General features: G+C 35.4%; 1 protein-coding gene across 1 annotated transcript; it reads right to left on the reverse strand.

Moving 5' to 3' along the window:
- Positions 1 to 15545: 15545 nt before the first annotated feature.
- LOC137405254 (adhesion G-protein coupled receptor G4-like) lies at positions 15546 to 52911 on the reverse strand. Its single transcript, XM_068091482.1, has 25 exons — positions 52839 to 52911; positions 50914 to 52557; positions 50698 to 50832; positions 49345 to 49504; positions 46442 to 46614; positions 40596 to 40698; positions 39069 to 39178; positions 37583 to 37817; positions 36631 to 36788; positions 35419 to 35654; positions 33776 to 33919; positions 32437 to 32564; positions 32190 to 32304; positions 31288 to 31502; positions 30165 to 30397; positions 28815 to 29003; positions 27859 to 27981; positions 25104 to 25133; positions 23520 to 23638; positions 21417 to 21523; positions 19423 to 19648; positions 18488 to 18570; positions 18192 to 18249; positions 17917 to 17989; positions 15546 to 15655 (listed from the first exon to the last, which is right to left on the reverse strand). The coding sequence occupies exons 1-25, from the start codon at positions 52909 to 52911 to the stop codon at positions 15546 to 15548; spliced, it is 4980 nt and encodes a 1659-aa protein (XP_067947583.1).
- Positions 52912 to 72089: the final 19178 nt, after the last annotated feature.

Genomic DNA, 72089 nt, shown 5'->3' on the forward strand with positions numbered 1-72089 from the left:
ATATATGACCTCATTTCCTTGCTAAATTGAAGACACCATAAAACTTTCACAAAACTATATTTTAGAGCAGAGAGATTTAAGAAGGATGTTAAACATCTCAAGGCGGTAATTAAGATAGTAAACAGAGGATATTGCGTACAACTGTGAAGATGCATTTGCTAAGTTTCTATACAGTGATAGGGTAGCCAAACACCGTCATATGGTGCTACAGTGTTACCATGGAAACAGCTGTGTTGCTCTCAATCTGTAGCGATTCAGTGTTGCTGTTTTAAAGGGAAACACCTGTTCGATGTGCCATATTTGTGCTATGGAAACGGCCTTAGCGACCATTGGTCTTGCTTGACCTTGACATAAGACATCATATAACCATCGCTCTACTATAGCGTCCCGTGGAAACCTGGTCTGCTTGTCTGCCCAGCGTAGCGCATCGGCACTGGTACAACTAATGTAGGTGGCGCTACACTATCTACACTATCTACAGTAATAATTACCCAGCATTAGCCAATCTTAGTGTAAGTTGTTATAAGGTAGGAAAACAGAATCTTACAATATTTACTGCTTCCCATTAAGTAAAAACTGGTAGAAATACCCTTTTATGTCATCGTACTTAAAACTAGTACATCATCGTTGATAATGGCAGAGGTACGTGTTTCATATTTTGTTAGTGTGAAATGGGGCATGCTGTGCAATATGACAGAACTGCGTCCACAGGAAGTTAACATACGCGGCACGTATAAGCTCATTAAGGAGGTGCTAAAAATAACTTGTCTCATCTTTCATTTTATGTTGTTGAAAAGTTGATGAGAATGTGGGCAAATAAAACAGTACACTTTTGAAAATTCTATTGCTCTATACCTGACTAACATGACAGGACTAATATAAACAACTGTATCAACTTGTAGATTTCCTGAATGATGTTTAGACCAAGAGCAACATGTTTGATCCTTGTTTAATTGGAAACTGCCCCCTTTCTTAAAGACATTAGACTTAATCTGTTGTTGTCGGTTGTGTTGCCTTTTTAAAAAACCATATATAGAATAATCACCATACCAGTTATATATTGCTGAAAGTTGTATGTAGGAGATAACTCCAAGTTTGTGAATACGCCCAGGACTACGTGATAGTTATTTGGATACTCAGTTCAATAATCAAGGTTTTTTAAATATTTTAATATTTTGTAATGCGTATCCCTGTAAAATACACATAAGGAATTTGAAACTGGACAAGCATAAATATTTTTATTTTTGGTCAACCATATTTTTCAAAATAGCTTACATTCGCCATTGAATTGTGTCTACATGTTTGCACAATTAATAAGTGCAAGAATTTTGACATTTGTTGTTGGCCATCTTGAGGGCAGCTGTCGCAAACTCCCAACTGACATCAACGTGGGAGAGAGAGAGAGAGAGAAATAGATGACCATCAAGTGCACAATTTGTTTTTGATGAACCTGAGTGGCAGGAGACTTGTGTGGCCTACAGTATGCTCAAACCCACCTCTTTGCACCAGCGTTTACAGAGATGATAGGTCATGGTTCGTGCACGTTTCCTTTTCTACTAATACTAGCTGCTAGACTGCTAGAGTTAACAGTTAACAGTTCTCCAAAGGTTCAGGTGATTAGGGAGCGTACTGCATTATTACAGATTTTACACTTTCAGTCGTATTAATGTACTCACTCTTTTAATAAGTACTTGAGTATATACATAATCCCGAAGACGTTTTTAACTCATTTCACGTCAAAGTTTTTGCCATTACACACAGTGACACAATTTCTGTCTGTGTTATTTATTGACAATAAAATCCTTAGTCATGCTATGTTGTCACAGAAATAGTACGTAATCTTTTTATCTGATATAACACAACACTATGCAAATGTTGATGCAACATTGGCACTTTCTTAAAAATATGATTTCACACAATCGAAGAACTAAATTTTATCATACAGGAAAAAAATGTGGTTTTAGACTTGAATAAAAACAGGTTAAAGATGTTGCTTGGAAGTATAGTAAAATACTGCAGTCATAAAGCTTATTAGGAAAATTAGACAATTAAACAAATTAGGAAAATCTTATTGGTAGAGCCAATGAATATATTTTAAGTTAGCTATGTGAATAAAAAAGGCCATTCTTATGGTGACTTTGTGTTGCACAAAAATCAAAATATCTTGACCCACTGGGAGTGCATTTATTTGAGAACGATTCAGATGATGGCTTCTCTCCTCGCATACTCAGTGACTTGAGTTAAGAAGGCTCAGTCCAAATCATGGAAGATTAGATATAAACTTTCTATACATCAGTCAAGGCCATCTAAAGCAAATTAGAACATCAGGTTAGTGAGAGGATAGTCTTTCCCTCATCAGGCTAGTAAGAGGATAGTCTTTCCCTCATCAGGCTAGTAAGAGGATAAACTGCATTTGGGAAACTGACAGTAGCTGAGAGCTAAGTATCAGCTATTCCTCAAACCATATATACTTATGTTCTGTATCTCAACAGAGGTACTAAATATAACATGATAAAAGCCTCTCGACGATTATTAACCTTATTTTCCTAGTATTAGGCTGCCTAACTGGGGCAGCAAAGCAGAAGCATAAAAACAAGCTTTATTTCTCTGCCTAGAAAGTTAAGAATTGATAAAAATCTATGTGAATGATGTAGAATAAAGCACAAAAAGTTTTTATACAAAAACTGTAAACCTTAAGTATATTAGCTGTTCTCCGTATCAGAAGAGGATTTCTGATGACTTTGACTTGACTTGAACTACCTTATGACCTTGTCACCTTGGGTCAACCTTAAATTACATGTTTGATATTGACACGACCTGTCACTCTGGCAAGTCAGATAGCCTTGACAGTAATTCCTAATGATATAAATTGGTGCATTATTGATTTTGATGAGAATGAAAAATTATTATGAATAGATTTTAATAGATGATTTTAATAGACCCTTGCAATGATTAACATCATTGCAAGGGTTTGCAATGATGTTAGACTGTTCTGGTTACAATAGTGAACCAGTTTTTGCTGACTGGAGCGCTAACTTTTAGTTTGTAAATGAACTCAACGAGTCCTGCTTCTTATTTTTCTGATGTCAAATGGGCTGTGCAATGTAGCTAAGCTGCACGGCAATGTAAGTACGTATGTGCAATCATCAAGGGGGTGTTTATCATAGCTTGATTTTTCTTTTACAATATGTTGTTGATCAGAAGATAATGACACAGCCAAGAAATCATAGCGTCCCAATTCTTGGAATCACGTTGTGGCCATCGATTATCTAGTGCATATCTTGTACTCATCCCGTTGAGACTATTAGTCAATATGACGTCTACTGCTTACGCGGTTGTGTACATATATATTTCAATTATAAATGTGTAAGCAATTATATATTTCAATTATAAAAGGCATAGCTTTGAATGGTGGTAGGAAAATATTTCCCTTCTTTTATTCATTTAGTAAATATTTTTTCTGAACTAATGCCTCCATACAACTAGCAACTGAGTTTGAACTTTGAGCTATCAGCTGATCTTTAGCTATTTAAACACTATGATGAATCTAGAGATTCATGCAACAGCATCTCCAAAATTCTTAGAATATGATGACATGCCCATGAGGATTTCATAAATTTCATAAATTGTAGAGAAGCCAAGTATATATAAAAAACTTTGTTTCTTCACTTCATCCCATCTGCACTCAAGTATGACTTGAGCTTACTGCCAAAGACTTGGGAACTTGAAGACTCATTTTTAGAGTTAGCTTGTCCTAGAAATGCAATCTGGTTCAGCTACTTGACAATACTTGTTTTACTGAACACTCTGGAATGGCTCTAGACAAGCCCTTTAAATGCTGTGGTGCAAGTCTTCCAACATCATGGCTAGGGTTTGTTACCAACCCCCCTGCTACTCTATACTCTACTGACAGGTTCAAAAAAGGACGACACAGCTGGCTGTCTGAAGTTGAATGTATATACTTTATTTGAGAATAATATAGTTTTTAAATTTACTTAATTTATATATATTTTCATTATTTTTATATATTTTTTAATTTGTTTTGTAATTTGCTTAATTAAAAAGTTTGTTTTGAGAATTTTAGAAGAAAATTATGTTTGAAATTATTTTGTATGATGAGACAAATATTTACTCAAATTCTACATCATATATGTCAAAAGATTTGTGAGTAGAGTTGACCTTAATTTTACGTTTGATTTGACACTCAGCTGCCAGATAACCAGCTTGGTGCCCTGTCACAACTTAATAGCAAGACTTAGAATAGCATGGAGGAAAGGCACGCTCACCAATGCTATGATCCCTGGCCTATAGCACAACAGCAGCCACAGAATCTGTTTGGTACTGTTCAAAGGTTCTCAAGTTTTAAAACTGTGTGCTTAGCACAATTCCCCGTGAATGAAGCATTTCATATGAATTTTTACAAACTTCACGGTGACAAGATGACCGTAGACGGAGTTATCTTTAATATTTTTGTAGCAATAATAAATACAAGGCTTTCTCAAAAAAGCTAGGAACTTTGGTTCAGAAATTAGTGTTTCTTTTAAAACTGTCTAAATCCCATCTGTAACTATTCTAGAATTTTATCTGGGTAAAGTATGTTTTTGGTAAAGTATGTTTTTTTACAAAACCTTCAAAACATGGAAATATTTATCGTGAGTGTTACCACAAGGTACTGACAAAATGGTTAGTCAAGCACAATGAGCTATTACCTTGTGTTAGAGTAGAACCAGCACCTATGCGTGGCTGCTAATGCACGTGTCTACTTCTAAAATATATGGCACTATTCCACTTTTTTGCTTGCCTGTTATCTAATGTCAGATAATAGGTTTTTTCCATATCCATCATTAATACTTTTACACTTTTAATAAGAATTAAAATAGCTACACAGCAATTTTGTTTGTAGATTAAAACTTCTAGTATACGATTTTTTTCAAGTTATATAGTAAATAGTTTACAACTAAAAAGCTTCAAGCACTTAAATCAGACTATATAAAATAGTTTTGGCTCGAAACACATTCCAAAGTTGCAACAAAAATATCATATTCTTTTAAGAACTTTCCTTAGATACACCCTCACCATTGTCGTGACAGAAATAAGTTGTGTAAGTTAACTTGGAGCCAGCTCTTAGCTGTGTGAAACAGTAAACAAAACCTTCTTGCTGTGATGTAATGAGTATATAGCCTATCTAAGCTTTCAGATAGCGTCCCGATGAATCACCTTCACATTTGCTGGTAAGAGAAGCTTTCCTGGTATTTGATATTTAGTCGCCCTTTATGCTGAAACATGTATTATCACATCATCATCTCACCGCTTCACATTTTAGCTTGGTATGTAATTCCTCTTGGCCACATTAAAAAAGCAGATTTGAGATAATGCAAGCAATATCATGGTGCAATGGGGTTGATGACCTACGGTATGTAATTCATGGAAAAAAATAGTTTACAAATTAGATTTAGATATTAACATTTATTCTTTTGGTTTGTTTATTATTTGACTTGGTTTATCTGCACCTATAGTTTAACTTGATTTGTCCACAATTATTGTTGGAGCTGATTTGTCCATGGTGGTTGCTTGAGTTGATTTGTCCATGGTTATTGCTTGAGTTGATTTGTCCACAGTTAATGCTTGAGTTGATTTGTCCATGGTTATTGTTGAGTTGACTTGTCCATACTTATTGTTTGAATTGATTTGTCCACAGTTATTGCTTGAGTTGATTTGTCCATGGTTATTGTTGAGTTGACTTGTCCATACTTATTGTTTGAATTGACTTGTCCATACTTATTGTTTGAATTGATTTGTCCATACTTATTGTTTGAATTGATTTGTCCATACTTATTGTTTGAATTGATTTGTCCACAGTTATTGCTTGAGTTGATTTGTCCATACTTATTGTTTGAATTGACTTGTCCATACTTATTGTTTGAATTGATTTGTCCACAGTTATTGCTTGAGTTGATTTGCCCATGGTTATTGTTGAGCTGACTTGTCCATACTTATTGTTTGAATTGATTTGTCCACAGTTATTGCTTGAGTTGATTTATCCACAGCTATTGTTTGAGATTATTTGTCCACGGTTATTGCTTGAGCTGATTTGTCCACAGTTATTGCTTGAGATGATTTGTCCATGGTTATTGCATGATTTTATTTGTCCACAGTTATTGTTTGAGTTGATTTGTCCAGTTATTGCTTGAGTTGATTTGTCTGCGCTTACAACTTGTTTTTCTGTGTGTGTTATTAAACTGAGTTTTTCTTTGTTTATTATTTGATTTGATTGGCCATGATGGCTGAGATGGTTAAATGTAAAATTCATGATGAAAAATATTGAATTTAAGCCCATCTAGTTTTTCTCATTAAAAATTTTATGCAATGTCAGCTACACCCATGCAAAAGATAAGGGTGAAATGCAAATGGTGTTTTATGAGTGTTATATAGAAAAAGTAAAAAGCATTGGCCCAGATTATTTGGTAGAATAATACCCAAAGTTTGGCCAGACATAGAACTATAACACTCACAGTGTTAGTAGACATGCTATTACATGTCTAGGCTGAATCACCCCTGTTTGACAAAGCAGGCTTTGCTTGGCCATGCTAATTTTTCATATTACGGACCTGGAAAGCCCACTAATAATAATTGATTGATGGCTACTACATTTAAATTGAAGTGAGACTAGGAGTGGTTTAAACTGATATCACTCAACAGACTTTCTTATAACAGAATTCTCAAAGTCAGTCCTTATTTGCTATGAACACTGATATGCCTTTCCTTCTCTTAAAATTGCTGTTTTTCTGTGTAATTCAACTTTGATGAACACAGCCAATAATTTTAAAAACTATCCTATGTAAAATATTTTAGTTGTTTGCTGAAGTATGACATTTCCGGTTGCCATATCCTGATTCGTATGTGTATTGTTCAATTTTATTGTTTCAATTTAAAATAGATAAGACAAAAACTTGTTAGGTCTATAAAGCAATTGTAAAATTATACCTCTTCTTGATTGAAAATACATGCAAATAAATGAAAATACATTGAAAAAAAGAATGTATGTTTATCTTCCAGTCATTTGGCATTTAGCTCGCTTTACTGACAATGATTTATTTGCGAAGAGTTAACTAAAAAGCTCAAACAATCTCAGGTACTACTCTACACATATTTCACTGGTATGTTAGTACATATATAAAGCATGAAAACCTCAACTCAATACTAAAATTACAACACGCTACATACAGGCTATATACAGGCTACATACAGGCTACATACAGGCTATATACAGGCTACATACAGGCTACATACAGGCTATATACAGGCTACATACAGGCTACATACAGGCTATATACAGGCTATATACAGGCTGTTTCTTTGCTTATAAACCCATAAACAAAAACCTTTTTTCATATTTTGAGTCTTAGTTTAAAGTCTGCTGATAGTTTTCACAATATTCATAGATGTACATATATATCCATATGCATATGGATATATATGTACTGTATATATATTCATATGCATATGGATATATGTACTGTATATATTCATATGCATATGGATATGGATATATGTACTGTATATATATTCATATGCATATGGATATATGTACTGTATATATATTCATATGCATATGGATATATGTACTGTATATATATTCATATGCATATGGATATATGTACTGTGTATATATTTATATGCATACGGGTATATGTACTGTATATATATTCATATGGATATATGTACTGTATATATATTCATATGCATATGGATATATGTACTGTATATATGTTCATATGCATATGGATATATGCACTGTATATATATTCATATGCATATGGATATATGTACTGTATATATATATATATTCATATGCATATGGATTTATGTACTGTATATATATTCATATGCATATGGATATATGTACTGTATATATTCATATGCATATGGATATATGCACTGTATATATATTCATATGCATATGGATATATGTACTGTATATATATATTCATATGCATATGGATTTATGTACTGTATATATATTCATATGCATATGGATATATGTACTGTATATATATTCATATGCATATGGATATATGTACTGTATATATGTTCATATGCATATGGATATATGCACTGTATATATATTCATATGCATATGGATATATGTACTGTATATATATATTCATATGCATATGGATTTATGTACTGTAAATATATATTCATATGCATATGAATATATGTACTATATACATGTATATATATTCATATGCATATGGATTTATGTACTGTATATATATTCATTTACATGTACACAGGAACATATGATATGTACAACTCAGCAATGATTTACGTTTGACTGCTTGAGCAACATTTATAAAACTAGATATTAGATTATAGATAGATAGTATAGATAGATTATAGACAGATAGTATAGATAGATTATAGAATAATAGATTAGATATGCATGTATGTTGTTTGTAGACTTTATGCTGTTGGTTCAAATTTGCATCTTGGCTTGTTTTCTGTCGTAATAACATAGAGTAATTATGTTTACTATTTCTTTTAACAAAAAATGCAGTTCTTTGACTGAGATTGTGAACCAAAATGGTGAGAGTCTTGAAAAACTGACTTATAAACTAAAGAGATAGGATCTACATCACTTTTTGTTTTCACAAAGAACAGTCAACTAATTGTCTGCCTATTTAGTCATGAGCCAGATAGCTGGTCGCTCCAGAAGTCTTTCAAAAGGTCCCTTTTCCCAATGCACCATTACCAGTTCATGTCAGTCCAACTCACTTGCCTATGTACCGACATGTAACAACCTGCACCTACTTGTCAATTGAAAGCACCAAATGACTGCTAGATTAGTGACAGCTGAGACTGAATGTGTAAATAAGGAGCTTGTATTGACAACTTAGATACATGTTTGGTAGTGAAAATCAGAAGACGACTCCATCTCTAATGGAGTGTAGTCTGCGTGAGATTCAGCTAAGATAACGGCGAAGCATTTTGTCTCCTTTTAATATTTTCATGATACTAAAAAGCTTGTTTACATCGACGTGCTTGGCTGGTCAACTCTATCATTAGAATGATAAAGCCAAGGGTAATTCATAAATTTTTTACTTAAAAACAGTAAAAATAATTTATAACAAGCAGTTGAAGTGGTGGAAGATGTTAGCACTTGTGTCACACCTGTGTCACACACGTGATGGTTGCATAAGCATATTCATAAGGAGAGGGTTGGGCCCGCTATGACTAAAATAGCTTTTATCGTTATGTTTTATCGACCTCGACATAGCAATGATGCACACCAGGGCTTTTCTTGTTTGCTGATGTGAATTGTATTGTTACACTCATGCGCATGGCACATGCGCACTGCGCACGCGCATGTGTGTGAGAGTGCACGTGCACTTTATATAAGATTGCAAGTGTATGAATATGGATATGTAGCGAATCATTTCTTTGTGGTAGGACTACTTCTTCTTTCGACCTTTCCCGTTTAAGAGGTCAACACTGCAAATGGTATATCCTGGTGCAGAATGTGTTGTCACCATTTGTAAATGAGATTCGGTGCAGGAGCAATTCTAACTGGATGCCCTTCCTAACACCACCAATGGTTTTTCTGGGATTCGGACCACTGACCTACTGATTACATGCCAGCGTACTACTGCTCCATTGTTATGGTGTGAGTACAAATAACCAAAATAAAAAAAGACGGAAAAGGCTTTAAAAGGCTGAAAGTACAGCAAGTTTTAATAATGAAGTACAGCAGGAAGTCCAAGTGATTGCAGCAACACACTTAATTGCAAGCCTGTTTTACCTTCGTAGTATTTAATATTAATATTTGATATTTAATATGATTAGGCAATGCTTAACAGAAGTGACTAGTGGTAAGCCTGGTAATGCCCCGCATTTCTTTCATCTTCAATCAGATAGCCCACAGGTGAGTGCTTGAGAGGCTGGTTCTCTAAGGAAAAAGAGTTGTGGAATCAAATATTTTTATCAAGCCAGCAAATAGCGCGGAGCATATCCGTGGGAAGTTTAAATGAAATTGGCCAAAAACTGTAGAAATCCATAGCATTTGCTAATGGACACACGCAGACACCATGATGAAGTGTGATTTATAATTATAAATATTTGAGTTTTAACCACCTCTCAAAGTTTTATAAAAAACATGTTTTTAAAGTTTAAGCTTTGAAGTATTGAGAGTTAAAGGAGACAATATACCTCTTTGTGAATCCTTGAAAAAAGCCCAATACAGTTAACATATATTTTGATTAAAAAATAACTTACATAACATCAATCAAGTCAGTTACACTTAGTTTAGCATAATCGGTTTTCTTACATTTTAATTTATCCAAGTTGACCTGAGGAGTTAGTACTCTTAGGTGAAATACATGTACTTTGTTTACGCTAGAGCAGTGCTCAATGAAACAGATAGGTGTGTGCGAGGATTTGAGTAACTGCACACGGTACATGGATGCACTGTGCCATGTTGCACACGGTGCATCATGGCGGTAGTAGTTTTCTTTCCTTTCATCTAAGATAAAGTCAAAACCTGGTAAGATTTGTGACAGCTAGTAACAGAAAGATATTTAAGCTGAATTATAGATAATACACAACTGATAATGCTAGATAATATCCTGTTTGAAGCTGTATTTTGTTTCTTTCATATAAGATAATGATTGCTCTGAAGGCAGAGTTACTTTTTGAACCTATTGTAAGCGAGAGGTTATGTAACAGGGTTTGTGAATGCATTACGGTAGTAGTTTAGATGAGTCAGTTTATGCTAAAGAAAAGTCTGCAAATCTTTAAGGATTATAACACCATATCACTCTACAGATGTGTCGTCATCTCACCTTGACTGCCACATAACACCATATCACTCTACAGATGTGTCGTCATCTCACCTTGACTGTCACATAACACCATATCGCTCTACAGATGTGTCGTCATCTCACCTTGACTGCCACATAACACCATATCACTCTACAGATGTGTCGTCATCTCACCTTGACTGTCACATAACACCATATCACTCTACAGATGTGTCGTCATCTCACCTTGACTGCCACATAACACCATATCACTCTACAGATGTGACGTCATCTCACCTTGACTGTCACATAACACCATATCACTCTACAGATGTGTCGTCATCTCACCTTGACTGCCACATAACCGAAAGCAGCACTTTTAAAGCCTTTCGAAATGCGCAATTGAAACCATCGGCAGCATTAGTCATGATGGCAGCCACTGCAGCCACACTTCTAATATCAACTACACCGATTCAACTGAATCTATGTAACAATTGTGGTTTTGTTACGATGGGCTCTTTTGCTGAGCTCTGAAGCTATCTTAGCAGTTTTTAACTGAACCTGTTAGCTGACAAGATTGACAGTTATTAACTCATATGGTTGTTTAAAAGGACGTTAATTGTATTTTGAATTTAGGCTTCCTATATAAAATTAATTCAATCTTGTCTTCCTTTCTCTCTGACAATCACAGCTCATTAACTATTGACCCTATGCCAAAAAATTTCACTGAACTTTATATATGACTTTGTGTGTAACTGCTTATTACAACGAGTAACTGAAAGGTACTCGTTGTAAGTAACCTTAACAAGTTACTTACCTAAACAAGTAAGTAACTTAAACGAGTTACTTACCTAAACAAGTAAGTAACTTAAACAAGTTACATACTCAAACAAGTAAGTAACTTAAACGAGTTACTTACCTAAACAAGTAAGTAACTTAAACAAGTTACATACTCAAACAAGTAAGTAACTTAAACAAGTTACTATTTTAAGTATGTACTTACTTTATCCTAAGTAACTTGGACGCAAGTTGTTCGTAGTAGTGGTTATACCTTATTCTAAAAAATAATTGGAACTACGCCAATCGTTACTCTAGCCTCAGAACCTCAAAAGCCAAGTTTCTATTCTTTAGATTAGTTTGCTCGCTGCAATTTATTCAAGAGCCTTTAGCGTGTTCATCTTTTAATCATATTGTTGAATGCTGGCTTTTAAACAACACTTATTGACCACAAGTGCTTGTTGGCAGGTCAATTTGGAAATTAACTTAATAAATATGAAGACACAAGCATGATGCTTTACGGTTAAACAAAGATAACATAAAGCACCATAATATATTATTTGGATTATTGACACTTTTGTCTCAAATCTATGCATGAAATAATATACAAGGAGACAAAAACTTCACTTGTGGTCAGACAACTCCTAAAATAGACAAAGGCAGCACTTAGGTATATGATCACAAAGTAGAAAAGTGTTCCTGAGTCAAGTTGATTAACTAAACTCCTTACCCAATCAGTTTCTTATAAAAGATCCCTGATGGAGATCCTTCCTTTTCAACTACATGAAGCTGGTTGACGATGTTTGCTTTGGTTTAGCTCGCACGCACGTGCTATAAAGCCTTCAAGGAAACGAATGTGCCTATTACATCTGCTGTTCGCTTAAGGTTTATTTGATTGCGCTTTTAGGTCAGTGCAAAGCACTGAGCTCAGTCAGTGTATTAGACAATAATATTTGAGATGGGATATTATTTATTTGCTCTATCAAATAGATAGTTTGCTAGTAAAACATTTGCTCATGCAAACTATATGATACATGGTCTGTTTACAATGTACTATTTATGGTTTGCTCTATGACTCTGGGGATTAATAACCCGGATAAAAATGGTGCTTTTTCTAGCAGTGACAATTTTTATATAGAAATCTTTACAAAATAATTATTGCCATTTTTCCGCTACAGATGGAGACACACAAGAGTATAAGCTTGTAGCAGGGTAGTCAAGATGGAGAAATTGTATATTTCAAAAGAAGAAAAGTAAAATCAGTAAATTTCACTGAAGCCAATTTAGGGATTTTGTTTTAAAATAAAAGTAATGTTGGTAAATTGTTAACCATATAGAGCGTTGTTACAAAATGCAGTTGTTAAAACGATTACAAAACTTGTCATCGACCATCTACTAGCCTTTTCAAAGTTAACTGATGGTTTCTCACACTCAGGTTCACAAGACAATTACACAAGGAATGAATTTACGTAATTTGCATTCAAGAGCAGCTTCGCATCGTAGTTCTGGTATTTTTGCTCTCAGAAAACCTTTAAAGATCAAGTATGGCGGGTGTTTTAATGAGCATAATCGTAGTTATAGTTAAAGTTGCACAAACAACGGCTCTGTGATTTTGGCTGGTTATGATTGAGTTCGACGCAATGTGAATCGCCACAGCATGTCTTGCAGCGGAGGGTAATTTAGGGTTGAATGTCATTCCTGTCTCTACCAGTGACCTTTTTGGTGACCTCTGAACCTCAACCTGTTGTTTTCAGGTCAAACATTTTAGACCACTAGGTCATTGCTGCTCTATGTATTTAGTACTTTAATAGCTGTCATACCATGACAATCTTAATCTAAGTCGCTGTCATTTGTAAAAATAACATTCTTAAATGCTTGTTATGTAAATTGTGATAATTGCTATACTTCCTGTAGGTCATCTAGAATGACTGATCTGCGAACAGGGACTTAGAGTTCAATTCTCAAAAAATGCTGTCGTTGGTGACAAAAATGGCATTCAACCAATTCAACCAGTCACTCTTCAACTGAGCATATCTCCAGCTGTCGACAACATATTGACTTTCAGTTCAGAATGTCTAGACAATATCACAAATTTATTGTTTGTGCATCGATGCTCTTAAAGATATACCTTCATAAAGTTTCAGTTGATTTTATCAGAAAGTATAGGTATTCAAGCAAGTAGACATCATGCTCGATCTCTGAGAGTGCACAGATACACGCACACATGCAGGGTTTAGCCAAAAGACTAGAAAATCAGAATGTATAATTTTGGATAGAAATGTAATTGTTTAGTAGACCATTTATGAACAGTCATCAAGTTATCCTTTTGGTAGCATGAGAAGACAACTGATAGATTTCAACCTGATTGTAACCAAAGTTTGGAAAGGGCCGCTTATATCAGGATATAAAACCTTCTAGCAATCCAAAGTATTCCCAAAGTCTTCAACATTATGTAAAGTGCCAAGTGGCATAACACAGCAGCACTTTCCATCGGCAGCAAGCTGTTGGTTACAATACTCGAATTATGCTTAGAACAATTTCCATTATTTGAGATTTTGCTCTCATACAACTACAACAAATGATTTTTATACAAATATTGCATTGGATCACATTTTAGTTGACTTTTTGACCACCTACAGCTGAGGTTTATTGTCTGCATCTGTGGTCTAACATCTATATCTTTGATCTAACATTTGCCTGTCCAACATATCATTTTATTTTATTTTGATATCTATATTTGTGGCCTAACGCTTACATCTGTGATTTCACATACACATCTACATGCATGTCCTGTAGTCTAACATCTACATCTTTAGTTAAAGATCTGCATTTGTGGCCTAACAGACACATCTACATTTATAATCTATAGTCTAACATCTGCATATGTGGTCTAACATCTACATCTGTGGTCTAACATCGATATTTGTGGTCTAACATCAATATCTGAGGTCTAACATCTACATTTTTGGTCTAGCATCAATACCTGTGGTCTAGCATCAATACCTGTGGTCTAGCATCAATACCTGTAGTCTAACATCTACATTTGTGGTCTAACATCTACATGTCCAACATGTTGTTTCATTTTACTTTGATATTTATATTTGTGGCCTGACATTTACATTTGTGATCTCACATCCACATCTACATGCATGTCCTGTAGTCTAACATCTACGTCTTTAGTATAATATCTACATTTGTGGCTTAACATACACTTCTACAGCTAAATATACTGTATAATCTATAATAGTCTAACATCTCCATATGTGGTCTAATATCTACTTCTATGATCACCAAAATTTGTAATAAAACTATTCAAGATATCTACAGCTGTGTAAGTTAGTAAGGAAGCTGTTGCAGTTGTAAGCTTTCCATTTGGTAAGTCCAGCTTGTTTCAATCAAAATTTTTTGCTAATCACAAGTCTATATAATGTTTTACCCTTAGTATACATGAAGCATGTTTGAGAAATTTGTCTTTTTAATGTTAACTGGTTGACAAAAAATAACTTCTTGAACCATCTTACCTTATCTCAAGATTAAGAAAGCCTTAGAGTTTTGTCTGCTAATTCCTTGACTTTAACCCAGACTAATGTACATGTCACAGGTGTGACGTCACAATCTGGTAGATCAATAATATTGTGTTATAGTAGTTTTTCTGTTGATGAACACGGGTCATCTCACACTCTCTTTGAGCAGTAGCCTGATACCACAGACTTCCATTTTAAGCTAAACACAACAGAGTAGACAATACTTGTCAAATTTGACTTTTGCTTTCTTTATATTTTTTGAATATCACCTTCAATCATATAAATATGCGAGCCCTGTGATCAATAGAGTTATTTTTTGGACTTGATCAATAGAGTTACTTTTTGGACTTGATCAATAGAGTTACTTCTTAGCCGTTTTCAGTAGAGTTACTTCTTGGTCATGATTAAAAAAACTTTTCCTTTTTGGCGGGGGCTTGGTCACAAGTTAAGCAAAGCCAAGGAGACCGACTGAAGCAGACATTGTGCATCCAAGGGCGATGAACTCTGCCGCGTAGTACTGCCAAATTCTCTTTTTCTCCTCAATGGCGGCTCCAGCTGTAACCCAACACAATTCTCAGTCAAGTTTAGGTTAAATTCTTTACAGAGCCTTTTACAAATTAAAATTAAAAGCCATTAAGTGGGGAAAAATGGTTTTAAACTATTAATATACCTAAATACCCATTTGGTATTTTTATAAGTTCTAAAAAAAATTAAATGACTACACAGCTGTGCAGTTAAACTGATTCCAAAGTGTTGCTAATTATTTCCTTACCAAAGTGCCTTCTGGTTTAAACTTTAGCTAATAATAAAAGTTAGCTGAGATGGGCTGCCTACAGTGGCAGATAAAATAGCAAAACTGCAACTCACTTTGTTGACCTTGTAAATTTTAGCCTTAGTTCCTCGCTGAGTTCGCCACACTTTATGCAGCACATTATTAAAGCAACTTAATTGCAAATTGGCACACTACTCATTTTATTTTTTTAGAAAAACAATTATTACAAAAAATATGAGATGCTGTGTCCTAGTGATATAGATAGCCTGACCTTTTTACAGCGGGTTGGAGTTTGCTTCCCTTAAAAGTCATTGAGAGAACCAGAGAGAGCTTCTAGCCTTTAATTACTTTCTCTGCTAATTCAACAAGGCAAATGTGTCTGCTGTATGGTGTTTGGCCCTTATATGAAAAACTAGTATTTCAATCCCTGATAACTCCCAAAATAAACAAAACAAATTTTTTTCAGCGCTCAACAGCTTGTGAGTGTCTTTCCAGTCACTGAGGATTTCACTGCCATTCAGCTCAGAAACCATTATTCACTGAAACTTTTATTTTATGTTTAAAATAAAGGAATATAATGCTAATTTAATCATAGATGGTCCTGATTGGGAAAGTGCATAGTGCTCCCACAATGCAGTCTACCAAATTGAAGCGCAAAAAATTCCCGAGCCTTTTTTTATGACAAACATTGGTTTGTCTACTAAGGATATCAAGGGGTGAGTCATGTATAGCTGGAACTCTGTGTTTACTATAGTACATGTACACTGCATGAAGTAATCAACACGAAATAATAAAATACGGTAAGACCAGCACCAGCAATATCTTTAAGACTACACAGCTGGCAGTAAAGGAGTCAAAGGATTAGCAGAGATCTTGGGCCTCAATTTTCCATTTTACAGCAAAATTGCATTTTAGAAAACTCTCTGACAACAGAAAGTACTCGATACGTCGAGAATTTTTTTTTCAATTGTTACGCATACATACACAGTACATTGTATTTACAAATAAGGGGTTGTTGAAGGGTTGTTTTCTCATGAGTCATGAGAAAATACACGTTTGTGTTTAGGCCTAGTAAAACACCCGCATTATGATTATCTGCGATCACATAACCTCAAGATAATTGTAAAGATTGTGTATTTTAATGTTTATTTCACATAGACTCCACCATAGGAGTAGTTATCTATCCCCTTGGTTCCCAATTGCATTGCATCATCATTTCTAGCCCACGTTGATCATGGGTCTGGTTGCTTGTCGCACATGCATCAGTGTACAGTTTGCTAGGCCTTTGTAGTTGTATCGCCTAATTGGCTGGTGCGAGTGAGCCATACTTGTTATCTAGTGGTATGCGATTTGAGGACTGGTCGTTGACCTGTGACCTCTGTTGCAGTGAACGCAGTAAAGTTGCTCAGTCCAAATGAACCAATTTACTTGCAGCTGATCATGTATGTAATTACTAAAATATTTCTTGTTACGCAAAGTCTCAAAGTTATTTACTAAGAAGCAAAAGGTAGGCCTACTAGTTATAAACTTTTATAATATATTTTCAGTCGTATGCTCTTGTTCTTTTGTGTGCCTATAGGTAATGTTGCTTTCATTCAACTAGTTCTGAATTTTTTATATTGATTACTTGCATTTGTAGTTAAACTTCACCAGGAGGTTTTGTGGTTGAAAGTCAAAATTCAAAGTTAATAAAGTCATTACAACCACACAGATTAATAAAGTCATAACATCTCTAAAGCCCAAAGTCCTAGCAATGTTGTCACAAGACTAGAACAATAAAACACATACATGCATAAGTATATGTTAGCATGTACTAATTTTTGGTCACTGAACTAACAAAACTAAAGATTTGAACCATTCTATACATACACTAGCTGAAGGTTTTACATCTATTCATATATTAGTTTGAGTTACCAAAAACGGAATAATAGTTAATAGGTTTTTTCACTTTTAATATGACAATTATTGGTAGTCAGCAATACAAGCTTTCTACGTTTATAAGGACCTACAGTAAACTATATAACAGCAAGGTCAAGATGCATACCTGTTGTACTGAATCTAGTCATGAAATCAGCTGTATTATAAGCCCAAACAACTCCGCTAAACGCTGCTATGATCTAAAAGGAAAGGAAAGAGGAACTAGGATGTCAATCATGTCACAGCACTACTGTGTCGAATGGCTGTCTGCTAAATTCAACCAAGAGTTTCTTGAGCGTATTAAGCAAAAGTTAAACTTGCTCGTTGAGTTCTATTTAATCAAACATACTCAAAAATTAAGTTTGCAGCTGAGTTTTTAGAACTAGTTTTTTACACACTTACAGGGTGCCGCATCCCTCCAAGGCACATCATAACCACAAACAGGCTGTATCTCTGCATTCTGCAAGACAAATGTTGTCAGTGCGACAAAAACTTATGCTATCAGAAAAACATGGTTACAATGTGTAGTGAGTTTTTAATCATATCACACCTTTCACCTAATCACCTCACACATTAGCCTGAAGACCTAAAGAAAAGTTACACAAATGTTGGAACACTAGCCATAGCAATTCGCGAAGGAAGTGGTAAATTTAGCTTGAGTCATGCTTAACTAATCGTTGACTAACGACTTAACTCACACTGTCTGGTAGGCTGTGTTCGAGCTGGTCTGCTGAATTATCTGCTGCGATGCCTGCTTGAGTGAGTCATCGATAGCAGGATTCTAAAAACAATTGGAACAGTAACATCAAGAAATGTTATTTTAAGATGTTTGTATAATTGATGTCTGTTAACTTTATTTAGCAGCATGTTAGAAGTGTCCTCAGAGGTGTTTGCAGGAAATCAGCGTAAGCTTGTTACAGAGGTTAAAGTTTGAGAAAAAATTGCAATGATTGATCATGTCAAATCGGTGCTGGTCATGCAAACTTTTTAATGTAATATAATAAATTACAGCAAAAGGTATTATAATAAACAAACTTGTATTATTATATTGTATTATAATATGTTATATCACATTATACTATAATATAACACCTCACACCATATTACACTCTATAACAGTAAGCCTATATCGTAACATATCATGACATGCTATATTTTACTATATTATAGTCACTTTATTTTATTAGACAATGTTATATTACGCCACAATAAATTATATCACACAATATTGCTTCGTATTTTACTACAGTATATAATACCATGTTATATCATATTATAATACATGTTATTTATACCTTATATATTGTATATGCTATACCTTATATTATATTACACAATGGTGGAAACAAAGTAAACTATTTGAACTTAATACCTTGTTGTTCAGACTCAATTCAGTAAAAGGAATAGTACCACCGAGCTGGTATATCTCAACACTAACACTCTTGTAAGACTAGTCAAACAATGTTGGTATTATTTTGAATGTTTTTGTGATATAAAATTACACGATACCTGAAATGGATTAAACAATTTATCTCCTTACTGAACACTCAACGCTAGCTATGACCGCAGTTATCTTAAGTTGCAATCACCGGTTATAAGTACAGAAGTATATATACTACAGAAGTATACATACCAGCACATCGTTTTTTGCCTTAGATGTGATATTTATAGAGAGGCTGCCTTTTTGAAATGCGGTGCTGCCTGGCTGGAAACCAAACCAGAAGAGCTCTATGACAATCATCACTGCTACTAACATCACATACGCGTATTCAGCGGGAAGCTCCATTTCTCTCTTCTCTGCTCTCTTGCGAGTCTTGATTCTCCCAACTCTTGACTGCCTGATTTTGTTCAGTTTTTTTCTATTAGTTATTATGTTAGCTATGACAAGTGGTACATCATATTAGCAAAATCTTATTGAAAACTATCTCAAGTATGCCTCATATGAATTGTTAATTTCAGAGAGTTTAAAGTACATATTTGTGTTGTTGATTCCCTAGCTACTTAAATTTACAGAATATAACATTCACCACCGATGGTCATTCGGGATTTATTCTATGGCTAGTTAAGTTACTTTGTGCAATGATATTAGTATGCTAATTCTGTTATATTTTCACAGATACTTGTATGCACTTGTACGTGTATACAAAACTGAGTGTACAACAAAGGGGTAAAAGCTATCCTATTTATGCACATTCAAAGAGCTTGATAGCAAACTGGAGTTAATAGTCTTTAGGAACAACAGCAGTCACATAAAAGCATGTTACGAGTTTAACGCAAAATTAGTACTTTTACATGCAACGTAATGGTTGCACACTGCAATGTAGCACTCTAACCACTCCTGCTAGCTTAAAGCTCTGCTTGTTACTTCAACTATTAGCAATTCTTCTTTGAATGTTGCGGATTCTCTCTGTTCGGTTCATTGCCATTAGTTATTGAAGGTTGTGATGTCTCATTTTGATAATTTAATTTCACGTACCGCTTGTAGATCTGGTTGGAGCGATAATTTTGTCAAGAGATGGTTCTGTATCTTTTGCAATATGTATTTTCTGTAATATATACCTTCTGGATCTTCTGATCTAGAAGATATATATTACATCTTCTGATCCAGATGTCTCTTGTAGGTTGGTCTTATATAAATGAACTCATACATTTATCTCTCTGCAACGAAATACTTTTTGTACCACAGCTGTATCGTAATTAGGCGGTTGTTCTCTTTTTGGCCCTGGTATAGAGCAAAGCACAATGTTTCAACTGTGTAATGGTGTACTTTATCAGTAGATAGATGTTTTGCATCTGTTTGCCATGAGTTATATGTACTAATGTCTGCCATTCAGCAGTTCACTTGGTACATGTCAAAAAGACAAAGATGTCCTTCTTTACTGCATCAAAACTCTTGTATCGTTGCATTTGCAAAAAGAGCAGACTTTTTGAACACTGGTTTATAAGGTTGTGATGGTCTTTTTGCAGCTCTATTCATGGCTGAATAGTATGGTGCTCCAGTAATATGCATCATTAATTGGCTCTAGCAACATTCCAAAAATCCTGCAGAAGTAAATGCTTGCTTGTTCATTAACTGAGACAATAGAACGTACGAAATGAGCAGCCCCGTAGCAGCCTTGGTTGCTACTGAAGTGGTAGCATGTATAACTGACTATTTGTTCCCATGAAAGTGACCGCATGGTTCCCATGGACACATTTTCATGGTTTCTCAGGAAACATTAGCCTGTCTTGACAAGCTGTCGTTTTTGCGTAGTTGTCTCCCCGTCGAGCAGCGAGCAACAACAGCAGTTGTTGCTCGCTGCTCGACGGGGAGACAACTACGCAAAAACAACAGCTTGTCAAGACAGGCTAAGGAAACATGTAAGAGTGATTGAGTTAGTGATCTGGCTGGTTTTGATGTTCATTACAGAAAATAATTAATGTGAAATATCAGCGATATTTTGATCTATCCTCGGCCAATAAACTGCTGTTTTAGCAAAATTCTTCAGCCTCTGCTTGCTAAAGTTTCCAAGATGAAAGAGTTAGAAAACTTGTTAATGTAGAGACGATCATTTTGTTTCTTGCAGCAAACATTCACTTTCAGTTGACCTTCAGTTTGACTTTCAGTTGACCTTCAGTTTGACTTACAGTTTGACCTTCAGTTTGACCTTCAGTTGACCTTCAGTTTGACTTTCAGTTTGACCTTCAGTTTGACCTTCAGTTGACCATAACATCTTCAGTTTCTTGAAGTCTCCCTTTGAATAACCTTTAGTAATGAGTTATGGTATCAACTTGATTGCCGTCATTTCTTTTAACACCCATCCTTTATGTATCTCATTATAGAGCTTAGCATGGAGTCCTTGGCTGTCTTTTTCCTCAGAATACCAAAATCTGATGGATTTTGCTGGCTTCCAATCTGTTTTATTGTGCAGACTATCACAAACTCATTTTCTTTCTTTTCATTAAGTTTGTGATCAGAATCAGAGGGTAAGTGATCGAGTACATCTGTATTTCCATGATCAGTAGTCTTCCTATACATATTAGGTTATATATTCAGTATATAGTCATACAGGTTAAGACTTAGTTTTGCTGCCTTAGCTGGAGTTGCCTTGTTTGATATACTGTAAATGGTGCTAGCAAAGGCGTGTAATCAGTCACCAAAACCAACCTTTTTCTTTAAATGAATTGATGAAACTTGTTTTAGGCATAGACTGTGGTCTTATCTATCAGCAAGCAATCTTCTGTTTCCTCAAAATCATTTCTCTCCCTTTTTATTTTTCCGGCTAACAACTAATCTCAATTTGGAAGGGCTTGTAATGTTTTTTGTAAGGATTGATGTCAGTAGTTTCCAAGCTGTGTTTAGACATTTAGGTTATTGATCGATAGTTGCTGAGATTTGATCCAAGCTTCTTAAACGATTTTCTCAAAGACTGAGTCATTTCAGTTAATTAATGTTGTTATTATTAATATTATTATTGCTATTATTATTATTGATGGTATTTTTATTACAGCTTCAACCTATGAGCTAATGTTTAGACATTTGCTTCGTGTTACAAGACTGTAAGTTGAAACAACTGCTCTTACAAAAAGCATCGTTTGTTCCTCAGCCCAATCTCAATGAGAAATAATCCAGAAAATTATGTACGTGTAAAGCTTAAAAAATAAATGCATTATTTAAAACTATGCAACAAAATAAATGTAAAAACTTAACTTGAATTTAGAAACTAAATTAATAAATTAAAAACCAATAAAATAAAGGTTTTTCTTTCCTTGATGTTTGTAAGACTTTGCTCCAAGATTATGTATCAACTCTCCACGTAGCATCTTGATTCTATTACTATCAGTTTACGTTTTTTAACGAAGCTGGTAATCTTTTGCAACTTCCCTAAAATTCTCTACTCTCTTCTAACCTGTTGCTAATAGTATTAGTATAATTTGATAAGGTTATTATAATTTACTTGTTGATGACCTAGAAGAGTCCTATCTGAATGATACTCAATTCGCAGGTTCATTCTAGCAGCTATTACCCCGAGATATCATCATACTTTGTAGGAAGTTCATATTCTGACTAAGCACCGAAGCTTGATGTATAGTTTGTTTACTTGGAGTGTTTGGAAATAAGTGTGGAAGGAATAATAAAACATTTATATGGGTAACTTTTAATTTCTGCCAGACAGGTTTGGTCGTGACTAGTTTTTCATTGCAATCAGTGTCTTGTCGCTTTGACTACAGGTGGCACCTCTAGTTTAGACTTACGGCAGATTAAGGTAAGTCTGGTATACAGCAACCTCTTTAAGGTAGTGTATTTAGTTATTGACCCCATGCTACGACTCATTGCTGTGATTGAAGGACCTGCACAACAGATGTATTTACAATAATCTTACATTATGTACGTATAAAAATATAGTATAAACAATCTTTTGGACTTATTAATGAATGTCAAAACAAAATGAAAATCAGTTTCTTGCCTTGTTCAAAACCAAACAAGTCAATAAAGGAGTTTGACTTTAAAACAGGATAAATAAACTATAAAAAGTCAATTATTTCTCTCCTTGATTTGTCCTAAAAACAGTAAACATAAATTGTGTGGAACTGAGACCTAAATCATAGCTCAGAACAAGACTTATCAAATGAAGACCTGTTTACATCTCGGGGTTCTGTAAGAGATATATCTTCCGGAGCTGTAGCCTTACAAGATGATGATCTGGCTTCTGAAACAGCAGAGCTGAAACAACGGTTATCATAACTGACGTGAACCTCTTCTTCATCTACTTCATAGTACGAAGGAGGGTTGCTGCCTGTAGATATGCTGCTCTTTAGTTCTACATCAGATGTCTTTAAATTGTTCACTTCGTAAATTCGGCGCCGACCTAAAACTTAATAAGTTTCAATTGGAAATATAAGTATAATAATTATTATGCATTATTTATTATGCATAATAATAATAGTTATAGTTATTATAATTATTATTATTTTGCAGAATGCAGCATAGTAATAATAATAATTATTATTATTATTATGCATGATGCATGATAAAGCTCATTAAAGCTTCATTCTCAAGAGTGCCACCAAAATTTGATGGAATCTTACTATTTCTTTAATGTGCTGTAATGAAGTTATTATTATTATTATTATTATTATATCAGTTTTATCACAGCTTAAGCTAATGTTATTTCCATTCATCGACCTAGTTATACTAGGCTGTCCATCTCAGCCTAGCGGAACCGCGTAGATGACAGAAAATAATACGAGCTGAAGCTGTGATAAAACTGATATAATAATAATGATAACTTCATTGCAACACATTAAAGAAATAGTAAGATTCCAGCAAATTTTGGTGGCACTCTTGAGAATGAAGCATCAATGGGCTTTATGATACATAATAATAATACTAATAATAATAATGGTTTTACCCATAACACGGTGGTTATATCATATTTATGCTGCAGATCAGATTAGACAAGTGTACATGTACATCTGTAATAATAGCTTTTACTTCTGTTCATTGTAATTAAACACCTTCCTTGCACTTTATTAATTTGAGCAACACTTTAGCAATATAATAACAGCTTAAACCTTAAAATTCTTCCTATTTTTATTACCCTTCTCCAATCTAACCTTACCAGGCCTCACAAAATCTACTCACTAATGTCAATACTAGCTTCGTCATTTGTAGCTTCTAACTACTGTAGGTATGGATGGTTACCAGGGTATCAAACTGGAATGAAAGGAGAATGGAACATACCTGATATAAGAATAACAAAGAACATAGACACAGAATGTGAGTAGAGAGAGCAGTGGTCTACCTATGTATAGTGTTAGAGAAACAAGCAACTAGCATGCACTCTGACAGGTTTATAGAGAGTTAGTGTAATTACTGCAAATTTTTTATATCACTATCATTCCTTTTAACTTATATTTTGTTGATTAAAATTTTTTTAACAAGACAAACAGTATAAACTTGTCAATGCTTATACCAGTGTTGATTCCATTAAATACTAACCACACCAATTTTTGAGCACTTCCTATCATGAAAGATGTGGTTTCTTCAACTGCTTTTACATTTCCTCAAGATTTGGGTAGATAAGCATTTATGAAATACTTGCAGATATTACCATACAACCAATGAACTAGCTTTTAACACAAACAGTTTAAAGTTGTGAGTGGTCATTGTAAAAGTAAAAACATGCTTCAAAAACGTTGATGGTGTGTCTACATTCAGAAAAAATAAAACTCGATGCATCTACATGCAGAAAAGAATAAGACTCATAACTGAGCGAGTGTGAAAGGTGTGTTTGTGCGGAGAACCTGTAGACACTACTACCAGACACTTACGGAACGGGCTCCATTGAGAATTATGGGTAACTGTAGACATCAAAATGAAAAGAAAGATAATCAAAAAAGGGATTTATATGAGACAGTAAGTAGCCAAGCAGCATAAAACGTGCAACGTTACAACAGCGTAAGCATGGAGTAGGTAAGCTGTGGTACAAAAACACAATTACCGTCGATATTGCATTTCTAGCTTGGTGGTCGGTGATGCTGCAATATTTGGCAAAGCTACAGATTAGCGTGTACAGAGACAACATGGATAATAAGGCCTTAGACATTTGTGTTTAATCAAGGAAACATCTGGAAGAGTGGAATGGCAGATGAGAGTATCTAATATAATAATTTTGCATTATTTACATATAGAATTTAAATGTAGAAATAAGACTCGCGCCTATAACTAAATAAAATTTTATTGAAATTTGTGAAGGCCTACAACATAAGTGTGTTCACGTAATCTTAGAATCCTAGACTAGCTGAAAATGATGTCATAATCATAATTGATAATTTTAGTTATTCATTAAACAAACATGAGAAATATTGAAGAATACTATTATGGCCTCACCAAAGATGAACGATCTAAAAGTAAAAGTTTTTGAAGCGATTTCTATCGTTTAATCATCATAGTTTTTGCTTGAAAAACATTTTTATTTTGTGTTTCATAGCTCATCCATAGCACTAACACTCATGACAAATGATTGGCTCATTGGTCTAGTTAGTAATCAATATTTAAGTTTAAATATTTTTTTGTGTTGTATACCTGTCAGGGGTATTCTCGTTAGAATCTATTCTTTTAAATGCTGAACCAAATGTAAGGGTTTTGAAATGAGGTGAAGTCATTTGAGCACAAAAAACCTTAATATATTCGGTTATAATAACTCTAACTTTAAAAAGGTAAAATTATTAACTTGTTTTAAAGAAACATTTTTAATATGTAATGTCAATTGTGTCAGAAGTAGATAACTCCAATATTTATGCTTCTTATCATTTTGCTAAAAAGCTATTTTTATGACATGGAATCAACCCCATTGAGATTTGTCAGATAGGAGAGAGTCAAGAAGGCAGGCAAACTACATGTGGTTAAATGCTTGGGTTGTCCATATTTTAATAGCCATCAATCACTATGTTTTCATGATGCGCAGTGCTTCGGAGTTGCGCCCTCTCCGAATCATGGAAACGGCGTCTTCGCACTGAAATCACTGCGCACTGGTCAGTGCGAAGCCAGTGCAAATTTGCAGCAAGGAAACAGCAATTGCGCAGTGGCTGCGCATAGCTCTCATGCCGTGGAAATAGATTTTTCGAGCGCCATAGACTAGTACAAAAGTTATCCTGCTTATCTTTGCTTTTGCTATTCTTCCGATATTTTTTCACTTAAATTTAATTATGGTCTGCTCCTACGAAAATGATGAAGTGATCACTTTCCTGGACTTTGTTATCGATACCAACACTTTTCGAAAAATAGGTGGCAAGCCCTGAAGTAACATTTCAATAATCTATTACTTATATAAATATTTATTAAAAATATATCATTTGTAAAAATTGTGTTAAGGTTTGTAAAACATTGTGAATGTGTATTGTAAATAAAAGTATAATGATGACAAAAGCATAAAAAGACCTTTTCTGACGTTCGGTACGCGTGATCGATTCCATGTATCCATCCAGCGATTCGATTTATGCAATTTCTCTTTTCTGGCTAATTTGCTGAAAACCACTGCGCAGCATGGAAACGTACAATCCCCTCGACTTCGGAGGGAGCTGCTTCCCAGTACTGCGCACCATGGAAACATAGTGATTAGGAGTTGCGCCCTCATAGTGATTATGAACTAATAAACAAACTGATTTACCCCAAATATTGATTCTCTCTAGAACAGCCTAAAAATCTACCATTTAGACATCATGTCTCTCTATCAGATCACAATTTATTGTTGCATAGCCCCAAGACATGGTTCATTGCCAAACATTCGTTGGTCATTTTAATCTGTTGAATATTACTGTTCAGTTATTGTCACCAGAAGTTGCTATGGTAAACCAACTTACTCTTGGCTCAGGTAAAGACCAATCGTTATAATTCTGTCGTTACACGCTCGCAGTTTTTTTAGTACAGTTAGTAGTCTAGATGTGACAACTGGTGATAAAGCCTGAGATAGTTGAGTTTGGAACAAAAACAGAGACATCTTAAAGTATGGCGTAACTAATTGACAATGGTTAATATAATAGCTTAGACTAGCTGTGTTACCCGGCGTTGCCCGGGTAATAAAAAAGTCTGGACAGAAAATAGATTTGTATTTAACATATGACAACATTTACCATTCTATCTTTCAAACTACATATCATGAGAGAATTGTCTTGTGTAGTTGAAATAAATTGAGAGAAAAATGAAAACAACTGTAAAGGTTTTCAAACTTTGTCAAACAACTGTAACTTTCAAGTTATTAGCCTGGCACATTGCCAATGGAGAATTGCAGTAAGCTGCTAGGCTTCTAATGACGGTACTCCAAGACATTGCATCAGCATTGTTGTCTAGCTGCAGTTATTCTAATAATAGCTATAGCCGGAATGCAGACAGACTTACAACACAAAGACATACTTTGAGAAATATATATATAGATTGAAACAAACTTTAGGTATATCGATCAAGCCAATAGCCATGAAACAAGTCTTCAGTTATGTACTTTCAAAACTAACTTTAGGTAACTTTAAAGCAAAATTTTATAACAAGAGCTAAGGCTATTTGGCTAGTTATAACGAGTTAAGCACCTACCGTGTAACTTTCCATTTAAAGAAAACTTAATGTCATTGGCTGGCTTGCCGGAATGTGTGGAGAGATCACTCTTACGTTCTCGGCTGCTACCAGCCTTTGTTCTATTTGTCGTTTGTGATACGCCTGCAAAAAGTGTTGCTGATTTTACAACTTAATATGATCAGCGGCAGCATTGATGGAGGCCATATAGGTTACGATTAGTGGCAGCATAGATGAGAGCCACACTGGTTTCAACGTTTATTGAGTACTTGTTGGATTTGTCAGAGAACCATTATCACACTGTCAAAGTTGTACAATATGATTTACTGCTATGCTTTTCTGTAAAAGGTGTTTAAAAATTATATATATATATTTCAGAAGGAAAATGTTATAGAAAACTTTGTGTCATGGTGCTATTATTTAAAAGATGGTAGGACATACGTAATTGGCTGTTTCAACTACAGTTTGTTATTTCATCCAGAGGTTATGATAAAAAAGCTCACAACTCTTTCACTGTACTTTTCCTTATATTATTTTACAAATTGATTGGAATAAAGCTGTTTTGCATTATTTTAGACCGTTTGTTAAAATAACCATAAGGGATGTTATTTAATTCATTTGATCAGATTTAAAAACTTCATATTTTTAACACAGCTGTAAAAAAATTAAGGGTTTCTCTGATGACTGTTACAGTAATGTACGTGTTGGGAAAGCTCATTCCATTTTTTCCAGACAGTATAAAAACACAGATTCCTTGTTTAAAAAGGGTTATACCCAGATCTGTCACATCACAACATGAAAAGTTAAACCTTGTTGATAATATATATGACACTCCGCTCTTTAAAATACTTGTTCTGTTATGTTGAACTTCAGCTCACAGAAATCAGGTCTGCACTGCCATAAGGATTGATTGTAGCTTGAACAACTTTTAAGGTTTGCTACCTTAACTAACTACAGGAAGTCAATCAAAGCCTTACCATTATGCTTGTTGCTAGTTGAACTTTGGTAGTCTCCTGTGTAGTCAAAACAAGGACAGACTCGCATCCAGGAGAGCTGAGCATCTCTTTTTAGCACGCAATAGAATATAAAAAGGAAGAATCCTTGCAAGGAGTTGAATATGGTGAACAAGTAGCTGAAGACTACGTTGTTCTCTATAGCTGTGAACGCTGTAACAGTACAAGCAGTGCAGGTTAGTAAACACACAGCTGGTATATAGCATCACCAATAATGTTAGATCTCTTCATCATGCTGCTGACCAGCAATGGTGACCTATTTATTTATTTTTTAATTTATTTTATATAATTCATTCTTAGGAACAGAATAAGACAAGTAAAAATTGACACCAATGTAAACCTGACTACTATAAGTGTAGGGATGATTTTCTTGTCATGAGATTCACTTCAATCAAGGTATTTGTTGGTAACAACTAGTAGGGAACTTACAGAAGTAATTATACTGGTTTACCCAGTATTACCTAGCAACAATCATTACTACCCTATAAATCTACCAGCGAGTCATCAAGTAGTAGAAATAGAATATCTTTCTTATAGGTAGATATGTATCAATGAACAGTGGCTTTAGGGTGCTTCTAAATTCCCTATGTGTAGCCTAAAAGGGTAACTGTGACAAAAAATCATAAAAGTATCTATCGTGAAATGAGGTACGTACATGGTAAGTATTTATTTAGTTGTAGCAAATCTATGAAATTGGAAATATTCTCTATTTGTCGTTTTTAGTGATTTTGTGGCACGATATTAATTCTATCGAAGGAACGAATATAATAAAACTGGTTTGAGACCTAACGCGCTTGTTATGAAGTAAGTATACAGTTATTGTAGCCAGAAACATTAAAATCTGTACTATAATAAATTATATAAGCCGTATCTGTCTGTCTGTCCAAAGCTATAATAGAATGCTGAAAAAAAAAGAGTGCATCAATGAGATTGAAACTTGTGACAGTCCGCTTGGTAGACCAACATACTATCCACTGCACCTCTCAACTACTCAACCGCATTCTGGCTTAATTGTATGTATAGTTATTACACCTGATGATTTCTCACAGTGCACTGGACTGCCAAGGTATGAGTATTGTATAAAATCTTAGGCTAGATGTCCTAATAGTGTACTCCCTGGGCATATGCTTATTAATTGTCAGTGGTTTCATGAATCATGTACCATTGTCCCTTAATTGAGGAAAAAATACTTTTTTTTGACAATTTGAAGAGGTACCCGATTAGAATCTGGATGCCTCGCATATGCCTCAATCATGTGCCTATTACTTGTAGGAAGTCCACAAGGGCCATAACTCTGCCTGTTACATTACTCACCAGCCATAATCCACGTGAGGCCAAGAAGTATAAATACTGCAACGGCGCCTCGCAATTGCATAGACATATTACGTTTCTTTTCAAGATGAGACTCTGAGTATGTTGAGCCTCTCCGGCGTGCCACCCTTCGTAGCTGCTTCACAACAAGTATGAAGGCTACAGTGTTGGCTATAAGCACTAGACCCACAGGTGCAAGAACGGCGCCGTAAAATGGATATGTATCCAGCCAACATCTACAATAGTTATCATCTTGTGATAACGGGTGTTGAATTAAAGTAGAGCGAGAGTTTACTAGTTTTCTAAGAAGAATGAGACAAAATTATCTGAAGGAAAATGTGAGATCATGAAACAAAAAGCCAGAGCGAGAGACAAAATTTTGTAGAGTGCAGCAGAATGCTAGAATTTTAAACCAAATTTCAGAATGAAAGACAGAATACTAAATAGTGAGACAAAATGCCCATATGTGTAAAGCCAGTAGGTGTAAATAAGACGGAATACCAGTTTGGGAGATAATGCTAGAAAATGAGAGAATGCCAAAATGTGAAACAGAATGGTTGAGTGTGAGATCAAGTGCCTGAGAAAAATACAGAATGAGAGACAGAAGCCAGAAGGAGACAGATTGCCGGAATGTGAGACAAAATGCTCAAGTGTGATAAATAATGCTAAAATGTGAGACAGAACACCCAAGTGTGAGAAAGAATACTAGAATGTGAGACAGAACACCCAAATGTGAGACAGAACACTCAAGTGTGAGAAAGAATACTAGAATGTGAGACAGAACAATCAAGTGTGAGAAAGAATACTAGAATGTGTGACAGTACACTCAAGTGTAATAAAGAACATGTACTAGAATGTGAGATAGAACACCCAAGTGTGAGAAAGAATGTCAGAATGTGAGACAGAACACCGAAGTGTGAGGAAGTATGTCAAAAGGTGAGAACTTGTTTATTATCAAGTGTGTACTAGCAATACTAGTAACCAGTATAAGTTATTTTAGTTTGAGCAGACCTGGTGCCAGTTCAAGAATACCGCTGACAATACTAAAACTAACCTATCACACAAATATAGATATTAGTAATAGCGGTTAAACCGTAACTCTAAAATCACAATAAACTACACTTACAGTTGATCTTGGTAATAGATGTAATTCTCTCGACTTTGAGCAAGTGTTACGACTACGATGATTAGTGGAACTCCCCAGCCAACCAGCATAACTTTTAAGATGAACCTTTTGATGTAGGAGAAAACAAGAACTAAGGCTATATACATGTAGAAGGCCTCAATAGCCATCCAAGCAAAAGAAGCTAGTAAGGCATAATGAAGTAAAGCTCCCGTTACCTACAAACAAGGAACACGAGTTTTTAAAAACATGGTTTTTCGGGGGCATTAGTATAGCATGACATGACTGTCAAATTCACATTATACAACAGAGCTATGCAAAAAGGGTTTCTTCTTTCAACACACAAAATTTACCTTACTTCACTATTTGTTGTTTTTTCTCATGGTCTAATTTGTTTTAAACAATATTGATCAGTGTTAATAAAGTTAATATCGATTTAAATATATTTAAACAACCTAAAACAGCAAATTGTTTACAGTACATTCTTTGAATATACTTTGTAATACATGTATATTGTAATATTATCTATGATATAGATATCTGATATATCTAATATCTGATATATAATATATGATACCATATGATATCTGATACCTGACTATTACATATTTATTATGATGTATTATATACTTATAATATATAGTATATATAACATATATATATTATACATATTATATACATATACATGTATATTGCATATAAAATATATAATTCATATATAATATATTTCATAATTATTATTATAATATTATTATAATAATATTGTAGTCTCTCTATTGCATTGACAAGTATTTTATGTGTACACTGTTGGATGATATGCAAACCAACCCCGTATGATGCCAAGTGCTGCTCAGGTAAGAGACGTTGTACTTAATGAGCAAGAATACCAAGGTCTATCAACTTACGGCACATGGTATTGAGTCTCCGAACTGAGTGAGAGACAAAAAAAGGAGATTGAGAAGTCCAAGTGCTGAACAAAGGTTCAACAATATCTTGGAAGGGTTGTCTTTCCTTAGCTTGCTGCAAATGTACCAGAGAGCTATAATACTATTCTGGAAATGTGAATACCCACGACAAATCTGTGGAAGAATTGTTAAATTGTTCTTAAAATGAAGTTATTCTTTGCTACATTGGCTGATGAATTGTACTTACCGATGATAAAGGTAAGTTACCATGGTGATAACAATACCTAGTAAGGATATTCCACATCCTACGAATGATATATATGAAAGGATTTGAGAATGAATCGGATCGGATACGGAATCGTATCGGTTTACATCCTGCAAACAGTTATGAGCATACGTGAATGTTATGCAACAAAAATGCAATGCATATGTAATAGTAGCTTGCCCAACGATAGCTTATTCTTACAATAAAAGTCAAATATAGTAGAAATAGAAGTCGTTTCAGTTCCCAGATACTAGCAGCAGCCTCATGAAAATTATGATTGTTATTATGTTAATTAATATGTTAATTAACAATTATTAATTAATGTAATTCTTATGTTAATTATGTTATTTACAGTAGAAGCAAACAAAACTTTTAAAAGTAGTGTGAAACTGACATTTTACATACTTGTTTATATTTGGATTTGCCTCCCTTGGTCTGCTCTCATTGTGACATTAGTACATGCAGTTGCGTTGTACTTTGCATTTGTACCAATACCGATGCAAAACTTTTTATTTCTTTTATATGTATTTATATTTATTTATATTATATTTATTATTTTTTGTTTAGAAAGATGTAACATTTCTGTGTCTATGTGGGCCAAGTTGAAAGTATGAAGCTCTGGCTACTAATACTCTCCCAAATAACTGAGTGAATGGTTCAGTTTATGGTGCCACCTCCAACTCTCAAGCTCAATATCAGGAACTCAGGCTATCTATTGTTTGTATATTTACGTAACATAATGTATAATGGCCCAACAAACATTTGATTTTTATTAAAAATATTGTTCATAAATTTAAAAGGCTTAAAATTATTTAACTAAAAGTTAAAATTTGGCAATGAACTTTAAACAAGAGTTTTAAAGACATACAAGTAAAATGCTACACTCTTAATCTCATTGCGTTGAAACATAGGCTTAATGTATTGGAGACAATGCATGGCACATACTTAGTAAGTGTCAGGTAGAACCTTGCTTGGTAATGTTATCGCACGCGATGTTTTATTCCGTGTAATTTATAAGTGAAGCGTAGAAAATAACAAAAACACAAACAAAGGAAAAGGAATTGTCTGTTAGTTCTAGATGAGCTGCAGGACAGTTCTAGTGATTTCCTGTTTCCTGTCTCCCATGTTTTGTCAGAGTTGTCTACCTTAGCACAGGAGCAATTTAAAAACAGATATTTATAAACATGCCATAGCATAGTTTGAACCCCTGCCCAACTGTTCAGTTGTCCATGACTCTAACCAATACACCACAACTGCTCGACACTTGTTATGTACGATACTTCAAAATTTTCAATGTTTTAATTCATGGTTTACTACTAACCAGGAGAAGAGCAAAGTTGGTAAGATGGTTTGTTCTACATTCTGTTGAAAGTTCACTGACATGTTCTGTTGTGATGCCTTCATTCTCCCAGCTATGATTTTTCCACTCCCAATACGAGCACAGAGAAGACTCGTTGCCTGTTAGCTATGGAGAGTTACATACAATAGTTAAGGCTTATTATACAAACACTGACCATGTTAACCCATTGCTATACCGTATTACCCATTGCTATACCGTGTTAACCCATTGCTATAGAGGTTTAAAATGTTTTTGGAATAATAAAAGCTTCATTAAGTTTACTAACATCAACATGAGTTAGCATGCTATAGATATGCAAGAAGTTGACAACTTGAAATTGCTCAATTTATAATGAAGAACATTATTTTTCCTCTCCTATTTTTGATCGCAAGTACATAAACTTAATTTCTATAAATGCAAAGCTCTGTACAAGGCAGTACAATGAAAATACAAATCTTTATGATTTTTGTCTTAAATATAACCATTATAAACAGGATAATAATAGTAGAAGAAGCATGTTTTCATATACTCATAGCGGAATTATTTGATTTGGGTCAGTATTTATTTCTGCAATCTATCTCTAAACTAAAACAAACTTGTTTATAGATCTATAGCCTCTACTGAAGATCTCTATTAAAAACAGAGGAGAAAACTTCAAAAGATACATGTATTTATGCATATGGATGGATTCACATCAATTTGGAACCAGCCAAGCCTTTCCACCAATGGTGACCAGTAGCTGCTGCAGTGGGCCCTTCATTTAGCAGGCAGTAGCTAGCATGAATGTTTCTACATTTCACTGCTGCATAAAAATATGGAAATCTATGTTGCGGAATTGTGCCCCTTACTAAAGTTTTGCATGTTCTTTGAAAAACAGTTCAAAAGAAGGTTGAAACTTTTTTACAAAAGTTGTTTTCTACAGAGACTCAGGGTTGACTGTGGTCAACTTGAACAAGATGCTCTGCATAACCTCTGCATAACCTTGAGCTAGATAAATAAATGTTGATTAAATTTCACCTCATAATCCATTTCAAACACACAAAAAATATTTAGTCTCAAGTCCAGCACTTTTAAAAGCATTGGTTCAACAGATGATCCAATATTTTTACTATTTAGCTAGACAAAGTGCTATGAAATAAAACGGTTCCCCTTTTATTGATTAGTAGTACCCTGGCAGCACAGAGTGACCATGAGTCATCATCATATCTAATAACCATCTTCACAATGGTTCCAGTAGACTGCCGTCTAACACTCGTGATTGGGGAAAGTGTTAAAGTGTCAGTCTACTAAGCTAGATGTCCTGGGTTTGAATCCAGTACGATGCAATCAGACGCAGGCTTCAGACGCACGTATGGGCACAGTTCTTACTGCAGCGCAAGTTGAAACTATTTTAGCTATTTGGTCTTGGTGCAGTTATACTCAAACATTGAACATAGTGGACTGAGAGATACGCGCAACATAAATATTCTTGTCTAAAGAGCAGAAGACTCGATATTGGAACTGTTTTGCTCTGACATGGTACTAAATATAGCTGAAGATTTGTTATAATGATCGAATCAAAAGAGCTATTCTGAAAAAGCCACAGTATATTATACGGTGTGTAATTCTATGCACATTCTACATACTTGGCTAGTATGGCTGAGGACTATTATAGCTGGTTTCTTCAGTCCTTGTATACTCCTATCTCCAACCTGTGCTGATACAATCCAACTGTTCACTGAAGCATCGGTTGTGTTGGCATCATTCACAAGCACCTCAAACAACCTGTTAGATTTGTAAACTACAAACTTCAGGCGTTTGCTTTGGTCGCCTTGAGATAAAGTAGTTATCTCCCCTGGCAGCTGTACCTGTACCTCTTGACCTAACAATAAAATTAGTGCACGACTTGAAAAAATCTAACTGCTTAGAGAGCTACATGTAAAGCTGAAACAAGTTTTTACATTTTTAAAAGAATTTTTTACCACTCAGTATTTGTAAGCAAGGTTACCCATAATTCAGCACTTCTCCCAAATACTAGGAACCGCGATACCCGGCAACAACAAAAACAGTACATAAGTTAACTCAACTACCTTGATCGTTTGAAGACGGAGTGTTCAACATTAATTTAAATTGATATATAATTATGTTAATATATATATATAAAGGTTTTAAAGAAAATGCTACTAGTCTCAGATATATGCATGAAGATCAGCAGGAATCTCTTTGTTTTTTTCTTTTAATTATGAAATAATTTTTTATTTTGAAGAGACACGTAAGCCATAAACGAGGCTGCCAGCCATGCCAGGCATGCGCGTGGGTATGCATGAGCCCATGCATGTCCACGCGCATACCCACAGGCATGCGTGTGGACATGCGTGGGCCCATGCATGCCCACACACAGCAGGTGTGTGTGTCCGTCGGTGTAAATGGTATGAACTTCCTTATTGTTTGACAGATTCCATCCAGACTTCACATGTATATGCTCCTACTACCAGGTCACAAAAAATATTTGGGTTCAAAACTTTGTCTGGTTCCTAAGAACCATCTTCTTAAACATCCACTTGCGTGCTCTCTGGGTGAAAAGGAAATAAACACCAAGCATCATCGGGCTTGCTGCTATTCAAAATAAAATTCTTAATAATACCAAAATATTCACTAGAACAAATAAACACATAAATTATTATACTATTATGGATTTATACCATAAATTATTATGAAATACAATGAAGATCGACGAAAGATCAAATTAGTTAGAGTACATTATTTGCCCTAAACATCATTGTTCTTGCAAACAATGAGTCCATCCACAATTTGGCGCGCAGTGGTTGCTAAGGAATTTGTTATATGTGTGAACTAACCTCCATCATCAGAGAGTGACTCGGTAAATGTGTATGTATTCCTGCTCTGCTGAATTTCCTCCGAGTGCACAGTAAGAGTTCCCTTTCTCAACGTCACTACTCCTGTCTGTTCCCTGTTCAGAACCTTGTCTGAGAACAGCTCTATGCTCTTCACTAGCCTGACATATACAAGACATTAAGGATGCATTTGATAGGCTCATCTACATTAAGGATGCATTTGATAGGCTCATCTACATTAAGGATGCATTTGATAGGCTCATCTACATTAAGGATGCATTTGATAGGCTCATCTACATTAAGGATGCATTTGATAAGCTCAACAAAAGTGCCCTTCAAGAAATCTAAACCCTGTGTAGGTCTAGCTGAAGCCAGAAAGCCTTTATAACGGCTAGCCTTAGTACCTATACGAAAGATGAGATCACAGACTTAACAAATCTACCAAAAATTAAATCACCATAAGTTTAGAATATTAGGTTATTTTTCCAAAAAATAAACCAGTTAGTTTAATTTTTACTCAGAATTCGCACCATAATATTGCGGTTTCCAAATTTTCTTTTTCGGCTTGGGATGGATAAAAAAAATGTAAATAGCAACCTAAACAGATTTCTTCAAGTAAATGTTTATAATAATAGGCACCAGATATTCTGATAACTATATTTTTATATTAAAGAATGGGTTCTGAATTTTGGTCACACTGCGAAAAAACAACATTTTGGCAGACAGTTTTACTAATCTTTAAACATGGTTTTTATTTTTCAAATGCATTGAATTTTGTGCAGAAGCTTTTGCTGATTCCAAAAAACTTTAGATCAAAGCTTTACAACAAAAACTTTAAGTTTTACATGAAAAATATTGAGAGTACATCAGCAAAATTTTTTGGCATGGATTAATCTTGTCAAAACACGCAAAAAATTCTGTAATGAAATAGTTAAGCAGCTAGTTTAGTGCATACTTTTCTATGCTGCCGTCTCTCTGGTTAGCAGCATATAAACTCTCTTCAGCCACAGACTGCATCGAATCAAACGTGTTCATGTATTCTTCACGGTCTGCCACTGTTGGTTCGGCTACTTCCAAAGTTTTTCTCAAAATATTAGAGACGAGCTCGACATCATGACTTGAGATTAAATTATCAGTAGAGTTGTCTGTTCGTATGACAATCTCACTGACATTTTGGAGAATCTGCGAGGCTAAAGTAAAAAGAAGTATGATAGAATCATGTCAGAACTCTGACTCAACAATTAAAGTGATACGCATAGGAAAGTATTGATAGTATGTGTTTTATTTCATCAATTAGTCAAAATATAACATTAAGCAAAAATAAATATAATTACAGTATCGATTAAATGAAAAAATAAATAAAAGCCTAATTCCTAATTCCTCTTGATGAGGCCCACATGCGCGGTAGCACTGCAGCTGGTCGAGGCGCTGGGTCTACAGAAGTTGGCATAACTCGGCAATGCAGACAACATTCACCTTTTCATCAAAATTCAATTAGTAGGTCGGTCTTGATTAATCTAACGAGTGGCTCTTGAAATTTATTTACTAAAAGTTAAAATTTTTTATAAGTTTATTGGGAGACTGTTTGTGATAGCACTGCATATTCAATTTTTTTCGATCGAAAGCAATATAACATTTGTTAATGATAGATTGGTTTTTAAAATTCTAGTATTATAGTGAGAATCTTTTTTACTGTATAATCATTTGAAAAAAATTTTGAATGTCTTATCAAGAGAATGTTAAATTTTGTTCTGGTAAAGTTTATTAACAGGTAACATCAAAGTGTAGATGTGTTGAAATGATGGAGGATACATGTAGGCCTATAAGGTTAAGGAATTGCTAAGGCAAAACTATTTTCGCTTTAGAATTTCTTACTCGGATTCGTGTAAGTTAAAATCAAAAGACTTTAAATTGGTAGTTCAGTTACTATTAAAATTGTGAGTATAAGTGGATGACTCATAAACCAGCACCAGGTGTTATTATTGAGGTTGCTTGTATAAAGGCAGGCATACGAGTGTCTGTAACATTAGGGGTGTTGAGCTCGTTGGCGAAAATACCAACTATTTTACTTACAGAACCTGGAAAATATGACTACCTCAACATTTTAATGACGTTTTTTTGTAAGCTGGTTCACCAAAATGACATCTACACTTAAAACATTTCCAAATATTTGTCTATACAGCCAGCTTAACTCAGTTGAACAGAGCTAAAAATGTGAGTGTTTTATAGGGCCATCGCAGTAACGACATAATCACCTCTATGAGAGCAACCCAAAAATTTTGATAGTTATTATTGCATGTAATGAATACATGTACAACAATTTAGAATGCCCAACTGTGATGAGGTCTTGCCTAGGTTCTTGTTCCGCTTTATGTTTGTGCATACAGCACCCCTACTTTAAGTTGTTGTAAGATACCATCTAAGGCTAGTGTCTGTCTTACCTGTGTTCTCGTTGACCTCCTCCAACATTTCCTCAAGCTGTTCTGTGTACTGGGAAGGACACACGGTTATATCTTCCCTACCTAGCTGTGGTTCCCGGTTTTCAACAACACTGCAGAGAATATATGGAGACAGCGATAAGGAGCTGATGTGCCTATTGCAATGGATTTAAAGGAGTAAAGGCTACATTTCATTGATATAGACTCACTGGCAGTAATTCCTAATACTCCTGCAGTCTATGGGATTTATCTGTTCTTCTCATTAGGGAGACAACTCCGAACTGCAGTAATGGCTACCACGCAGTTGGGGTGACATGTACCGTTAGAGGCCAGAGCAGGTAAGTCTGTTTATTATGCATAGCATGGGGATAGTAAATGAGTTGACTCAGCCTTCTTGACAAGGGCAGGTAAGTATAAATACTTACTGGAACTGACGCTAAGCCTCTGCCTAAAGATGAGCTATCATTCATCAACATAACGTGATATCTACTCTCTCGGATGCCTGTTGGTCATGGTGCTAGCTAACTGAACTTGTGCGAGATTGCTTTGATTAATAAATGGTTAATGATTTTCCACAAAACAGATGTAATGCATGCATGTCGCTGCTTATAATTACAATCTTATCAGGGCAGCAGGGCAGCAGGGCAGCAGGTGAGCATTAGATTAAACTCTGCTTGTAGATTGAAAGTGTAAAAGTTCTAGAAAGTTCAAGAACATATTAAAAAGAGTAAATTGTCTTTGGGATCTATCTTTGGGGTCTTTGGGGTCTATCTCTCTCTCTCTCTCTCTCTCTCTCTCTCTCTCTCTCTCTCTCTCTCTCTCTCTCTCTCTCTCTCTCTCTCTCCTCTCTCTCCCTCTCTCTCCCTCTCTCTCCCTCTCTCTCCCTCTCTCTCCCTCTCTCTCCCTCTCTCTCCCTCTCTCTCCCTCTCTCTCCCTCTCTCTCCCTCTCTCTCCCTCTCTCTCCCTCTCTCTCCCTCTCTCTCCCTCTCTCTCCCTCTCTCTCCCTCTCTCTCCCTCTCTCTCCCTCTCTCTCCCTCTCTCTCCCTCTCTCTCCCTCTCTCTCCCTCTCTCTCCCTCTCTCTCCCTCTCTCTCCCTCTCTCTCCCTCTCTCTCCCTCTCTCTCCCTCTCTCTCCCTCTCTTTCCCTCTCTCTCCCTCTCTCTCCCTCTCTCTCTCTCTCTTCATAAGAATATACTAAGGGTCCTTCGAGTACAAAAAACCTTTTCAATATCAGGTCAGGTACTGTACTCAGAATAATGTTCATGTAATAACCACTAGGCATTGCATGAATGTCCAAAGTCAGCCACTGACTGTCGCAGTACGGTACTTATATACTGGCAGAGGTTTTATTACAAGCTTTAGATAGCAGTGTTTACATTGAATACGCTCAAGCCAACTAATAATATTTATGTATGATTGTATGTGAGTAGTTACTACTGACAGAAGTTACTGAGTCTGTCTTAGAGTTTACTGGTTTTAAATTGTAAACATAATTTTCATGATAAATCTGATGATTATACTTCCAACTCACCAGAACTGGTCATAGATAACAGGGTGTCCATCCAGTAAATATGTGCATGGCTGCGGTCTAGATGTGCCCAAAGAGAGGTTTTGGTTTCCAATCCAACAAATAGCTATTAACAGAGAGTTATTCATGTAAGGCAAATAATAAACTGTATATTATTGTAACGGATTGTTATATACTGTACTAATATATTATTTTATATTCTTTTTCTACCTAAATACTCAAACCATCCTGATGGCAGGAGTTAACAGAAGTGTCACCATCAAGCATGAAAATATAGACAGCAGATTTTACAGTTGATTGTCAAAAACTAGTTTAAGCACATACAGTGATGGCTAAAATAGTTGGAACGCCTATTGAAATAACTAAAAATCCATGTTCATATTGAAATAACCTGGCTGTTCGAGCGGCTAGTTGACTAAAACTATATATTTTCTAATTCCTCATACTGTCAGGAGTATGATGAAACTAATTATATCAATATTATAATTAGCTGAATTTTTTACGGGGCAACATCTTCAACTATAATATCTAGCAAGATTTCGATTATGGTTATCTATGACACAGTGTCTTCTAAATATCTTATTAAAATAATTTTGATCATCTCTTTCTTTAATTTGGTGGCCCTGAAAAGGACCGTTGGGATGAGAAACTAATGTTGTAAAATGAAAATATGATATCAGTCAAAATTAGAATTTAGAATTAGGCGTTCCAACTATTTTAGCCATCACTGTTACAGTAGGAATCTAACCTCACCTAACATAGGAATTCTTTTGTATTTTTAGCGAAAACTTATCTAGTCAGTTCATGGAAAATCATGTGAAGCTTATGTGTGACGCACTAGTGTGTGGCAGATGAACAACAGTCTAAACAGTGTCATGCAAGTGCCAAGTATTACTGGTACTTTGCCAACAAACATTATGCTTTTTAGCTAAAGCTTTATACAAGCTAATATTATATAGTACTGTCTCATTATAGCTATTAATAATGCTTGTAGCTTTTTACAAAGCTTTTCTATGACCAAACATATAAATACTTGGGTTTTCTGTTATCAAATCAGTTGTCTCTGGAGTGTGCAATAAACCATTTCTCTAATTTAATACTCTATTTAATTGCTTCTGTGCAGAAACATAACAGAAGCTAATTGGCAACAAGGATTTCTCTTTTGAACAGTTACAAAGAGTTTTGTTCAGATTTTATCATTGATAAAATCGATACAAAGAGTTCTAGTTTATTACAAGAGTAACTGTTCAAAATTGCACCACTACAATGGCAGAAGTAGCAGACCTGATCAAGCTAATGCAGAAGCAGCAAGAAGAGCATAGACAACAGCAGCATGAGGAGTTCAAGCAGCAACAAGAGGAATACAGACGTCAGCAAGATGAAAGAATGGAGGAGAATAAGAAACTGATGGAGCTACTACTACAAAACCTACAACGGAAACAAGAAACAGCTGCAACCACTGTTCCAGCCTTCCCAGGTTTTGACCCAACAGCAGAGCTACTAACAGATTACATAGACAGATTCAACACATTCATTGCAGCAAATTCTATTCATCAAGACAAGATTGCTGGCACTTTTCTCACCAACCAACAGCCTACACTCTACAAGCAGCTTAGTAATATGGCAGCTCAGCTTTCAACACCCAAGCAGATCAACGACCTCAACATGGATGAAATACTGGAATTTCTCAAAGACCAGTATGACCCTAAGCGCTTCATTGTTAGAGAGCGTTACAAGTATTGGAGTGACATGCAGAGGAAACCTGGAGAAACTATTCAAGAGTTAGCTGCCAGAATTCGTCAGGATGCAACTACATGTGCCTTCATAGACATTACAGATCCATTAGATGAGGCTCTCAGAACAAGATTTATCTGCTCTGTAAACAATGAAGCAGTTCTCAAATCTCTCTTCAAGGTCAAGGACAATGAACTCAACTTCAACAAAGCTATACAGGTAGCACAGGAAACAGAAGAAGCAGCTAAAGTTGCCAAAGAGACAGTTTATGGAAACTCGTCTAAAGTCAACAAGGTTGCTCAACAGAAATCAAGATACAAACCAATCCAGAAAAACAACTCTACACCTGACAAGCAGAAGGAAGGAAAGCTATGCTACAGATGTGACCAAACTAACCATACAGCGGATGACTGCAGATTCAAAGCAGCCACCTGCAACTTTTGTTCTAAACAAGGTCACATAGAAAGAGCATGCAAGAAAAAGAAATCATCTGCAGCAGAAAAACCAGTAAAGATGATAGAATGCGCATCAACCAAGATGGTGAAACTTGCTGAAAACATCAAACTGGAGGGAGACAACTTCACACTTGAACTGGACACTGGAGCATGTGACAACTTCATCTGTAAATCAATATGGGAGAAGCTAGGAAAGCCAAACCTAAAACCTACTACAGTTAACTACAAATCAGCCTCAGGACATCTCATAGAGACGCTTGGCAGATGTGAGCTAACTGCCCAATTGGATGCACAGAAAGAAGTCAGACTACTATTTGTGATTAGTGCTGTACAAGATCTCAACCTACTAGGAAGAACTGCTATACAGCAACTAGGCATCTCTATTGATGACAAGCTACAACAGAACCTTGTATCAACAATCACAGAGAACCAGCCAGATGGGAGGTTACAAATCAAGTGTAAGGAGATGTGCAAAGAATTTCCAGAAATATTCAAAGACGAGCTAGGATGTCTCAAGAACTTTGAACTAGAGATAAACTTCAAACCTTCAACAAAGCCAGTCTTCTGCCGACCCAGACCAGTTCCTATTGCCTTGACAGAAGAGCTCAACCAAGCATACGAAGCAGGTGTAGCTAAAGGCATATGGGAACCAACTCAATTCAACCAGTATGGAACACCAGTTGTACCTGTACGCAAATCTACAACAGGTCAAGCTGCAGGGAAGATCAGAGTATGTGGAGACTACTCCAAGACTATCAATAATCAGCTAGAAACACATAGGAAACCTATCCCACTACCAGAAGATCTAATCAGAAAACTAGGTGGAGGCTATTGCTACACAAAGATTGATTTAGCAGATGCCTACAATCAAATATTGTTGGCACCAGAAAGTCAACGACGACTAGCACTATCAACACACCGAGGAGTACTACTACAGAAGAGGTTGCCCTTTGGCATAAGCTCAGCACCAGGGTATTTTCAAGAAATCATGGAGCAACTGACACAAGACCTCCCAGGAGTAGCAGTATACCTAGATGATATACTAGTGAGTGGAGCCAATGCAGAGAGCCATCTACAAAACTTACGTCGACTTCTTCAAAGATTAGAAGAGAGAGGGCTCAGATGTAGAAAAGACAAGTGCTGTTTTGCTCAACCTACAGTAGAGTATCTGGGACACAAACTCACTTCAAAGGGAATCACTAAAGGAAAGAAGGCAGATGCAGTACAACAGATGCCAGTCCCAACAGACTTAACTCAGCTAAGATCTTTCTTAGGAGCTACACAATTCTACAGCAAGTTCATACCCAATCTGTCACAACTCACAGGACCATTGCACAAACTGACACGCAAAGGAGAGACCTGGAAGTGGGGCACTGAACAAGAAAAGAGCTTCAACAAACTGAAAGATATGCTATCAACTGATAGTGTCTTAGCACACTTCAACCCAGATCTTGACATTGGAATCTCATGTGATGCTTCAGAAACTGGACTGGGAGCTGTACTATTTCATCGTTATCCTGATGGAAGTGAGAGACCAATAGCCAATGTTTCAAAAACACTGACCAGCACACAGAGGAAATATGGACAAATACAAAAAGAAGCTCTCTCAATCATATTTGCTCTAAAGAAGTATCACCAGTACCTGTATGGTCGACGGTTTATCTTGGTAACTGACCACAGACCTCTTCTCACACTTCTAGGACCTACCAAAGGAGTTCCAGCTTTAGCAGCCAACAGACTAGCAAGATGGGCACTGGTACTAAATCAGTATGACTACACCATAGAATACAGATCTACCCAGCATCATCAAAATGCAGATGTCCTCTCAAGACTGCCAGTTGGACCTGATAAAGAGTTTGATGCAAGAGAAGATGAGGATGATGTTGATACAGTATGCACTATTCACACTATTGGACAACAGCTCAACTCTACAGACTACAATGTTCTAGCAAAGGAGACAAAGAAAGACCCAACACTAGCCACAGTAATGCGCTACACAGCAGAAGGATGGCCTGGTAACAAAGAGATGAAGGAGACTCAGCTGTCACTCTTCCACAAGATCTCAGATTCACTTTCTATCACTGAAGGTTGTCTTCTATATGGCAACAGAGTAGTCATTCCTGTCAAGTTACAACAGGAAGTATTAAAGATCCTTCACCTTGGACACTTTGGAATGGAAAGAATGAAGAAGCTAGCTCGAACTGCTGTCTATTGGCCTCGCATTGACTCTGATATAGAGGAGACAAGCCGACAGTGCACTGCCTGTGCTGAACACCAGAAGCTTCCACAGAAGTATCCTATACATCCCTGGATGCTACCTGAGAAGCCATGGAGTCGTCTTCACTTAGATCATGCAGTGAACTTCATGGGCAGCCAATGGCTAGTGATGATAGATGCCTACTCAAAGTATCCATGCATACACAGGACGTCATCTACTTCTACCAGAGCTACCACAGACATCTTAGAGGAGATATTCGCACACTTTGGATACCCTCACACCATAGTCACTGACAATGCTACCAGCTTCACCTCAGGAGAGTTTCAGCAGTGGTGTCAAGAGAGAAGCATTGTTCACCTCACTGGAGCACCCTACCATCCAGCTACAAATGGCGCAGCTGAAAGACTAGTACAATCCTTCAAACAAGCCATGAAGAAATCGTCACTCTCACCTAAATCTGCACTACAACAGTTCCTGATGCACTATAGAAGGACACCACTTCCTATAGGATACTCTCCCAGTCAGCTGCTGAATGGAAGACAGATGAGATGCAAGATTGACACCCTATTGCCATCACCCGCACACATAGCACAGTTTCATCAATCCAGAGAAGTCAACCGATTGGCAGAAAAAACAGTTAGCAAGATACACAGCTACAATCTTGGAGCACCATGCTATGCCTTGTATCATGGACCTAGACGCAACAGACAACCTAGATGGGTTCCAGCCATTGTTACTAAGATATATGGAACTCGTAGTCTCAATGTCAAAGTGGTACCAAAGGGACCTACTTGGAGAAGACATGTTGAACAACTCAGACCAAGATACTCAACAGAAGAAGATCAAGACCCTGGAGATAAACCTGATATAACAGAGGAGACAAAACTGCAACTACCAGCCCCTACAACTGTAACAGAGCAACCTCCGTCTAGAAGAAGACCACGCAACCCTCGTCTACCTGATGGAGATGAGTATAGCAGAGACAAACCCCGAAGGTCTAAGAGAACCAGAAAGAACCTTTAGCTTAGTGAGGAGGTGTCATGCAAGTGCCAAGTATTACTGGTACTTTGCCAACAAACATTATGCTTTTTAGCTAAAGCTTTATACAAGCTAATATTATATAGTACTGTCTCATTATAGCTATTAATAATGCTTGTAGCTTTTTACAAAGCTTTTCTATGACCAAACATATAAATACTTGGGTTTTCTGTTATCAAATCAGTTGTCTCTGGAGTGTGCAATAAACCATTTCTCTAATTTAATACTCTATTTAATTGCTTCTGTGCAGAAACATAACAAACAGTTTCATATAAGCTGTCCTTTTGACAGACGGGTGAATTAAAGTTTCTAGATTAGTTGAAACATTTGACTTTAAGATTTATTCTTGTTTACTCTAAAAACTCAAAAAGAAGGTATAGAAAGAATAAAGAAATAACCCTTACCTGCTTCTGGTAAAAATGCCTGCAGCCCAGTAAGAGAGCTCGGCATGGCATCATTGTCTCTATTTAGCATCTGCATGATGTCTGAGGAGGACGGAGGCAATGCATTCTGCTGCTGTGACTCTATGGTAATGTCTTGGAAACACTGTGTGCTGAGGGTGTCAATAGGCACACACCTGAACAACCAATGAATAAGGAGAGAAATCAGACTATAGCCTTAGTGTTCTTTACTAGGGTGTACGGGCACTCCCGCTAAATAATTATAGGTGTTATTGGTTGACCTCAGTATTTATGCTAATTTATTAGCCATCCAAAAATACATGTATGTCTAAAGTTTTTACACACACAGTTCATAAACAATAGGTTTTCTTCATTTCATTGGTTGAATCACATTGAAGAAACCACAAGTAATTTAATAAAGAATGACAGGAAGCCCAGCAAGGCTCAGATAGCTCGTAGGTGGGTGTTTGAGAGGCTGGTTCACAGAAACTAGACGTTTTGAAAGTGAGGTTTGAATGAAATCTGCCAAAAATGTGGAAACACGTAGGATTTACTCTAACAGGCATACAGACATACAGACAGACATACAGACATACAGACAGACATACACAATGACAAAGTGAGATTTATTAACATTGGCAGATGCCGTAGCTAGGCAATCGTTTTATTTGTTTCTTGAGAGCTAGATTTTGTCACACCACCATATTAGAATTAAATAGAATTTTCACGCATATCTGAATTTGGGCACATCCTGGCTTTTTGATTGGCTCATGCACTTATCTAATTGACAAACTGTAGTCTAGCCATCTTCTAACAATGTCTTATGATCTACCAGTAGTCTCCATCTGATCAATTGACCTAATGACCTATTGACATATTGACCCATTGAGAGCTCAAAGGTTATGTGAAATCATGCAAGCATACCATTTGTAACTGTTGAACTGGTTATTCGAAGTTTGTATGTTCTCACAAAAAACTTACCCTCAGCGCTAATATAAAGCAATTAGTAAATCAGCATTGAGCTGTTTTGCGCGGGTGGGGAGGTGGGGGCGGTTGGCGGAAGCGCAACGTCTTAAATAGTAAACACCCTTATCCCTTTACTAAGCTTGATCAAACAAGACTCAGTTTGATAGAGGTATCATCAAAGCGTGTAATAGAGACAACGCAGCCACCATAGATTATTATAAAACAAGCTTAAACATAATGAGGTTAAAATAGTAGGGAAGTGGTGTGAGGATTTGTCTGCTCTTTCTCAATTCTGCTTCAGCATGAAAAAGTTCAAGTTGAAGAAAAGATGCCTGGACTATTATATTTTATACGTAACACTCTAGTTGTATTACTAATATGAGTTCTAAATAGTGTCTCCTTTGTTCCTTCAAACTATAGAAAAGTAACATCATTGATCCATGCCACAAGAGTAAGCTGCAACCCACAAAAACTGACTCAGTATTATAAACTAGAAATTCCCTGTCATACAGCCTACGACCAAAGTGATATTGAACAAAAGAAAGGGTCCTGATGGTTGAGAAATGCAATATTAGCAGTCAAATGGCACTGCAGTGCAATAGGATAACTGCAATGGTAGCAGTAATGTACTGGGTGTGGGTGTTATTATATACAACAAACAGCAATAACGAAGGGAAAAGATTATATGTTTATATCTCTCCCCCTACAATAGGAGAAATGAAATATTGGCCAATATTAGAAGTAAATGCACTGATATTATTAGAATAACCAATATTATTAATATAGTAATACAGTAATAATAGAAAACCAATGCACAATTTGGTTTACATTTCAAAACGTCATAGCTAACAATATCAAGAAGTTGTGATATTTATATAGATTTTTAGAAATGCCATTTAACAAAACTATTTAGAAAAAATAATAATAGTAACATATTGCTCATCATCGATGTTGTTAGTGTGACTATAACACTTCAATAGTCATCCAAACTTATAATTAAATATTGTAATAATCTCATAAGAATTGTTAGAAAAAAAAGATCATCAGCATTTCCTTTACTTTCACTGCTTTGGACATCAGTTAGAATACCAAAGTACTCAAAAGTTTCCAAAATGTCAGCTACTTTGAAATCGGCAAAAAGGAAACAATTTTTGTACTTCTACGTTAATTACAGAAACCTTCGGCAATTCGACAATGCTATAGACTGGTGAGATGTGCACATTATTTTTTCGTGAAATGCGCACAACTTAATGGTTCTATTCTCTGTCGCTTGACGGTTCGTTTGCCGGTCTTAATTTTAATAAAAGCAAGGCTTGGCAAGTTTTAATAACGATTTTCGGCCAAATTAATCTGTCTATTTGTGTATAATTCGATCAGATGGGTAAGGTTTAGGAATATGTTGACAATTTTCAAAGACTTGGTAACATATTTAAATATATTTTTATGTGTTTTGTATCGTTATTATACTTAAACGACTCAACACAAAAATGGTTAAATTTGTTGAGATTTCGGTACCAGGGTTTGCGACATTGTTGATGAATAGTTTCCATGAGTTGTGTGCACATGCATTTATTATAAAACTCTCAAATATTCACTCCGCTCGTTTGGTCGTGGGACTATTACTCTACCTTAAAAGTTGACTTGCAACAAAATTCACATTACAGTTATTTGGTATCAAAAGATTCACCATGTCTTACTCTGTTGTGTTGTAGGTGCAAAATATGTGGAAATGTGATTACAAGATCTTAAAAGCTCAAAAACGAACAGTTAATCGCAGCCATCACGAAAACGCCGTAGATTGGAACCCCTTTCCAAAATGGCTCAAATGGGATGTAGCTAAACACGATGGCTTCTGTTTACACTTTCATGCAACCTCATTCATCGAAATATTTTCACAAATATACGTTCCGCATTTAATAAAACCATTCAATAAAACTCACCTAACCGGTGCCTCTCTGCCTTCAGTTCTTGTATAGAACACATCTGTGAACTCCTGTTCAGCTGTAGACAGTGTGTTCAGATAATTCTGTAGTTCTGTATTGAACTCCGTTACCCTTGAATTAGTTTTAATGATAAGCCTGTGCTGGCCTTTGGAAATGTCTGTAACACAATTGTTTTTTCAAAAATCCAGACACATCAAACAGCCCTTCTTCGCTTATATAAGCAAACATCTACATAGATCTACATCTATATAGATCTATATATACATAACCAATAGTTTAGCCAAATTTCAAGATTGATATTTTATCGTAGCTCATCTCATTTTAATAAAAGCTTGAAATATGACTCGATCAATTTTTAGATAGAAGTAAATTTAAAAAATCTAACACAAAACTGTTATATCCACCATGTAGTATTATTAACAGGTGTTAACAGGTGTGCTACTATATTTATGAGTAAATGAGTCAGAATCTATCTCTTAAATACGTACACGGAGTATTTAGTAGAAATGTTGCATTATAAGTCAGCTGTTCAACGACTGCCCCATTACATCCGTTTCCTTGGCAACAATCTCTGGCACTGCAGCTACTCTCCACACAATCCACTCTGCAAAAAGCATGAGAGCCAAAGCTTGTTACTAACTAGTTACGCTATATCAAATAGCCATCAACTGCAGAGCATGAGGTTCACAAATCTGTAGAGTGAACGCCTGTGTAAAAGCTCAAACTTACCGATTTTCGCAATCATTTTCTTGACAAACGTTGGAATTCATATCTACTTTTGTGTTTGCAGTCTTTCCATCAATGATGTTAAAGTTGACACTAGTTCCACAAAACTGTTGAGTGTTGTTACAGGCTTTATCTACCCTGATCTGATCAGACCACAGCCACGCACACGTGATGCCTGTAATAATCAGTCTAGATTACTAACCTTCCAGATATGCAGACTATCTAAAATGATCCATTCGGCCAATAGATAGTTTTAACAGGACAAAGTAGGCAATCACAACATAGAAAATGCCTTCGGTGCATCCTGGCAGAGACCACAAAGCATGGCAGTAAAGGATGCTGGCAGGTCTAGCAAGATTTCGCACTCTCACATGGAGTTTAGTATTTTCGGTAACTAATGTGTAAGCAGCAGCATTAGAGGAGTTTGTTACAGCTTGGAAAAACAAATAACAGTAAATAATCGTACTTCAGTGAGAATACAACAAAAGGAGAAAGAAAGCAGTTGTAATAGAGTGAGCAAGATTAGGGAATTTAGTGTTTGAGAGACATTAGAAACTTAGAGAAAACCGCAACAAACAACGGTTAGAAGATTTTTAAACAGGGCACATGCTTCTTCAAACAGACCTGCTTCTTCCTCAACTGTAGAGTAGTCGCTTGTAGGAATTGTCTTTGTGTGTACTGTTGTCATGAGTTGTTCTGTAGAACTAGTAGTAGTAGATGTAGATGATTTTTCCGTAGTTGTAGAAAGTTGTGTTAAGCCTGTAGTCGACATGGTAAGCGTAATTAATCTTGTAGAACTTTCAGACAAAGTTGTGGATTGTTTTGTAGTTGTTGTTCTACTTGCAGTAGAACTTGTAGTTGCAGCTGAAGTGGTAGGTGGCTGTTTAGTACTCGTACTTTCTGCCATCGTCGATTGTAGTAAACTCATAGTTGTCTCAGTATATGGCTGTGTTGAGCTAATATTCGTCAACGTAGTAGGCTGTGTTGAGCTAGGAGCTGTGGGTGGGGCCACAGTTGTTGGTGTAACATTAGCAATCGAGATAGTAGTCGTGGGTGGTCCATATGCAGTTGTAGCTGATTCTGTCACACTCGTAGTCGTAGACATTGTTACTGATGATTTTGTAGCCCTGTTAGTTGTAGATGTAGAAGCTTGTGCTGTGTTGGTTGCCATGGGGATTGTTGTAGATGGTTGTATAGTGCTGGTAGGTGTAGGCGTACTTGTTGATTGCTGAGTAGAGTTGGTAGTCATACCCGTTGAAAAGTTTGTTGAAGGTTGTTTGGTGCTAGTAGGCTGTTGAGAGAAACTTGTGGGAAGATCTGTAATCGTTGACTGAAATTTGGAAGTATGTCTCATAGAAACTTCTGTTTCTTCATGTGTGTTTGTATTCATAGTACTTTCTATATCAGATTCGGTTGTAGAAGATATCTCATTGTTTTCGCCAGTAGTTAAAACTGAGTTGGTGCTTACATCAGTTAGAGAAAATGTGGTCAGTGGTTCAATACTATTAGCATTAGTAGCAGTATTTGTGTTGGTAGATGAAGTTGATGAAATTACTTCTGTACCTTGTGTGATAGAAAGTGTCAATGGTGATTCAGTGGTAGTAAAGCTACGAGTCTTATTCTCTGCTAGAGTAGAGCTAGAAGCAAACTCCATAGAAGATGTCCACTTGATGTCTGGGTCGAGTGATGAAGACCAAGTAGTATTAGTGTCTCCAAGCGTCCTTTCTGAGCTCCTGATTGTCCTACTAGGTAAGGTTGTACTACTATTGCTATTTGTCGTAAGTGTGCTTTGTGTGACTTCAAATGTGTCTGAGGCACTACTATCTGTTCTTGGAGGAAAGGTAGTAGTATAATTAGTTACTTTGTCAGTAGTCGCTGATTTAGAAGGCATATCTTCGGTAGACAATGTTTGATGAGTTGTAACCGGAATTGTAGCCTCCTGATCGATGTTATCAGTGGTTTCATTTGATAAAATGAACTGTGTTGTACCTTCAACCAAATCGGTTGAGAATGGATTTGTGTTCATTTCTGTGGCGCTAGTGAAATTTTCAGTAATTGTGCTTGACACCACATCCTGAGTGGTTAAAGTGTCTAAGGGAGTCGTGTAAAATGAAGTATCTGAAGTTTCGGCAGCGGTGGATATCACAGTTGCTGCCAGAGATACACCATCCCACGTGCTCTCATTAACAGCTGTGCTCGAATCTGCAGAAAGACTTACAGAACTCATGACAGGCTCTGAAGTTAATGGTGAGGGTGAGGAAGAACTCTCAAAAGTCTCTAAGCTACTAGAAGAAGATAGACCAGCTTTACCAGAAGTACTGTCTAAGGTGTGCCCAGAGGTGTTTCTCTCATTACTGCTTTCAGAAGATGTGCTGAGATAATTTGGAGTTGTGTTAGCGGGTTCAGAGCTGGTAGCCAATACTACACTGGAAGAATAAGTAGCAGAACTGGGAAGTGTGTTAACTAGCCATGCAGTCGTCTCCTCTGTAGCAAAGAACATATAATACATGTTGCTTTATGTAAAAGGACCATAGTTTTACAAAACATTTATGTTAGCTTTCGGTAAAGCATATGGTAATACTTCTCATTCATTGTAAGGAAATAGCTTTGAAGCTGCAAATACTATTACAAGTCGATAGTGGTTGCCCATTTTGCCTATTGTCTTAGTTAGGTTTTGCTACATTTTTGTTCTTCGTTGTCTACTGTTTCAGACATTGAGATAAACGCATGATCTAAGCCTGCAGGTAATATGGCACTGTACCTACCTGGTTGACTAGTTGTCGGCCTTTGGGTACTCATAGAATGCGATGTGACACTGGGATAGGTAACACTCGTCATTATCTCCTCACGCCCTTAAACATTATCCTAAACTTTAACTATCTACTTCCTATTTTTAATGTTTTTATTTTGTACAGGGTGTTTCCTGTTGCATATTGGTAAGTACAACTTTTAAAAGTATTTTCAGCTGATACCTGACTTCTGCTGCAAATTTCATAAAGAGACATTTAAGTTCAGTTTATGTTGTTGATTATATACTGTTTAGAAATTATAGGAAACTCTCCATTTTTATTTATCATTTGAAATCATAGAGAAATTCTTCTAATAAAGAAATCGGAGATGACGGAATAATTAATTTGTGTAAGATATTTATTGTTACGCCGAATACAGCTTACCTGTTCTAGAATTATTAGGTATATGATACTAGTTGAGCCATTCTTTTGCTGCTTACATAAACATACATGTGTTTTTACAAACAACTGCCTGGCTTTTTACTTTTCTAGTTTATCGAATGGTACACTGATGATTTTCTACTACTGAATTGAAAAAATTAAAAATGTTGCAGAAACCTAGATGACAATTTCTGCAAGTTAGCTGACAGTAACTATGGGAACAAAATTGTAGCAACATGACTACATAAGAAATGTACCAGCTACTCACTTATGCAAGTTGTTGAGTCAATACTAGTCAGTGGAATTGTTGCATTAGATTTAGAGCGGCATGTTCCAAGAAGATCAAAATCCTTATTTATAGAGAGTTGAACAAGTGACCTCAGACTACACCAGCAGTTGATAGGGTTGTTCGTCAGGTCACTGTAACATGGTAAGCCTCAGAGACACTCGCAATGACTTTTAATTTTAGCAGACATAAAACCAATCAAAGCAAGGACATAATTTAAATTAGCAGTCAGTGCTCAACCTTTTCTTATAGGAAGCCACGCTCACCATTTGAATAAACTACATAGGCCAAAACGCATGCAAAAATTTAAAGCAACTACAGTCAAATATGGATAACTCGCACTTCACGGGACCGAGCGAAAGTGTTCGAATTATCAGAGCGTTCAAGTTATCAAAACACTGTCACAAGTCCATGTATTTACTTATTTATTAGTAGATACATGTACATATACAAACTATAATACAAATCAAAAGCAAAATGGCTTGTTTCAAATTAAATGCTTCTAATGTAAAGTTTAAAACGTTTTTATCAAAAAGTATAGAGATTTTTCTATCACTTGAGATTGGTTTGTTGTTTGAGGTGATGTTATTGCCAGGACGTTTTTTAGATTGACATTGGCAAAACTTGATCGTTGTTGAAATGCTCAAAAGAAAAGACGTCTTTTTGTTTTGAGCGTTTTACCCACGATCAATTTTGCCGATTTTTCTTTAAGTTTATGCAAAGATTACCTCACTTTACCTGGGATTCGTTAAGAGCAACACTCCGAGGCAGTTCAATTAGAAGTTTTACGAGGTTTTACGGTACATTGTATATCACTCACGCTTTTTGAATGAATACTTATTGAATGTACACACGTATTCTGTGTTTAGGTCAAACGATGAATAGTTTTTTTTAGCTAAGACAACGTATACGTTTAATTACAACAATTTTTAAGACGTTTTAAACATTCAACATTCTGACGTTGATTCAACACGGAATCAACGTCGGAAAACTATTCATCGTTTGACCTAAACACAGAATACATGTACGTTCAATAAGTATCCATTCAAAAAGCGTGAGTGATATACAATGTACCGTAAAACCTCGTAAAACTTCTAATTGAACTGCCTCGGAGTGTTGCTCTTAACGAATACCACTTTCCTTGCTTCCGAAGGGCCATCGCTAAGCGGATGTTTGGTATAAACCAACTTTCACCAAACCTTTAGAAAAGTCGTTGACAAAAATATTTTGCCGATGGTGGGAATAACGACGCTTATGAATTACGAAAAGTTGAGGTTTACCTCTATGGCTTGGAATAAAGGGATTTTCTAAAGCGATAACAACCGTTTCGGTAGCCGTTGGGCAAAAAACAGTTCGAGTTAACAGTGTTGAGTTCGAGTTATTTATAGCAATTTATCATTACGTGGGAACGGACCAAAGAAACCATTCGAATTAACCATGTGTTCGAGCTATCCGTGGTCGAGTAATCCATGTTTGACTGTATTTGCAATTTAAGCCCGATTTCTAACATGGTTCACAACGTCATTTGAATAACCGAAAAAAGCTTTAAAAATGTTCATTTAAATTGCAACTTGTCTTCCCGGCAGGCGTCTGCCTCAAGGTGCTTTATAGAAGACGGCACACCAGGTAAACATAAGAAGCTCTTTGAGTCCGAGAGGCAATAAAGGAATTAAAAAGTTTGTGTCTGGCCTCTTGAAAATATTAAGAAGATGGAGACTCTGTGGTAACTCATCTTCCTTTCAAAAGTTATATAATAATAACTATAATTTGCCGTTCCAATGAATTGCATAAGCGTGGCCCACATGAAGAAGCTTTACGGGCCATATGTGGCCCATGGGCTATAGGTTGAGCACAGCTGATCTATATAACTTATAAACAAATATTTTCGTCTTTATCTGGTTTTGTTGCTCAACTTTCCTTCGAGCAATCCGCATGTGTGTAGATTTTATGACACATGGCTTATGTAACTGCATATAACCAAGGTACTTTAGACATGTAAGAAGTAATCAAACTAGCTACTGAAGCCTTCAACTTCATTTAAAAAAGTAAAAAAGTTCTTTATCTTCTTCTTCTATCTATAAATCTCAGTGTTTGTTTGTCTGCCATCTGTCATTTATGTGTCCATTTGTAGCAATTAAAAACTATCACCAGTTCTGCAGACAGACAAGCTAACCACTACACTACGCTGTCTTTGCCTTACTATGGAGTTATTGTGCACATACTTATGAAGCGCTTGCGAAATTACTATTGGTTACTACTAGCAGGCATGATGCATAACATAACGGTTATCAGCACCAGCTGGCTTCAGACAGACAGACATGGCTCTTATTATAGTAAAGATTTAGACTAGTTTAAGTTACTAGCTTAAGTTACTGAAATTCATTGGGCAATTATTTTATTACCTGTGTAGCTGTGGGCAGTCAGCTGGTATTGTATAGAATCAAACTTCTGTTATGCTATAAACACAATTAACCCTGATACTCCTACTGGGTGTGATGGAATGTCTGTTTTATCAACTCTACAATATCTCTAGATTAGCTCTAATATTACCTATATATTACCAAATGAAAGTCATAGGTTATAAAAATCAACTGGTAACATGGAACAAAAGTAGATAGTGTAAAAAGTTATTAGAGTTAATCCGATATCTCTGAAGCTCTTTAAAGATTTGGAGCTTAAAGTTGAAGATCTGAACATCTTAGTACATATAAAATTATTAGATGAATACCCGGCATTGCACGGGTAATAAAAAAGTTTTTGAACAGAAAACTTATTTTTATTTAACTTACAGTATTCCCACAACCAAACGAGCGGATGCGAAGTTTGGGAGTTTTTATGATAAATGCATGTGCACACAACTTACGAAAATTATTCATCAACAATGAGACGAACCCTTGTATCAAAATTTCATCAACAAATTTACCCATCGTTTTGTAGTCGTTAAAGTATAATAACGATACAAAACACATACAAACCTATTTAAATATGTTACCAAGTCTTTGTAAACCGTCGGCCTTATCTTAAAACTTACCCATCTAATCGGATTATACACAAATAGACAGATTTATTTGGACGAAAATCGTTATTAAAACTTGCTAAGCCTCACTTTTATCAAAGTTAAGACCCAAAATTGAAACACCAGAGAATAGAATGATTAAGTCGTGCGCATTTCACCAAAAAAAAACGTGCATATTTCACCAGTCTAAAGCATTGTCAAATTGCCGAAGGTTTCTGTAATTAACGTAGGAGTACTGAAATCGTTTCATTTTTGCCGATTTCAAAGTATCTGACATTTTAGACACACTTGAGTACTTTGGTATTCTAACTGATGTCCAACGCAGTGTAAGTAAAGGAAATGACAATGATATTTTTTTCTAACGATTCCTATGAGATTACGATATTTAATGATAAGTTTGGACATTCTTCTTGATACTTCTTGATATTGTTAGCTATGACGTTTTTAAATGTAAACAAAATTTTTCATTGGTTTTGTATTATTACTGTATTCCTATATTAATAATATTGGTTATTCTAATGATATCAGTGCATTTTACTTCTAATATTGCATTTCTCCTATTGCAGGGGGAGAGATATAAACATATAATCTTTTCCTTTCATTATTGCCGTTTGTCATGACCAAACACTTTTTTAAATAGATTTTCTAAAAATCTATATAAATATCACTTCTTGATATTGTTAGCTATGACGTTTTGAAATGTAAACAAAATTGTGCATTGGTTTTATATTATTACTATATTAATAATATTGGTTATTCTGATAATATCAGTGCAATTTACTTCTAATATTGGCCAATATTGCATTTCTCCTATTGCAGGGGAGAGATATAAACATATAATCTTTTCCTTTCATTATTGATGTTTGTTGTATATAATAACACCTACACCCAGTACATTACAGCTACACTTGCAGTTATCCTATTGCACTGCAGTGCCATTTGACTGCTAACATTGCATTTCTCAACCATCAGTACCCTTTCTTTTTTCCAATATAACTTTGGTCGTGGACTGTATGACAGTGGAATTTCTAGTCATCATTCTATCTTTTAAATGAATGTGTTTGTTTATTTCTGTGTGTTTCCAGCCAATGCATAATTCTAATATTTGAAAGCTCAAGGCATAGCTAAAACAAATTGTGGAAAAACATATCTTACTTCTTACAATACACATTTGTTCAATATTTAAAATAGCTTATAAACAGTGGCAGTTAATGTAGTTGTCATTGGCTAAGTTTCTTTGCCCAATGGATTTGAGTAACTTAAGCTAGTAACTTAAGCTAGTAACTTAAGCTAGTAACTTAAGCTAGTAACTTAAGCTAGTAACTTAAGCTAGTAACTTAAGCTAGTAACTTAAGCTAGTAACTTAAGCTAGTAACTTAAGCTAGTAACTTAAGCTAGTAACTTAAGCTAGTAACTTAAGCTAGTAACTTAAGCTAGTAACTTAAGCTAGTAACTTAAGCTAGTCTAAATTGTTACAATAATAAGAGCCATGCTAATCTCTCTATTGCAATAATGATCTTCAAGAGTGCTAGTAGTAACCAATAGTATTTTTACAAGCATTGCATTAGTATGTGCATCATTATTTCATAATATGACAAGGACTGGGTAGCTCACCTGTCTGCAGAGCTGGTGGTTCAGTGTTCAATTCCAATGCAGAGCGGAGTTTTCGTTCCTAAACTTTAATTACTATAATGGGACACAAGAACGACAGACAAACACTGAGGTTTATATGAGAGCCAGTGTAATGATCTCTCACACAATCAGGCTAGTAATAACAAATAGTATTTTCTTGAGGGCTTTAAGCGTGCATATTGTAATCAACGTAATGAGTACGCTCACAATTATTCTAGTGTATAGCAATGTAGCCTATTGGCCTAATGGTTTAGCATGCCTGCCTGCAGACATGGAGGTTTTGAGTTCAAATCCAGTGCGGAATGGGTTTTTGTTTTTACATTTCAACGGCTATAACTAGACAGACAAACAACAGACAATACAAAGACAAACAGACAAACAGTGAAATTTATATGTTTATAGATTAAAGATAAGCAACTGCTATTATTACAGATGACTCGATGAATTGCACAACAAACATGCTGACTATTATAAGGTCGATAAAAGACAATCAGCTAACAAGTTGTCAAATGACTAATGATGTATTCTTTACATTAGTCAAAGAAAAATTGCCAATACAAACGATTGTAAAAAATATTAACTCAATTAAAAAAAATTGGGGTTTTCTCATTATAAAATGTTCTTTTTGACGGCTGAACTTTCATAAGTGGTCATGATGATTTATTGGAAGAGTTGGTTTTGTACATTTTATCACTTTTTTTATTACATTTTACCTTTTATTGTCTATTACTTTCTTTATCTTATTTTTATCTTTTGATTCATCGTCTTATTTGCTTTGAACGACATTGACTGGTGATAATAAAGATCATATATATCTCCATGTAAGCTAATAAACAAAGTCTAATTACGGTAGTTACACTCAAATGACCCGCATTGTAGCATCACCAAGTTCAACATAGTGTAACTGGTAGCAGCGCTGCAGGCAGTGAGACATCTAAACTTGGTTCTCTTGCTCTTTTACTAAGATATTTTATCATATAGGACTACTAGCGGAATGCGCCACGTTGCACGGGTATTAAAAATCAGCTTATAAAACAGTGGGAAGTAATGTAGTTGCTTGTCACTTGTCATTAGCCTGGCAGATTGCCAATGGCTAATTTGAGTAAGCTTACATGTACTAATAAATGCCGTGAGAGCAACCATAAAATTATGTTGCACCGTAACAGATAGTGGTAGCGAATTTTCACCGACATAGCGACATATATCGCCCAATGAACCCATCAATCTCGCGTAGCTTAATTGGTAAGGTATTTGCCTGGCGATACAGATTCTTCACTCCAATATTTTAATAACCATAGCTAGACACACCGAACGATAGATTTTGAGATTTATATATATAGATTTAAGATTTATGTGTTGCTCAGAAAACTGGAGTATTTTTATGTGCTCGTAAGAATCATGACTGGTTCGCCGTTATAATAGTATGCCTTCGTTAAACAAAAGCTGTGTACCGGATAATAAAACCACCGAAGCATCTCTAGTATGACTGGCATTTTATATACTCTTAGTAAATAAAGGCATGGTTAAATATTTTCTTATTTTTCATAAGACACAAAAAATTCAGATAGTTTACTGATACTTTTGGACTGATATATATACAAGATAGCCGAGATCTAATGACTATATCAACTTACACTTTGGAGAGAACTTCCGAATGGTTAAATGCACCACTGTTTATCCTAGAAATATTATTGCTACCGAGATATCTGAAATAGTGAAAACATCTAAGCTACAACAAGCAGCATGCAAAAAATTCACAGCCATAAAAGAATCTACAGAAAAGCAATCGCTATGGAAAATGATGCTAGTCTAGAGGTAGTAATCACCACAGCTTGGACAGAAAGGGTTGACATCCAAATACATAGAAACAAAGAGGCAGCACAGTCACAGCAAATTATGCACAACAGAAATAATGAAAAAGCAACAACCCATTGTCATAGAATGCAACAAATTGGATTCATTGAGACTTTTATGTACAACACATGTGGATCAGCTATATGTAGCTTCTGGTCTATGTATGTGTAAGTAGCAGGCATAGCGAGTTCATATTACTCACAGGAACATGAGGCTAACAAGACCAGAAAAAGTCATCTTTCGTAGCTTTCTGATGTGGTTATGACTCAAATCTCTAAAATAGACATTCAAGTTTGGATAGTAAACTAGAGCAGATATGCTTCAATAAAATAATGAGAAGACAAACCCTAACCCAATGAATAAAAATGAAGCAAAATATAAAATATATGAACATCTATCAAAAGCAGATGCAAGTATAAAAAAATCTTAAAAGATTTGACCAATACGCAGAAGCATATTTGAGAAACATGAGGGAACATGAAGAAACATGAAGGAGACATAAAGGTGCATGAGGGAGCCATGAGGGGGACATGAAGAGACATGAGGGAGACATGAGGGAGACATGAAGAAACATGAGGGAACATGAAGAGACTTGAAGGGACATGAGGGGACATGAGGGGACATGAGGGGACATGAGGGGACATGAAGAAGCATGAGAGTACATGAAGAGACATGAAGAAGCATGAGGAGACATGAAGGGACAAGAGGCTATTGCAGGATGTCTAGTGGAAGAGAGAAAAGAGTATTGTCTCTATTTTTTGAAGGCAAAAAAATGGCAAACCTCGAGTATAAAAAATTGAAATGCTCTGACACATGCACTTTTACAAGAATATGAAATAAATTTCTCTAAAAACTGATATAGCCATAAAATAGAAATAGCCACATGAGTTTTACTACAAAAAGATGCAGGATATTTTAATATAAATAGACAACAATATTTCAGATCCCAGACACAAAACATTAATCATACCCAAATATCAGATGGCACCAACAGTTAGAAATTTTAATAGGAAAATGACTCCAAGCTATTGAGTACTTATTGTTCTATTAAAGCTTGTAGAAGATCAAAACAATCATGCAGTCAACTGCTGTAACAAAATTGTTTCCATTACATATCAGTGCTTTACAGTCAATTTTCTCCTTGCTTACTATATGTTATAAAAAACTGATATGTTTTTAAAGCGCTCCAAGCTCCCATATTGTTATATATTGTACTATCTTAATATCTCATTGCAATTACGAACATCCTAATATCTCATTGCAATTACGAATATAATGATGTATTCAGATTACTCACAAAATCCGCAGCTGCTGGTTATTCCGGAAGGTTTCTGGTGGAATTTGAGAGATAAAGTTACCATCCAACTTTCTGAAAAAGTTAATAAAAATAGGTAACTACAGTGCCTCTTACTAAGAACTGATACGTAATTTTGACAATTGATATAGAATGCAAAAAAGATTTTGTAGGATATGTTTACATTGTTATTCAAAGCGGATTGGTTCTTTATGAAGGAGTTGATGAAGATATAAAAATGATACATCATTTGACCCTGAAAGCATAAACACAGAGAATTGGTGCTTGAAGAACAGATTGGAACAAGAGAGTTGCCTATTAGTTTCTGCCTTAAAGATGTGGTTGCGTCAAAAAGGTCGATTTAATGAAAATAAGACCAATAAAAGGTTAAAACATCAGCTACAATTTGATGTCATTTTTGTCTTTGTAGACTAATTCTGTCCAGAGATATATGCGTTTGAATGAGGCCATCTTTTAAAAAGCTCAGATTCCAGCGGGTGCTTCATTCGTGATGTAATGAGTGATACATCTGAAAAGAGTCCACGAGCGATAAATATAAGATTGCTTCATTAGCAAATCATCAGCACGAAATTTTTATATAGGTCATAATAAATGTTATCCCTCGTAAAACACGTTGTCTGTGATCTCAAAGTTAGGGATTTTATTCTATTATTAAATCACATCGACATCGATATTTACTAAATTAATTAACATCATTACTTTAATGAATTACTCGATCGACACGTTTTATTGACACACAATAGAATTGTAAAAATGCTTCCAGTTACTGTCAAGGTGACTCTGAGTTTTCTGAGCATCAAGTGGTTAAAGCTTAGGACAGACAGCTTATAGTTAGAGCTGACAGGCGTCAGCAGCGTTATGCTACAGAGGAAGATAGGAGAAGGAAGGTAAATTTATCTTTTACTTTGGGTTTCCTGTAGATATACTGTTGTGTTTACATTCCTGTTGACATATTAAGAGCAGTATATAAACAGCATCATCTTGCATTTTCTCTGAAAATGCTACGAGACACGCTAACATTATTTTAAATGTTATTCTTTTAAACGCTATTAGCTAATCCCAATAAAATCATAAACAAATTACTGTGTTTATGGAAACTAATAAGCGCTGTGCATAAAATACAGAAAGTATGGAAGCATGAGAATCGGAAAGTAAAAAATATCACATAAATAGAATATAAGACTAACAAAAAATCAGAGTATTGGAGTATAACGATACCAGAATATTAAAGTATACAAGCATAAGTGTATCAGAATACAGGAGTATATGGGTATAGTACAGGGGTCTGCAGCCTTTTCCACTCAAAGAGCCGTTTGGACCCGTTTTCCGCCGGAAAGAACACAGTGAGAGCCACAAACACCCTCCGATATTGTGAGTTAAAAAATACATCAATACTACATGTAACGTTTTTGTTTAGCTTTTAATGCTTTTATATCATGTTTACAACATAAAACGAAAAGGTGTAGCATGTATAATGATTTGACTGCTGAGAAAAAAATTACACTTTTGCTAAGAACAATAAAATAGCTAATAATAACTTGACCGTAACGTGAAAATATTATGTTTTATATGAGGTTATTTTAAAAAAATTATTGCAGCTTCATGTTTAATTCAGTCTTTCTTTTAACAAAATGCTGAACTTAAATTCTAACTGCAGCAAACGTCCATTCATGCAGCAATTTTTGCTCAAATTAGCCTTATGCATCAGTTCCGAAATGGCCTTTTTTCTCTCATCTCCCTCTGGATATTTTTTAGCAAAGGCTGACTGTTTATTCTGAAAATGTCTTGCGACATTTGACTTTTTGTTGTTTGCAAATTTCTCATTACATATTAAGCAAACTGGTGAACCAGTCTCATCAGCAGTGAAAGCAAACGAGTTAGCCCATGTAGGATTAAATGTTCTATTTTCATCTGTCACTTTTCTTTCTTTGGTACTTGCCATAGTTTGCCTACCTTGGGTAAACAAATCAAGAAGTGTCATGCCGGCTGGTGTAATTTTGGCGGTTTTATTGGCGCATAAATAATGACGCATAACAAGTGAAAATGTTTGATTTATCGCAATAAGTACAATTTTTTAAATTATATTAAAAATCTAGAGAAAAACTTCTATATTTTTATTAATTACTCAGCGTATGGTAATAAAATGAAAAACGAAAAAAAAAATCCAAAGTCAGAGGGAGCCGCAGTGAGGAGATGAAAGAGCCGCGGGTTGCTGTCCCCTGGTATAGTACATAGTATAATATCAGTGCATCAGAGTATCAGAATAGCAGAATATACGGATACCAGAATTGTAAAGTATATAAGCATAAGTTTATCAGAATCCAGGAGTGTGTGGGTATAGTATATAGTATAATATCAGCACATCAGAGTATCAGAATTGCTCAGTAAATAGTAGAAAAAGGTCTGAATGTCATAATAAACTACTCACTAACATTTTGAACATTCTAATGCAATGGCATCTTGGTACTCAGTTTGTTACAGTGAAAACAGATATTTCTTAGTTGTATTTCTAAATATTACATAAAGCCATTTACATATTAAGTTAAGGTTTAACCAGCGTATGTTTAGGTGTAACACAGGCTACACTTCAAATGACTCAGACTACAGCTTCAGTTTACAAACCATAGAGCAAGTAAGCTTACAGAATGACAAGATTTGTTAGGTTTGAGAAGTCATCTACTCGCAACATCTGAATGTTATTTCTGGAAAGTTCTCTACAAAATAAAACATGTGGTTGTTACTTATGAAGATAGAAAAAGGGTGAAAACTTTGAAAGCATTAATAAGATGGCATATGTTGTTGATTTTCTTTGACACACATTGTAATTGCGACCAACGAGTGAAAAGGTTTTGGCTATCACCTACAATGCATACTTTGGTGTAAAGAAGGATTGTTGAAAACTTTTTAATAATTATTTTATCATTATGAGTCAGTCAAGTCAGAAGCGACTGGTACAGAACTTAGAGTTATTAGATATAAAGTAAATACTATCAGACCATGTTATATTCTTTGTAAATTGGTCACACGTTTGGTAACGAGTCCCACAAAGCTGAAACTTATAAATGTTATAATGTTCAAACTTACATTTAAGAATTGTGTGTTTTAAGAATATGTCAGTGTATAAAAGAGTATTAAGGGTTAAAGCTACATGATGAAAAATAATGCATCTCTCTTGCCTACAAAGCTTCTGTTTGTTTGTTTTATTTCATTAAAAATGTACTGATCAGTGAGAAAAAGAAAAGGGTAGGTGCAAGTAGGACTCACATGCTCAGTAACATAGCTAATCATGGCGCTGGGCCCTGATTAGCAGTTAGGTAAATTATTTAGATGCAAAAATATAACCACTATTCAAGTGAATCGAGGGGATGTTGCTTGAGGTTTGATTTGAAGTGATTAAAACTGTTTATTTGTTGGCGGTTAGTCGACAAAGAGTTCCATACTGCCGACACCTGAAAAATGACCTAGCGAAATACGAGTAGCATTTTTTTACTCGTATTTATGTTTTAGAATATTCACTTTGGCCTAGCAAGAGCTGGTATTTAGATGCCAGAGTTTATGAGCTGATTAGTTAACCGTCAAAAACCTTAATAGCTGACAGGCAGAGTATATAAACATTTCTGTTGATACTCTTACCATGTTTTGCTATAAAGCATACACCACCACCTATGTGAATTCTAATTAAAGAAAAATTAATTTAAATATATTATTGCAGATTTAAAAGTAGTGCCAATAAATTTTTGCGGTGAGACTAATCCCTCGTTAATACATTTTTGAATGAATAATGCAGTCAGTTATTATATAATGTAACCAAACACTAAAAACAAACTTAATATGCATAGCTTAGGTAAAATGTACAACCTGGCGTAGCGTAATGTTGAATGACATGATAGAAAATTTTAATCTTTACTGTAATAAAATCTCAGTGTTTGTCTGTCCGTTGTTTGTATGTCCAGTTATAGTGATAAAGTTATAAAAATGAAAAATCCGCTTCACACTGGATTTGAACTTCAAACTATTAAGTCTACAGACATGTGAGTCTATCAACTAGGTCAAGCAATTACAACACCGTACATCGCTACACAATGGAATAATTGCGATCATACTTATTACAACTGCCAATCTTTAATGCCGATTGGTTAAAGTAGCACGCTTCAGTTAGCACGTTTGAAGATCATGATTGTGAAAGAGATCATGTTGCAATCTTTTTTCCTAAAGCTGGCTCAAGTTATAATATTGGTTTTTACTGTAGTGAAGAATTAGACTAGCAGAAGTTACTCAAGTTCATTGGGTAAAGAAACCTAACCAATAAAAAAAATTTTCTATGCAAAACATTTTTTTTTACTCTCATGTCGGATCAGTTAATCTTTACCATAGTAAGAGCCATGTTTGTTCATACCTCCAAAGTAACGCAAAAAAATGGCACTGCACAGGAATCAAACCTTAATACTCTGGCTCCTAGCCAAGCATGCTACCATCTGCACCACTCAACCACCTAACACATCTAGGAATAGTTGTACACATAACTATTACACATGACAATATCTCGTGGTGCAAGGGTATAACAGCTTACTAGTGTTGTTTAAAATTGTAACCAAACAGTTTATATTAAAAGTCTACAAGTGTTTCAAATAAAAAATATTAACGCCATCTGTTAAAACAGTAGTGAATGTAAAATAAAATAATTCTAGTGTGCTGTATGTTAGCTGACAATTGATTTGAATGTGTACATGATCAGGTGTTTAACTGGATAGCTGTACCATTATTAAACTCTGACGGTAGCTTGAAGATTAGCCCTGTTGTTCTTAGTAAATAAACTGAACTATTACTAGAATTAGGGACCAAAAGCTAGCATTAGTTGTCAGATGGAATCCCAGGTGGATTGCTACTTACAATGTCTCTACCTCCGGTGGTATGCCAGAAGGAACTCTTTCCAATTCACTCTGGTCATTGCATGATACTGTGGAAATACTGCAGATGCATTTATCAGGACATGATAAGAGGACATGGCCCAGAAGACAAGAAAGGCTTATGACAACGAGGAGCAAGTGAGCTCTCATTCTGTATTGCTGCAGTTGGTCTCCTAAAACATCAGATCTATTCAGCATTTACTTAACTGAACAGATCTCTTGGTAGTTTTCTTCTCAATCAAGTAATTCAAAATTTACTGACATATTGTAATCAGTTGCATCAAACAATCAAGAATAAATCACAAAACCATCAAAAGCAGATAAACCAAATCCACACCATGTACTAAAATTTTTAAAAATACATCTCTCGCTGGCACATCCACCCACTGCAGGAGTAATGGTGGCATTTTAGACTGTACTGTCACCCATCCTAACAACTTCTCATCATCAATCTTGTCGTAGCACCACTTTCATGGCTGCTTCAGTCATAACCAGACTCGCATGTCATAACGACAAACTGAGAACAATCCTAAACATTTTAAATTGTTGCTATGGCATCACAATAGCCAACCAATCACGCGAAGTTATTGCTTAGTCTTCAGTCGTTATGGCAACTGCGCAAAGATAGCAGTCAATTTCTCAGCCTATCCATTCAACCTGATCACTCAGTATGGACAGAAATAGCTGTAATCCTGATGTTTCAGTAAAGCAATATCACGAGAATGAAGTCAATTAAAATGAAGTAAAGTACTGTGATGCTATGTCATTTTAACACATGTTTGTGAGTGTTAACAAATAAGACTTTGTAAATAAAATAAAATCATGAATTAATTTTGATCTTCAGATTTTAGCCATCAAATGATCCTAGAGGAAACTGATTTGTAGCTGCTATTAACTGTGAATGGTGCTGGTAAACAGGGGAGGTTATTTGTGTAAAATCAAACGGAGCTACGTTTATGGTATAACATTTGCGTTTTATAATTGTGATAAACTTATAACTAACTTCCTTTTATTAATTTATTACAAATATTTACTATTTCAACTTATCAGTATATCATTATGCACATAAACTGATTCATAAACCTTACTACCATGTATATGACAATATGTAGCTGATATATGACATGGTTATATTTTGCAGACAAATGACATTGAAATATGGGACTTGTATAAGGCAAAACTATATGTTGCTGGGATGTATCATGGCTATATGGTATTACTTGTACAAATCATGGTTATATATAACTAACATATAATATGGCTATATGGTATTACTTGTACAAATCATGGTTATATATAACTAACATATAATATGGCTATATGGTATTACTTGTACAAATCATGGTTATATATAACTAACATATAACATGGCTATATGGTATTACTTGTACAAATCATGGTTATATATAACTAACATATAACATGGCTATATGGTATTACTTGTACAAACCATGGTTATATATAACTAACATATAATATGGCTATATGGTATTACTTGTACAAATCAAGGTTATATATAACTAACATATAATATGGCTATATGGTATTACTTGTACAAATCATGGTTATATATAACTAACATATAACATGGCTATATGGTATTACTTGTACAAACCATGGTTATGTATAACTAACATATAACATGGCTATATGGTACTGTTTGTACAAGCCATGATTATATATAACTAACATATAACATGGCTATATGGTACTGCTTGTACAAGTCATGGTTATATATAACTAACATATAACATGGCTATATGGTACTGCTTGTACAAGTCATGGTTATATATAACTAACCTATAACATGGCTATATGGTACTGCTTGTACAAGTCATGGTTATATATAACTAACATATAACATGGCTATATGGTACTACTTGTACAAGTCATGGTTATATATAACTAACCTATAACATGGCTATATGGTACTACTTGTACAAGCCATGGTTATATATAACTAACATACAACATGGCTATATGGTACTGCTTGCACAAATCATGGTTATATATAACTAACATATAGCAATCAACTTGTTACATCATCTGTTAGATTAGAAAAAAATTCAATTATTCAACATTCAATTTCAAAGTATTTAGGAAGAATAATTTAAATTGGATAACTCTTTTTAATAAAGTGATACATACATTTCTGTCTTATAAGTTGGTTCATAGGAAAAATTTGAAGCTGTCTTACCAGCCATCTGAAACCATCTAGTTAACTGTGGCAAGCAATTAGCGAGCTTCGTCTTATAGTAGCTTACTTACTAATAAGTAACAGGCTGTCACACTCAAATATATACATATTTACAAGAAGATCAACGTTTTTTTATTATTGATCATGTTGACCCTAATTCAAAATGGCTTTAAAACAGTCAACTTTCGAATGGTCTCTGATCGAATACCAGTGTAAAACTACTACCAATTCCTGTTCTCATCGTCAAAACACTTCAACTGGTTGTAACGAGTGCTCATATATGCGTCAGACAGATGTTTATCACAGAAGAAATCAACCTGAGTGGTTCTGTGCAGATCGTTTAGGGCAAAGTCACTTTCTCAGCAATTGTTTGATAATTTGATGTGATATTTGCTTCTCTTAAGTACATGCCTTCAAGCGTTGTTATTCTGTATTGTTTTATGCCTACGTTATTCCTTGCATGCTTCCATACACGAACACATAGTAAATATATATCGATGAACAAGTAACCTTCAGATACAGGTCAACAAGTGGACATGTCAAGTTGTACACCAGTGAGTATAAGCCTATAAGGTTATATATATAGTTTTCCTGTAGAAGAGAACATAACTTCTAAACATCATATTATGCATTGCTTGTTTTACTCATAAGCTATCAAAAGACTAGGAGGGAAAAAGTATTAGCTACTGCAATAATACACTACAATATAATATTATAATACTAATAACAATACTAATAATATAATACTTTTTAATATACTATAGTATGATGAATACACAGTAAGATAATATGATACGATACGAAAAAATATGATGCGATATAATACAGTGTGATGTGATATGATACATTCGATGCAGTATGATACGATATGATGCGGTATGATACATACGATGCACTATGATACAATATATTATATGAGATAAAACAATACAACAACATAATGCAGTGTAATATACTATAATAATACAATTTAATGTTCTGTTGCTTCTCTGTATGTTCTACTGTTGTGTCAGAGATAGGTCATGCTGCAACATATATGCTAAAACTTGGTACAAAGAGTACTTTTACTAATGCCTCAAGGAGCAAAATCGAGTATTAAATCCTAGAGTTTTTAACTTAGATTTTTGGCCTTCACATCATTTCAATCAAAAAAGTGTGAATCTCAGTGAAGAGCAGGTCAAGTAACTAGTAACTTATGGAAACTGCTAATAAGAATGCCCACACCATCGCTAGGGAGTGAACTGTGAGCACAACTCCTGCCCACTCCATCGCTCGCGAGTGAACTGTGAGCACAACTCCGTTTATGCTAAACTGTTTCAAGATCAGGCAATATATCAATTTGTAATCAGTTCCTGTTTATATAGTTGTGTAGCCATAGGTTTCTGTAAGGTCAAGGACTTTTCTGGCAAATTTCTTATAAGATGTAAGTGGATGAAGTGAGCATTTGTTTTTCAATTGATAACCAAGTTAGTCAACTGGTTATATGTAAAGACAAGCAATAAGAGGGTGGAGCATTACTCGAGTAGTGTGGTAGGATTTGAAAAAAACATAATTAGTGTTAACAAAACCAATAAATGTTTATTATGTAAAACAAAATACCTCAATCATATATGAAATTACTAATCCTAATATAGAGCTTTTTTGGAAAATTTCGGATGACGGTATAATGAAGTTTAAATTTTCATGGACATGATAGTTCTACTAGAATGTGATGGCAAAGTTTTTTCTCTTTACCAATAGCAGTAGTTCACTATTTACTGCAGCCTTCATTACCCGCACTACTTCAAAGAAAGGGCAATCAAAGACTAACTTCTGAGCTTCTACGTGTATACATATGATCCGCATAATTATGTCAATATTTTGTCTGTCATCTGAAAGAAGCAATCATGTTTTACAACTCATCCAGTCAGCTAAAGAGAGCTCAGAACATAAGAGAGAGTATTATGCAGCAGCTTTTACTCTTTTATAGTAAAATATAGTAAGTTTGATTTGCTCTATTTGATTTCCACATAATTTTGACTCTTCTCTAAAATAGAAGTAATTTGTATAGTCGTGTCATTAGTGCTCGCTGTGTTTGCCTCTAACCCGCACCTAGCGCTTTGATATCATTGCTAGACTGTTGTTCATGTAATGGTATATCAGCTCATACAATGAACTGTCCTAGGAAAGCATATAAGATGAAGGTAATGCTAAATTGCTGTGACAATGTAGAACACTCGTTCTATGTGGTATATCCCAAAAAAAAAACATTTATCCGTGGTACGTCTTTTCACGCTCTCCTTGATGTGTACATTCTGTTTAAAATCAAATAGAAAGTATACAATGAGCCTCCTTTCGCACTACATTGATGTCACAATATTCAACAGTAAGACATACATACTTATAATCTGAAGTGTGTGATATTAAGCGTCACGCTACTATAACTTATGCTTTGATATAGAGCACGCTGTCACTGAGCTGAGATATAAATAAGCAAACATAGGACTGCTTCTTACTATTACAATTCCTTTTGTGATTGTGGAATTGGAAATTGTATAGAGGGGCTGCCCGCACTACAATCAGGGCGTATGGCATTAAATATTGATAAAAGAGATTAGATTGAGGGAGGCGGAGAAAGAACAGATTAGTACGTTACGTAGTGAGTCAGTGTTTACAGAGGCAGTGAAATTGTCAAATTATCGGTTGATCAAATTGCGTAATGCAAACAAGAGCCATTGACAAGACAACAGATGGCACGACAGCCACCTGGATGGGTGTGTAAATCTACCTGGTAAACACGATATTCTTCTAACTTATGTTTATAGCTGACACTATTTCAGACTGCTTATGAACCTTGGTAAACTGTAGACATTTATAAATGACTCTAACAGGGCTGTCAGTGTACCAGCAGTATTTAATGCTGTAAAGTAACCCTTGATATTCAAGGAGCTCAGGCTTATTTAGTGCTGAAAAGTAACCCTTGATATTCAAGGAGCTCAGGCTTATTTAGTGCTGAAAAGTAACCCTTGATATTCAAGGAGCTCAGGCTTATTTAGTGCTGAAAAGTAACCCTTGATATTCAAGGAGCTCAGGCTTATTTAGTGCTGAAAAGTAACCCTTGATATTCAAGGAGCTCAGGCTTATTTAGTGCTGAAAAGTAACCCTTGATATTCAAGGAGCTCAGGCTTATTTAATACTGAAAAGTAACCCTTGATATTCAAGGAGCTCAGGCTTATTTAGTGCTGAAAAGTAACCCTTGATATTCAAGGAGCTCAGGCTTATTTAGTGCTGAAAAGTAACCCTTGATATTCAAGGAGCTCAGGCTTATTTAGTGCTGAAAAGTAACCCTTGATATTCAAGGAGCTCAGGCCTTAGAGAAACAATGAATAAAATGTTAAGAATAAACGAAGTTGGCAGTAAATATGATTTACCACAAGTCAAAAGAAGGAAACCTGACTGTCTACTTAATTATTTAGCTTTGTTCATGTTCATTCTGGTCAGCTCTACACCAGGTCGTACAGGCTTCATGGGAGTTACTCAACTGAGCAGTAGTTGGATACAAGAGGATAAACTCCCTTTATTCACGTAGGAGGGTAAGTCCAAAGTTTGGTTATTGAGCCTTATTATCTGCATGAAATCAAGGTACTAAAACTAGATAAC

Source organism: Watersipora subatra, chromosome 9 (genome assembly GCF_963576615.1).
Source record: "Watersipora subatra chromosome 9, tzWatSuba1.1, whole genome shotgun sequence".
Lineage (NCBI taxonomy): Eukaryota > Metazoa > Bryozoa > Gymnolaemata > Cheilostomatida > Watersiporidae > Watersipora > Watersipora subatra.

What these genes read in the sequence shown, in the direction of transcription:
- LOC137405254 (XM_068091482.1), bottom strand. Translation starts at nt 52,911, where the DNA reads ATGACGAGTGTTACCTATCCCAGTGTCACATCGCATTCTATGAGTACC. An exon ending in TACAGTTGAGGAAGAAGCAG is followed by an intron (nt 49,505 to 50,697) that starts GTCTGTTTGAAG and finishes ATTGTGTTACAG; the next exon opens with ACATTTCCAAAGGCCAGCAC. An exon ending in GACTAGATTCAGTACAACAG is followed by an intron (nt 15,656 to 17,916) that starts GTATGCATCTTG and finishes GTTGGGTTACAG; the next exon opens with CTGGAGCCGCCATTGAGGAG.